Genomic DNA, 70,308 nt, shown 5'->3' with positions numbered 1-70,308 from the left:
ACCATGGGCTGAGCTTGTGATCCGTCTTTTAAGCTCCTGGGCCTTTGTGTGGCCACTGTGACACTGCAGAGCCAAGGAGACCATTGCTGACAGTACAGAACCCTACAGAACCGAGGGGCCATGGTGCCTCATGGAATCAAGGTGACCATTGTGAAACTCAAGGGCCCCATGGAAGCAAGGGAACGTGGAATAGGCCTGGCTGGTTTGGCCTCCCAGGGGCTGATGGACAGGTCTGGCTGACCTTGGCATGTTGAGGGCTGCTGCTCATCTGGCCCGGAAGCTCTGGGGCTCTGTGTTCTCCTTCTGTGGAAAAGAGCTGTCCTTCTCCTCCAAGGGCCTGTGGCTAAAGTTGGGATTCCTCCTCCAAATTTCCTCAAATGGAAAGATTGTTCCCAGATGACATCTGCCAGGAAAGACTGATCTGGCTGGCCTGGAAACCTGGGGTCCATCTCACATCTGCCATTCAAGCACTGGGACCATGTGCTTCTTTTTTCTATGGGAAAAATGCACCTTTCACTTCAAGGTGCCCATGGCCAAAGTTGGGGATCCACCTCCAGAATTCCCTATATCCAAGGATAGCTCCCAGACCAAAGCTGCCAGGAGAGACAAGTCTGGCTGGCCTTGGCTTCCACAGATCTGGTTCTCATCTGCCTTTGAAGTACTGGGGCTCTGTGCTTTCCTTCCTAATATAAAGTACTCTTCTTCCTGCCCCAGAAGCTATGGCCAAAATTGAGATTCCACCTCCAAAATTCCCTATGTCCAAGGATTGCCCCAAAAAGGTGACAAAAAGACAAAACGTGCCAAGGGGAGACAAGTCTGACTGGCCTGGCCTATGGGTGGCCACCTGTCATTTTCTTCCAAAACAATTGGACTTCGTGCTTTTCCTTCCTACAGATAAAACCATCCATTTCCACCAGGCACCCATGGCCAAAACTGGGATTCCACCTCCAAAACTCCGTACATCCAAGGATTACTCCCAAGGGAAAGCTGCCAGGACAGACAGGTCAGGCTGCCCTTGGCCTCTTGGGGGCTGCTTCTCACCTGCTTCTGAAACACTGGGGCTCAGTGCTTTCCATCCAATGGAAAAGAACCATCATTCTTGTCAAGGTGTCCATGGCTAAAATTGAGATTCCTCTTCTCAAATTCTGTATGTCCAAGAATTCCTCCCAGGAAAAAGCTGCCAGGACGAACAGCTCTGGCTGTCTTGGCATCCCAGGATCCACCTCTCTCCTCTTCTGCCTTTGAAACACTTGTGCTCTGTGCTTTCCTTCCAGTGGAAAAGAACCATCCTACTTATCAACACAGAAATGTCTGAATGTGGGATTCCACCTCCAAAATTCCCTATATCCAAGGGTTGCTTCCAGACAAAAGCTACCAGGACAGAGAGGTCTGGCTGGCCTTGGCCTCTGGTGACCGCCTTTCATCTGCTCCTCAGACATCGGTGTTCCATGCTTTCCTTCCTATGGAAAAGAGCCATCCTCCTCCTCTAGGTGGTAATGTACAAACTTGGTATTCCGCCTATAAAATTCCCTATATCCAAGGATTGCTCCCAGACAAAATGTGCCAGCACCATCTCATCTGGCTGCCCTTGGCCTCTGGTGACTGCTGCTCATCTGCCCCTGAGATACTGGGGCTCGGTTGTTTCATTCCTATGGAGACCATTGTGACACGATGGGGACCCCATGGAACCAAGGGGCCACAGTGACATTGCAGGGTACCATGGATCCCAGGGGCCATTGTGACACCTCAGGGTCTCATGGAACCAATGGGATCATTGTGGCACTGCTGGGCCCCATGGGACCAAGGGGCCAGTGTGAAGCAGCAGGGCTTTGTGGAACCAAGAGGCAATTGTTGCATTACAGGGCCTGGTGGAACCAAAGGTGAACCATTGTGATCCTGCAGGGCACTGTGGATCCATGGAGACCATTGTGACATTGCAAGACCACATGGAATCATGGAGACCATGGTGACACTGCAGGGCCCCACAGAACCAAAGGGCCACTGTGACCCTGCTGGGCCTCATGGAAGCCAGAGGCCATTGTGACACCTCAGAAGGGAGAAGAACATTGTGACACTGTGGGAAATCCGCGGCGGGAGAAATGTGGCACTCAATATGAGTGATCGGCAAATCTCGTTTATTGATAATTCACACAATGCTTTTATAATAACACTAATAAGCTCATGCATATTGCAAAAGTAAGCTCAGGATTGGTGCTCAGACTAAAAATCAGCTACGCCTCTTTCTACATTTCTTTGTGGTTACGTAGTTTGAGTAAGTTTTAGTTTTACCGTGCTTCTCCCTCATATCTTTCAGCTACAAGGTCTTGTTATCGTATTTCAGCTGTGCTCAAGGACATGCGAAGCTTACTGCCTTGCTGGTTCTCATGAGAGTGCCGGTGTGCTCAGCAAAGCTCTCTCATGTCTGCGTGACCTTTTGCAGCTAGCCAGTTATCAATCACACTCTCCACATGACACTACAGGCCTCGGGCCTCATGGAACCAAGGGAACATGGAACAGATCTGGCTGGTTTGGCCCCTTGGGGTCCTCCTGACCAGTCCAGCTGTATGTAGAGGGCTGCTACTCATCTGCCACAGAAGCACTGGGGCCCTGTGCTTTCCTTCCTATGGAAAAGAACCATCCCTATTTCCAGGTGCCCATGGCTGAAATTCGAAACCCCTGAAAAGTTCCCTATATCCATGGGTTTGCTCCCAGCCAAAAGCTGCCAGGAGAGACATGTCTGGATGGCCTTTGCTTCCCAAGGGCTGTCTCTCATCTACTACCAAACACTGGGGCTCAGTGCTTTCCTTCCAGTAGATTAAAACTGCCTTTCTCACCTAGGTGCCAATGGCCAAAATTGGAATTCTACATCCAAACTTCTGTCTACCCAACGATTCCTCCCAGACAAAAGCTGCCATTACAGACAGGTCTGTCTGGCCTTAGCCTCTGGTAATTTTCTTAAACTATTAGCAGAACATTTTAAGTTCTCAAAAACTTGGAGAGGGCCCAGAGCTCTCCCAACATCGGTTTTGGAGGCCTCAACCACATGACCACAATAGAGGGACAAAGGAGCTCTGTGCTCACTGGAGTGGAGACTGAGGACAGCAGTGGAGAGCCCTGGGAGGGATTGAAGGGTGGATTAAGAGATGGTGGATCCTTTTCACATACGAGAGAACAGCCAGACAAAGAAAGAGTTCATGCCAAGGACACCTGGGGAGGCCCAGACTGAGAACAAAGAGAAAGGAATTGCACTCCCAGGGCAGGGCTGTGGGGCAACATGTCCCTCCGAAGGAGTCTGGAGCAGCCCAAGGCTCTGTGTGCCCAGGCAGAGGCAGGCAGGATGCACAGCTGTCAGCAAAGGAAGGGCCCAGCCAGGTGGGGCAGCCGGGGGATGACGACAGCCTGCAGGGACACAGGCGCAGGGCACGGACACCGTGGGACAGCCTGGGCTGCACAGGGCACAGGGATGGGCAGCAGCTGCAAGGCCCTGACAGAGCCAACTCCTGCAGCACTTTGGCCATGGCTGCTGGGCCTGGGCCTGAGCCATGAGGAGGAGACAAGTGACCCTTGCAGGCCTGGGGCCTCATTGCCTCCTTGTCCCTGCTCAGCAGCCTGGCAGGGGCCGCCCCATGGTGCTGCCTTTGGCATTGCACATCCCCACATCCCAGTGGGCCGGGAAGAGCCCTGAGCACTGAGGGAGGGACAGGATGTGCCTTGGCGGGGGCTGGGGCTTGGGCCTTGGCCCTTTGCATTTTTGGAACACATGCAGGTTTGCTCAGCATCAGACACCTTTGCCTTGTTTGTCCCCACCTGTCATCAGTGCCTGCAGCGATGGAACCTGGGGACACTTCCTCCATTTGGTCTCTCTGTGGGTCCCGTTAAAACTTCAAGAAACTTCAGTGTTTCAATTTGACTTTGAGTTCTGAGAAGTTTTTTGAACACTCTCTCAGGGACAGAGTTGAATGTAAACACCAAATCCACGGGAGAGTCATTAAAGTCCTTGTGCTGTGTCTGTGCTGCTGAGCTGGGCTGGGCTCCTGGCACAGAGGCAGCTTCTTGCAACAAAGAAAACTTCTAGAAAGACATTTCTTCTGAGGAGAAATCCTCCTTCTGATGGGTCACCTTTGCTATTTGAAATGTAGACTCAAAGTTTACAGTGGCATAACAAACTTTTCTGTTCCTTTCTCATCAATTGTTAACACTCTCCTTTTTGTTTGTTTTGGTTAATTTTGCTCTTAACAGTAGAGAACATCATTCTGTTACATGGAACATTTGCTTTTGAACTTAGACCTATTGATATCTATGCCTATGGAACCTACGCCTATGGAATATTAAGTTTTAAATACAATACGTATGTTTCACGAGCAAAGAAACACGTTGAAGTGAACAATTGGCCCCCAGACCCTCCAGGATCCCTAACTGTTCCCTCAGCGTCCATTTAGCACCCCCCCCCCCCAAGCATCCCTGGATCCCCTGAATGCTCCAACCCCACAGATTTCCGTTGGAGCGACTTCAGGGAATTCATCTCCAATCAACCCCCCTGGCCTCGGAGCCCCTCATAACACGGTTCTGTGCCTAAAATTCCTGCCATGCCCCATGGCCTTGTGATAGATAAGAATTGTTATGAAGTTATAAGTTGTTGGTTATAGAGTTGTAATGTTTTGTTAAATTTAGTTCAAGAGTTATAATGCTGTTTGGCAGTTTTGTCCACTCTGTATCCCTTACCCCAAAATCCCACTTACCTGATTCCGTCGCCTTTCCGTCGAGTCAAACCGTTGCTGCTCCCTGGCATCACTGCTCTCCATTTCTGCTGCTGCTTTTCCTGCCTGCACCCTGCCTGCACCCAGCCTGTCCCATTGGCTTGTTCCCTGCTTGCTCCACTTCCTGTCAGATCCTCTTCCTACTTCCTGCTGACAACCGGCCTGTCAGTCAGGCTGCTGCTGCCACCCTTATGGGAATTAAAGAACCCAGCTGCATGATGGGACCATATCAACACCAAGAGCCCCTGGCGAAAACGAGCCAACTCAAAGTTTAAATCTGCCAAAGACAGCACTAGACTGACCATACACAAGGGTATTTATGCCAAGGGTTTTCATAAGCCTTTTGTATCTCACCGTAACTTACAAAGTACTTAAAGAGCAAAACACCCCTGGACTCAATGAGCCAAGAACAGATCTTTGGAAACCCCACGAGGCAAGAACTCTCACTTTGCAGCACGAGCAGCAAAGTGGATTGCACCTCTTCCTCAGCGGTGTGGACGAAAGAGAGCAGCAGCGGCCTAGGCCACCCCTCGAGACCCTTGTTTATTAATTAAGGCATTTAAAGGAGGAAACTGTGTGTCCTGCCATTTGTAACAGCCTCAAGAGCCCGGTTGCAGCTCCCCAAGTTCCCCCCAATTCCTCCCGAACCCTACACGTTCCCCCAGAGGACCTCAAGTCACGGCTCGGACACAAAAGTGTCCCCCAAGCGCCTTCCTGGACCCCAAACGCCCCGTTCGAGCCACTTCCGGGACTACAGCTCCCAGCATGCTCCGCGGCGCACACAGAGCCCTATTCCAGCTGTGACTCCATCTCCCGCCATGCCCCGCGCCCCACCGACAGCCATTGGAGCTGTGCCTCGAACTCCCATGATGCTCCTCGGCCCCGTTACACCGTGTTCTACCCGCGCCTACAACTCCCATCATCCCCCGCGCCACAGAGAGTCCCCTCAGGGCCCCCCAAGTGCCCGCCCGGACCCCGAATTATCCGACAGAATCCTTTAGTGCCCCGCCAAGGGCCCACGCGGCTCCCCCAAGTGTCCTCCAGACCCTTAAGTTCTCTAGAAATTCCTTCCCCAGCTCCAAAACATCCCCAAATGTGCCCCAGAAACGTCTCCGTGGACCCCAAAGTAGCCCCTTTTACCCTCTCTGAGAAAATGATGAATACGGTTACAAAAGGACTAAAACCAGGACTAATTAGCATAAGAAGGGACAAATCAATAGCCAATAGAGGTCAATGAATTAATGAAGGGAATAGTGTTACTTAGAACAAATGGCCAATTTTTTTTTAGTTGCTAAAAATGTATACCTTTTTCAATATAAATCTAAAATTAGGTATGTAAAGAACAGTAATAACATTATGAATCTGGAAAATATAATTATAATTTAAAAATAATTACATTTTATTTTTTAAAAAACATAATTTTTTTATGTTTTGTGATGTCAGTCCTTGGTGGGTGAGGTTAGATATGGTGAGGTTGGGGTGAGGAGCAGGTGTTCCAAACAAGGTCAGCCTGCAAGGGGCTCATTCTTCACCATGCCCAGACCTCCTAAGGAGACATTCCGAATTAAGATCACTTGGGGAATGCTTCTGTCACTTCTTCAATGAACTAAAATATAAAAAAAGTGCCCTTGATTAAAAAAAAGAAAAAAGAAAAAAAAAATCATGAGATGCACTTGGCAATCTCCCTCCTTAACAGAACTCCAAACTGACTCCAAGCAGCTGCACAAGCCCTGGAGACTTGAAGACAACTGAAAAGAGAGAAAGAGCTCGTGAAGGTATTCTGTATTTTCATGAGCCCCACACTGGATTTGGGGCTGAGTCCAGGACGCTTAGGCATGGAGAGAGGGTTGGAGAAGCTGCTCAAGGAGGCAGAAGCAAAACTCCAAGTCCCTTGGAGCATCCCTGGGCCCCACTGAGGGCAGGGAGTGCCAAAGGCTCCCCAGGGACTGCTGAGAGCAGATCCTTGAGGCCAGGATTGCAGGGAGCCGCAGGCTGTGAGCAGGGAACTGCAATGCTGAGCAAGGCCTGGGCTGGTTGGAGGGAGCAGAAAGGCCAAGCCCTGAGCCCAGGCCTGGCACAGCAGGGCCTGTCCCTCCCGGGTGGCTCGGGGCTGGTTGTGGGGCAGTGGGATGGGAGGGGCAGCAAGGACAAATGGCACAAAGCTGCAGGGCCTGCCAGCCTCCTCAGGGAGGGGCCAGGCAGGAGCAAAGTGCAGCCCCTGAAAGGAAAGTTCCTTCTGTGGGGCCTGCAGAGACGCTGGCAGAGCCCAGGGGACAAAGGCCTGGGTGCCTGTGGCCCTGCCAGCCCTGCCCAGCCCTTGGCCATGTGTCCTGCAGGCTGTGCCCCCTGTGCGTGCTGCTGCTGTGCCCTGGCCGGCTGCACATGCCCATCTCGCTGTCCCCCCAGCATTTCTCAGCCCAGCATTTCTGTGCCCTCCCTGGGCTCCCTGCACCCCGCGCTGCCGGCTCCTGGCACACAGAGCCAGGCCATGGCCCAGCCTCATGCTGGGACACCTCCTGCACCAAAATTCTGCCCTAGAGGGACTTTTCTTTTTGATCACCTCCACACTGAACCTTTCAAGCTTTGGGGAGGTTTCCTTCTCTTCCCACTGCCAAGGAAAGCTCTGTCTCCTGATGTTCCAAAATAGAAAAGGGCTGGTGGGAGATAAATGGTGGTCAGAGGCATTTTGGGGCAAAGTGACCATGAAATTATTGAGTTTTAAATAGTCTGTGAAAAAAAGGAGGGGCATCAACGAAATGCTGCAATGGATTTACAGAGGGCAGACTTTGACCTATTCAGGATGCAGATTTGGGGAGTGGCAAATAAGGTACCAATTTTTTTAAGGGAAACGGCCCTTAAAAACAAAGGATTCCAAGAAGGATGGACACATTTCAAGAAAGAAATCTGGAAGGAGCAGTGTCTTGGTTTAGGAAGACAGGTATCTGCTAGGTAAAATTACAATCAGAGGCTCTTTGGTAAAGATTTGGGAAATAGGAATAGCAGTTCTTTACTAGTATGTAATACAAAGCAAACAAACACAAAAAAAACCTCCCCCCCCCACCAAACAACTACAGCATTAATGACAAACGACAACAGTACCAAGAACCTTTAGGGCTTTGTTTCACAAAACCCAGGGCAGTTTGGTTTCGGTGTCCCTGCAGGATCCTCAGAGCACCAAGCTGGAACAGTGGAAAAGTCCCGGGCTGGTAGCTGGGATGGCAGGATGTCCCGGCAGCGCAGGGGGTGCAGGGTCCCGCTGCAGCAAGAGGAGCAGCGCCAAAGGAGCCGAAGGCGAGGCAGAAAAGCGGCCCAGCTTCTGCGAGTGGCAGAGAAAAACTCAGGATTCAGGTCGAACCGGTGATAGTAGATTTCCCAGGACTGGATCCCTTTGGCCACAGTGAAACTCCTCCAGCCAGCAACAGCCGTTCTCCGCTCCGCGTGCTTTGCGGCAGCTGAGCTCCTCGAGCAGCGGCAGACACGCGTCTCCCCAAACGCCGCAAGCAGAAAAGCACGCCGCTGCCTCAAGCTTTGTCTTTTACCTGCGTTATCTCCCCCTTCCACCTTTTGTCCACCTCTTTGTTTCAGTTAAGTACTCTCAAGTATCCAACACTTGGTCTCCTTGGTAACTTGTGGGGAAAAAATTCTTTAGAGAAAGAAGGAACAAACCTAACCCCCAACATTATCCACCCCGAATTTTTTTCCCATACCAACATATTACATTGAGTTTTAACTGTTAAAAATACATATATATATATGCAAATATGGATGCAGCCACATTGTCATGGGTAGTTCACCCCAAAACAAGGTCTTTTTGAGGTATGCATCGGGTCTCTCCATCCTTTTGCATCACCCACCAGGTGCAACCTGGTCCCTGAGCGAAGACAACCCCAAGGATGGGATTGTCTTTGCTGGAGGCAGGATTAATCCAAACAGTTTTTCCCAGCATACCTCTCATGTGTACCACTGGAACCTTATCTCCGTCTGTCTTTTGCAAGGGCTCAGATTGGGCAGGACCTGCTCGGTTGGTGGAACCTCGAGTGTTCACCAACCAGGTGGCCTTTGCTAAATTAGTATCCCAATTCTTAAAGGTTCCCCCACCCAGTGCTTTCAAGGTAGTTTTAAGCAGGCCATTGCACCGTTCAACTTTCCCGGCCGCTGGTGCATGATAAGGAATATGGTACACCCACTCAATGCCATGTTCTCTAGCCCAGGTGCTTATAAGACTATTCTTGAAATGAGTCCCATTGTCCGACTCGATTCTCTCAGGGGTGCCATGTCTCCACAGGACTTGTTTTTCCAGGCCCAGGATGGTGTTCCGGGCAGTAGCATGAGGCACAGGGTAGGTCTCCAACCATCCAGTGGTGGCTTCCACTATGGTTAGCACATAACGCTTGCCCTGGCGGGTTTGGGGAAGGGTGATGTAGTCAATCTGCCAGGCTTCCCCATATTTATATTTGGACCACCGCCCACCATACCATAAGGGCTTCACCCGCTTGGCTTGCTTGATTGCAGCACATGTCTCACAGTCATGGATAACCTGAGAAATACTGTCCATGGTTAAATCCACCCCTCGGTCTCGGGCCCACTTATAGGTGGCATCTCTGCCCTGATGACCCGAGGCATCATGGGCCCATCGGGCTAGGAACAACTCTCCCTTGTGTTGTCAATCTAAATCTATCTTTGACACTTCTATCTTGGCAGCCTGATCTACCTGCTTGTTGTTTTGGTGTTCCTCATTAGCCCGACTCTTGGGAACATGGGCATCTACATGGCGGACTTTCACAGGCAGCTTCTCTACACGAGTGGCAACGTCCTTCCATTCATCAGCAGCCCAGATTGGTTTTCCTCTACGCTGCCAGTTGGCCTTTTTCCACCTTTCCAGCCAGCCCCACAGAGCATTGGCTACCATCCACGAATCAGTGTAGAGGTAGAGCTTTGGCCACTTCTCTCTTTCAGCAATGTCAAGGGCCAATTGAACAGCTTTCAGTTCAGCAAGCTGACTTGATCCCCCTTCTCCTTCAGTGGCTTCTGCAACCTGTCGTGTGGGGCTCCATACGGCTGCTTTCCACTTACGGTTCATTCCCACGATGCGACAGGAACCGTCAGTGAAAAGAGCGTAGTGTGTTTTTTCTGCTGGCAGTTGGTTGTACGGAGGAGCTTCTTCAGCCCGTGTCACTCGTTCCTGCTCCTCTTCGTCCGTGAGACCGAAGTTTTCTCCTTCCGGCCAGTTTGTAATTATCTCCAAAATCCCAGGGCGATTTGGGTTTCCAATACGGGCACGCTGTGTGATGAGGGCAGTCCATTTGCTCCATGTGGCATCAGTGGCATGGTGCGTGGAGGGAGCCTTTCCTTTAAACATCCACCCCAGCACTGGTAGTCGGGGTGCCAAGAGGAGTTGTGCTTCTGTGCCAATCACTTCTGAGGCGGCTTGAACTCCTTCATAGGCGGCCAAGATCTCCTTCTCTGTGGGAGTGTAGTTGGCTTCAGATCCTCTGTAACTTCGACTCCAGAATCCCAGTGGTCGGCCTCGGGTCTCCCCTGGCACCTTCTGCCAAAGGCTCCAGGACAAACCGTTGTTCCCGGCTGCAGAATAAAGCACATTCTTCACATCTGGTCCCGTCCTGACTGGGCCAAGGGCTACTGCATGAGCAATCTCCTGCTTGATCTGGGCAAAGGCTTGTTGCTGTTCAGGGCCCCAGTGGAAATTGTTCTTCTTGCGGGTAACCAGGTAGAGAGGGCTCACGATCTGACTGTACTCAGGAATGTGCATCCTCCAAAAACCTATGGCTCCTAGGAAAGCTTGTGTTTCCTTTTTGCTGGTCGGTGGAGACATTGCTGTGATCTTATCAATGACCTCAGTGGGGATCTGCCGCCGTCCATCTTGCCACTTTACTCCCAGGAACTGGATCTCTCTGGCAGGTCCCTTGACTTTGCTCTTCTTGATGGCAAACCCGGCTTTCAGCAAAATCTGGATGATCCTCTCTCCTTTCTCGAATACTTCAGCTGCAGTCTTTCCCCACACAATGATGTCATCAATGTACTGTAGATGTTCCGGAGCCTCACCTTTCTCCAGTGCAGCCTGGATCAGCCCATGGCAGATGGTGGGGCTGTGTTTCCACCCCTGGGGCAGCCGGTTCCAGGTGTACTGCACGCCCCTCCAGGTGAAAGCAAACTGAGGCCTGCATTCTGCAGCCAGAGGAATGGAGAAAAATGCATTGGCAATGTCAATAGTGGCATACCACCTCGCTGCCTTGGACTCCAGCTCGTACTGAAGTTCCAGCATGTCCGGCACAGCAGCGCTCAGCGGTGGAGTCACTTCATTCAATGCACGATAGTCCACAGTCAGTCTCCATTCTCCATCAGACTTGCGCACAGGCCAGATGGGGCTGTTGAAGGGTGAGTGGGTTTTGCTGACCACCCCTTGGCTCTCCAGCTCACGGATCATCTTGTGGATGGGGATCACGGCGTCCCGATTTGTCCGATACTGCCGACGGTGCACTGTCGAGGTGGCAACAGGTACTTGTTGTTCTTCTACCTTCAGGAGTCCCACTGCAGATGGGTTCTCTGATAGTCCCGGCAAGGTGTTCAACTGCTTAATGTTCTCTGTCTCCACAGCAGCTATTCCAAAAGCCCATCTGAGTCCTTTAGGGTCTTTATAATATCCATTCCTGAGGAAGTCTATGCCCAGAATACATGGAGCCTCTGGGTCGGTCACAATCGGAAGTTTCTGCCACTCCTTCCCGGTCAGGCTCACCTCGGCTTCAACCAGAGTCAGTTCCTGTGATCCCCCCGTCACCCCGGCAATGGAAATCGGTTCTGCCCCCACATGTCCCGATGGCATTAGAGTACACTGCGACCCAGTATCTACTAAAGCTTCATATTTTTGTGGCTCTGATGTGCCAGGCCATCGAATCCACACAGTCCAAAAAACCCGATTTTCCCGTGCCTCTTCCTGGCTAGAGGCAGGGCCCCTCTAGCACTGGTTATTATTCCCTTCTTGGACATACATGGTAGAGGTTCCTTCGAGGGAATCTGACACAGCATTCCCACCTCCGTAATACCTGGCAGCTTGCTCATGGGAGGCTGAGGCTACCTTCATTCTAGTGGAACTCCCTCTGTTAGCGTTTCTCTCCTTGAGCTCACGTACCCGTGCTGCCAGGACAGAAGTAGGTTTCCCATGCCACGCTCCCATGTCCTCCCCATGGTCCCGCAGATAAAACCACAGGTCAGCTCGAGGGGTGTACCCTCTCTCTCTCGCTGGGGGATGTTGGGCTCTGATTCTGGGGCCTGTGACTCGCACCGGTGCTACATGGGAACTGTTCCTTCTCATCTCCTCTCTCACCTCCTTTATCTCCTCTTTGAGTTCCTTCACCACCGCAGAGACATGAGCCTGCATTGGGCCACTGATCATACTTTCATAATTTCTGAGCTTGTTGGCAACAGAACCCACTGTCTCTCGGTTATCCTCGGCATTAATTGTTGCGATGAATGTGGCGTATTGGGATGGTCCATGAGTTGCCAGATTCCACAACATGTGCCCTGTGCATTTAACCTTGTCGGGGTCATTATCATGCTGTCCGGTCCTCCCAAAAAGTACTTCCAATACTGCCACTTCTCTCAACTGTTGGATTCCTTCCTCAAGGGTCTTCCATCGCATTCTATGGTTGTGCTCTTGCATTCTGTCTCTGTGGACAAATCTCTCTCTCACACTCATTAGAAGTCGTTCCCAAAGGGGAAGGGGCCTTTGCTCTCCTACAAATACCTGATCTATACCTGAGTCCTGGGTCAAGGGTCCCAAATTCCTTGCTTCAGCACTATCCAGTTGCACACCTGTACCCATAAGGTCCCAGACTCGAAGTAGCCAGGCTGTATAAGCCTCACGTCCTCGTCGTGCAATATCTTTTTGCAGATTACGTAGACTTTCATATGTCAGGGACTCAGTGATGATCTCAACCTGTGGCTCTTCTGTGGGCTGTGAGGACCCTCCTTTCTTACCCTTAATATCAGGATCTGACGATTTCACTTTACACTTCCTTGTTTCCACAGGGGCGACTGCTGCTGGCTGTGGCTGCCCTTGTGGTTCAGCTGGAACCTGGACAGTTGTAACATCTGTGGGTTCCACTGCTGCACCATCAGTCTCTGCCTTCTCGGGGCAGGGGGAGGGTTTTTCATGAGCTGGGGAAATGTACTCCCTCAGCATCTGGCCCATCTCATGTATCTCTTTTACCAGAACCTCAACCCAATCCGGGTGGGTCCTTTCTGAGGCAGGCTGTGGGGCAGAGTCAGGCTCTGGGGTATCATCCCTATTCTGTGGGGTAGGTATCAGGGTGGTTATCCAGGTCAATCTTCCCTTATCTCTGAATGCTAAACAGAATACGCATATTAGCAGCACCAGCCATTGTATGATATCATTAGCATTCAGAGAGGATTTAAACCCTTCAAAAACTGGTGGGGCAGACCCAAAGAGATGGGTAAAGGGTTGGGAAAAAGAAACTTCCCCCGGTGTCATTTCCTCACAGTAGGTACCATTGTTAAAGTAACTCCAAAAACACACAGTTAGTGTACGATAGCCCTGAATCCATGTGCCTGCCTTCCAGAGGAAATTAAAAATCCATGAGTTCTTCACCTTATTAAGCCATAAAATAAACTGGATGACAGTCACAGTAGCCTTAGTTATAGGGCCCATGTTTAGATAAGGGCCTGCAAATGGAAGGAATACAGCCACAACCACATGCCACCCAAACCAGGCTAAGTTAGACCACATGATGCAGCCTAATGAGGTTTTTATATCCAACGCACACAAAAGAAAGTACTAGGTTAGTTAAGAACTGCTATTTCTCTTCCCTTTTCTTTTCTCAGTGCCCTCAAGCCCCACGTTGGGCGCCAAAATCTGTCTTGGTTTAGGAAGACAGGTATCTGCTAGGTAAAATTACAATCAGAGGCTCTTTGGCAAAGATTTGGGAAATAGGAATAGCAGTTCTTTACTAGTATGTAATACAAAGCAAACAAACACAAAAAAAACTCCCCCCCCCACCAAACAACTACAGCATTAATGACAAACGACAACAGTACCAAGAACCTTGAGGGCTTTGTTTCACAAAACCCAGGGCAGTTTGGTTTCGGTGTCCCTGCAGGATCCTCAGAGCACCAAGCTGGAACAGTGGAAAAGTCCCGGGCTGGTAGCTGGGATGGCAGGATGTCCCGGCAGCGCAGGGGGTGCAGGGTCCCGCTGCAGCAAGAGGAGCAGCGCCGAAGGAGCCGAAGGCGAGGCAGAAAGCGGCCCAGCTTCTGCGAGTGGCAGAGAAAAACTCAGGATTCAGGTCGAACCGGTGATAGTAGATTTCCCAGGACTGGATCCCTTTGGCCACAGTGAAACTCCTCCAGCCAGCAACAGCCGTTCTCCGCTCCGCGTGCTTTGCGGCAGCTGAGCTCCTCGAGCAGCGGCAGACACGCGTCTCCCCGAACGCCGCAAGCAGTAAAGCACGCCGCTGCCTCAAGCTTTGTCTTTTACCTGCGTTATCTCCCCCTTCCACCTTTTGCCCACCTCTTTGTTTCAGTTAAGTACTCTCAAGTATCCAACACTTGGTCTCCTTGGTAACTTGTGGGGAAAAAATTCTTTAGAGAAAGAAGGAACAAACCTAACCCCCAACAAGCAGGAACAGCGTGTCCCTTTGTGCCAAAATATGAGCTAGAAAGGAAAATTACTGCCCTGGCTGGGCATAAGGTTTTTGCAAGAACTCAGGGGAAAAAAGAGGGTGCATCACCTTTGGACAGACGGGGAGGAAAATCAGGAAATATTAAAGAATGTTGCTACATCATGCACAAAGAAAATTACAGAGGTGAAAGCTCAATTAAGACTTAAGCAGGTTGCTTCTGTAAATGATAATACAAATGATTTTATCAATACATTAATGGCAAAAGGATGGGTAAGGAAAAGCTCCATTCCTTATTGGGGGGATGTGGTTACCAAAAATGAGGAAAAGGTTGAGGTACTTAACCCCTTCTTTGCCTCAGTTTTCAACAATCAGTCAGGTTGTCTTTAGGACAAGTGTTCTCCTGAGCTGGTAGATGGGCACAGAGAGCAGAACAGCCCCCCTGTAATCCAGGAGGAAGCAGCTGCTGACCTGCTGAGCCACTCAGATGCTCACAGGTGTCTCTGGGACCAGATGGGATCCATCCTAGGGGGATGAGGGAGCTGGTGGATGAGCTCCCCAAGCTGCTCTCCATCATTTCTCATCAGTGCTGGCTCCCCAGGGAGGTCCCAGAGGACTGGAGGTGCCAACGTGAGCCCATCCCCAAGAAGGGCTGGCAGGAGGATCTGGGGAACTCCAGGCCTGTCAGCCTGACCTCGGTGCCCAGCAAAGTTATGGAACAGATCACCTTGAGTGCCATCACACGGCACCCACAGGATGGCCGAGGGATCAGACCCAGCCAGTGTGGATTTCAATATTTGCATTGATGGTCTGGATGAGGGGACTGAGTCCACCATCAGCAAATTTGCAGCTGACACCAAGCTGGGTGTGAGTGTGGATCTGCTGGCGGGTAGGAGGGCTCTGCACAGGGCCCTGGACAGAATGGATCCAGAGCCCAAATCCCATAATGGGAGGTTTAACAAGACCAAGGGCCGGGTCTTGCACTTTGGCCACAACAACCCCTGCAGTGCTACAGGCTGGGGACAGAGTGGCTGGACAGTGGCCAGGCAGAAACGGACCTGAGGGGACTGCTGGACAGCAGGCTGGAAAAGAGTCAGCAGTGTGCCCAGGTAGCCAAAAAGGCCAATGGCTCCTGGCCTGGATCAGGAATGGTGTGGCCAGCAGGACCAGGGCAGTGATTCTTCCCCTGTACTTGGCACTGGTGACTCAGCACTTCGAGTGCTGTGTCCAGTTCTGGGCCCCCAATTTAGGAAGGACATTGAAAGGCTGGAGCGTGTCCACAGAACGACAACAAGGCTGGTGAAGGGTCTGGAACACAACTCCTATGAGGAATGGCTGAAGGGTCTGGGCATTTTATCGTGGAGGAGAGAAGGATCAGGGGAGACAAGGTGGTGTCAGGGCACAGGTTGGACTTGATGATCTCCAAAGTCTTTTCCAACCTTGCTGATTGTGTGATTCTCTGAAACCACCTTTGAAGCAGTTGCAGGATGAGCCCTGGGCCTCTTCTTCAGAAGGTCCAGGAGCCCAGGTCCCTCAGCTTCCCCACACAGCCAAGGGAGGCTCCCATGGTGGGATGCTGTTTGCCCCCACCCTGTCCACAGCCATCCTAGGGCTGCTCACGGGGCTTTTCTCTGCTCAGCTTTGGCCTGGGCGTGTTCTGGAGAGAGCCTGGGCAAGGAGCCTGGAGCCCCCAGGCCCTGCCCTGAGGCGTCAGCGCTGCCCCAGCGCTGCCCATGGCCTGTCCCTGCTGCAGCCCCGGCACTGCCACCCCCAGCCCTGTGCCCAATTCCCGAGAGCACTCAGGCCCTACAGCAACACCAGGGCCAGGACGGCAGCGGGGCAGGGCCACGGGAGCAGCACTGCCAACACCAAGGGCTGCTGCTCCTGGGCACAGCTGCTGTGCCTGCCCTGATCTGCCCCCAGCTCTGCACACAGACATTGCTGCTGCAGCTCCAGAGAAGGGAAAAAACCTCGGGATCTCCAGTGAAAACTCTCCTGGGAGATGCTTTAGTTCCTTTAAAAGCCACTGAGAGCGCAGTTCTTCACTGACACAGTCTGTGGGCACAGCTGCTCTGCCTGCCCTGATCTGCCCCCAGCTCTGCACACAGACATTGCTGCTGCAGCTCCAGAGAAGGGAAAAAACCTCGGGATCTCCAGTGAAAACTCTCCTGGGAGATGCTTTAGTTCCTTTAAAAGCCACTGAGAGCGCAGTTCTTCACTGACACAGTCTGTGGCCACAGAAAACTTAGAGAGAAAGAAGAGAAGAAAGGACACAATGAACATCATTGCTTTGTGAACATCACTGAAAACTAAAACAAAGGAAAAAAACTGACAATCAAACCAACACTATCAAAGATGACAGAATCATTACAAGTTTATTACAAGTGATTTGCAGAAACTGGCCAGCAGTTTAATGTTTCTGAAATCGTCCAGTGATCAGAGTCCACACTGCAGCCTTGAGCTTCTGGTTCCTCAGGCTGTAGATGAGGGGGTTCAGGGCTGGAGGTACCACAGAGTACAGAACTGACAATGCCAGATCCAGGGATGGGGCGGAGACTGACAGTGGCTTCAAGTGGGCAAAGGCTACAGTGCTGACAAACAAGGAGACCACAGCCAGGTGAGGGAGGCAGGTGGAAAAGGCTTTGTGCCGTCCCTGCTCAGAGGCAATCCTCAGCACGGCCCTGAAGATCTGCACATAAGAGAAAACAATGAACACAAAACAGCCAAGTCCTAATGAGGTAGTGAAAACAGAAACCCCAAATTCCCTGAGGTAGGATTTGGAGCAGGAGAGCTTGAGGATCTGTGGGATTTCACAGAAGAACTGGCCCAGGACATTGCCATGGCACAGGGGCAGGGAAAATGTATTGGCTGTGTACAGCAGAGCACAGAGAAAGGCACTGGCCCAGGCAGCTGCTGCCATGTGGGCACAAGCTCTGCTGCCCAGGAGGGTCCCGTAGTGCAGGGGTTTGCAGATGGACACGTAGCGGTCATAGCACATGATGGTCAGGAGGGAAACCTCTGCTGAAATGAAAAACACAAACAGAAAGAGCTGTGCAGCACATCCTGCATAGGAGATGGTCCTGGTGTCCCAGAGGGAATTGTGCATGGCTTTGGGGACAGTGGTGCAGACGGAGCCCAGGTCGGCGAGGGCCAGGTTGAGCAGGAAGAAGAACATGGGGCTGTGCAGGTGGTGGCCACAGGCTACGGCGCTGATGACGAGGCCGTTGCCCAGGAGGGCAGCCAGGGAGATGCCCAGGAAGAGGCAGAAGTGCAGGAGCTGCAGCTGCCGCGTGTCTGCCAATGCCAGCAGGAGGAAGTGGCTGATGGAGCTGCTGTTGGACATTTCTTCATTTTGTGCATCGTGGGCTGTTGAAAGAACATTGACCAGTTGGGACAGATTTCCTTGAGTCAATCCTATGCTGATTTATTAGGAATCCGTTTAAAACTATTTCTGTTGTTTTGGAGGAAATTCAGTAATTTTTTGAGTTGATCTTTGTGCTTCTGAGTTACTGCCTCATTTTCAGCATCACTCTTAACCTGAACCCTGGGGAGCCCAGAGGGAAAAGAGAGCTCCCTGTGCCCTAGTGCAGTCAGACCTGCTGGTCCCCACACAGGTGCCCTTTGTTCATTTCACCTCCCTCTCTTTCAGGATGGACACACTTAAAACACGCTCGGAAAACAAAGTGGACTTTTTGAAGACTTCCGTTTCAAAATTAATTTCTCTAAACTCTTCTCTCTTTCCATGTGCAGCTAGACAGGGACAGATTCCAAGGGCTGGTCTCTCTCTGCTGCATGGAGTTGTGCCTACTGGGAGCTGTTTCTCTGTATCCAAGACTTGTCCCTGTCAGTGCTCCCAGAGCCCAGCCCAGCCCTGGGGGCTGAGCTCTGCCCTGCACACCACTCCCAGCCCAGGCCACTGCCCAGGGGCATCTCCCTGGCAGCAGGGCCTTAAGGGCAGCTCAGACCAACAGAGATGCTGCAAGCCAAGGTGCTGCTGCTGCTGTCTGTAGGTAGAGGAGGGTGAGGAGGCACTTTCTGAGGGAGATCTGAGACAGATCTGCTGATGCCCAGGGTGACAGTGCAGGAGTCTCAGTGACGCAGACAACCCTGACAGCCCCTTTCCCTTTCCTTTATGTGAAAACTGAGAGCAGTCCTGGCCATGCAGCACCATCTCCACAGCAGGAGGAATCTGCCCTGATGGAGTCGCTCCTTCCACCTCCAGCTTCTCCCCACAGTCCATGGGAGCTCCCAGGCAGGCTGAGAGCTGCCCTTGGCAGGTGACAGATCCCCCAGCCTGGCCAAGAGCCCTCAGGGCTGCAGCACCTGCTCTGCACGACAGCCCTGGGCACCCTGGCTGCAGCCCCAGCTTCAGCCCCTGCAGCCGTCCCTGGCAGCAGGAGCCATCCTGCCCTGTCCCTCTGACGGTGCCCAGGGCAGCCCCGCTCTGGAGCACATCCTCCCCCAAAGCAGAAAGGGCAGCAGAGCCATCCTTACAGTGCTGTCAGTCCTGTCCTGGGTCAGCTTTAGGAGATTCCTGCAGCCAGAGACTTACTGCATCCAAAGTGGTGAAGATTTCTCCATGAAGAAGCTCAGAATTTTCAAGAGTCATGAAGATTTGTCCATGAGTAATCTCAGAATTGTCCTTCGAGTTTCTTTAGGTGTCTGTCTGCTTCACAGCTCTCAGGTACCTGCTGGCAGTGCCCTCAGCCCTGCTGGGCTAGGAGAGGAGCTGCTCCTGAGGAGAAATGTCTTTTTGAAGGTCTCCTTGATTGCTAAGAGTTGCCTCTGTGCCGGCAGCCCAGCCCAGCTCAGCAGCACAGACACAGTAGAAGGACTTTAATGAGCCTCTTGGGAATTTGATGTTGTTTACATCAGACTCAGTTCCTCAGAGAGTGGTTAAAAAACATTTCAAGAACTCAAAATAAGACTAAAAACTCCAAACTTTTTTGAAGTTTAATAAGTCCCACTGAGAAAGTGCTATCAGTTAGATCAGGAAACTAGAGGCAGTGATGACAGGTGGGGACAAACAAGGCAAAGGTGTCTCTGATGTTGAGCAAACCTGCATGTGTTTCAAAATTGCAAAGGGCCAAGGCCTGAGCCCCAGCCCCTGCCAAGGCACATCCTGTCCCTCCCTCAGTGCTCAGGGCTCTTCCCGGCCCACTGGGATGTGGGGATGTGCAATGCCAAGGGCAGCACCATGGGGCGGCCCCTGCCAGGCTGCTGAGCAGGGACAAGGAGGCAATGAGGCCCCAGGCCTGCAAGGGTCACTTGTCTCCTCCTCATGGCTCAGGCCCAGGCCCAGCAGCCATGGCCAAAGTGCTGCAGGAGTTGGCTCTGTCAGGGCCTTGCAGCTGCTGCCCATCCCTGTGCCCTGTGCAGCCCAGGCTGTCCCACGGTGTCCGTGCCCTGCGCCTGTGTCCCTGCAGGCTGTCGTCATCCCCCGGCTGCCCCACCTGGCTGGGCCCTTCCTTTGCTGACAGCTCTGTGTCCTGCCTGCCTCTGCCTGGCCACACAGAACCTTGGGCTTGAATCCAGGAGGCTTAATTCAACTTTTCCTGTGCCTGTGAGGTTTTAGCACAGGAACAAGGAATGCAGGGCCTGCTCTCCCTGCCAGGACAGTTGTAAAACAAGTAGAAGACATCTGGCTCAAGAGTGCAGGGATAGAAGAAACAAGGAGTAAATCTGGGAACTTGGGGTGGGTTTTATGATAATGGGTAAATTGTAATTCACATGTAGCAACTGTATATAAGAAACACTTTTAGAATCTCATGTCCATGTAAGATTATGAGTTACCCCACTTTAGACCTCGAGGCTGCATAAGTGATGCCCTCTTAATTGCAAATTAGTGTTAAGGAGTTTTATTCTGATATTTATGTAAATTGGGTTACAGAGGGGCCTCACAGAACCAAGGACTCTACTGTGACACCTTGGAACCTCATGGAACCAAAATCCTTTTTGACACAGCTGAGCCACATGGAACCAATGGCCCATTGGGATATTGCAGATCCAAGGAGACCATGGTCACACTCTGCAACCTCATGGAATCAAAAGTACATTGGTACAGAGAAAGGCTTCATGGAACCAAGAGTCCATTGTGACACAGCAGGGCCTTGTTGGAACAATGGAACAATTGCTGATAGTGCGGAAACTCATAGAACTAAGGGGCCACTGTGTCATTGTGCAGCTCCATGGAACCAAGGAAACCATTTGGGCACTGCAAGGCCTCATGGAAGCAAGGGACCATTGTGACACTATGGGGCCCCACAGAAACCAGAGGGCAATGGGACACAGCGGGGCCTGATGGAACCAAGGATCCAATATGACACCACCATTGCTACACTGTGAGGCCCCATGGATCCAAGGCAACAGGGAACAGGTCTCGTTGACTTGGCCTGACTAAATTGACCTTGGCATGTTGGGGGTCCCTTCTCATGTGCCCATGAAACACTGAGGCTCTGTGCTTTCCTTCCTGTGGGAATGTACTGCCCTTCTCATGCAGGTGCTTATGGCTGAAATAAGGATTCTGCCCCTAAAATTCCATATATCCAAGGTACAGAATCCAAGATATTTATTCCATTGTTCCCAGATGAAAGCTGCCAGGACAGAGAGACCTGGCTGGCCATGGCCTCTGGTGGCTGCCGTTCATCAGCCCCTGAAGCACTGGGGCTCTGTGCTTTCCTTCCAGTGGAGACTATGGTGACACTCCAGGGCCTCATGGATCACAGGGACCATTGTTACACTGAGAGAAATCATGGGACCAAGGGGATCATTGTGGCACTGCTGGGCTCCATGGGATCAAGGGGCCACTGTGCAGCAGCAGGGCTTTGTGGAACCAAGAGGCCGTTGTTGCATTACAGGGCCTGGTGGAACCAAAGGTGAACCATTGTGATCCTGCAGGGCACTGTGGATCCATGGAGACCATTGTGACATTGCAAGGCCACATGGAATCATGGAGACCATGGTGACACTGCAGGGCCCCACAGAACCGACTGTGACCCTGCTGGGCCTCATGGCAGCAAGGGGCCAATGTGACACCTCAGAAGCAAGAAGAACATTGTGACACTACAGGGCCTCATGGAACCAAGGGAACATGGAACAGATCTGGCTGGTTTGGCCTCCCAAGGGCCACCTGACAGGTCCAGCTGATTTTGTAATGCTGAGGGCTGCCTCTCATCAGTGCCTCTGGAGTATAGTGCCTCAGTGCTTTTCATCCTATGGAAAAGAACCATCTGTCTATCGAGGTGGCCAGAGGCAAAATTGATACTCCCCCTGAAAAATGCCCTATATGCAAGGGTTGTTCGAGAAAAAAGCTGCCAGGACAGAGAGCCCTGGCTGGCCTTGGCCTCTGGTGGTCACCTCTCATCTCAAGGAGGTTCTGAGGAAAGTATTTGAACAGGTTGGACTACTGGAGCATCACTGAGTCTCTCATCCTCCAGCACTAGGGCTGATCTGGAGCCTGATCTCCCTCTCCACCCCTCAGCAGCTGCTGAGCCTTTCAAGGGGGTCAGGGCTGTGGGGTGAGTGCACCCAATGCTGGAGCAGCCCAAAGCAGGCACTGCCATGCGGTTTACCCAGATTTGGCTGGGCTGGGTTGAGGGCAGGGGAGGTGGGCAGAGCTGGGCAGAAGCTGGGCTGAACTGGGAAGTGTCCAGGAGATAAAATCCACCCATGTCAGCTGAGCTGAGTGACTCTGCAGGGCCAGGACTCACGTTCCAGCAGGTGTGTGGTGCTGTGCCAGTCCCCTGGCAAGGATCCCACACTGACAGGTGCAGCACTGAGGAGGTTGGTCTGTGGCCTTGGTGGCATGGCCAGTGTGAGAAGGTGCCCCAGGGCTTTGACCATCCCTCCAGCCTCTTCCATCAGCCACTGACACACCTGGGCACTCACCCCAGTTTATTGGTCTATTTGTTCTGTGGTGATCTCCTTCTTCTTGCTGATTTCAGCACTGGTGTAGGGGCAGCATCAGCCCTGCCAAGGCTCCCTCCTCACCCCGCACTTGGCAGTCTTCAGGGCAGGGCTCTCTGTGAACCCTGGCATGGGATGTGGGTGTTGGAACTGGACACTGAGGTCTGCTGTGGACACTCTGGTGGCGAACATTTGCCCACCCAAAACACACCCTGTGCTGTGCTGTGCCGTGTCTGCTGAGGGGGATGTGGGACCTGTGCTGGGCAGGGGAGCTGTGCTGCCTCAGGGACAAATGACAGGGATGAGCCACAATACAACAACCAGGAGGTGGAAGTGAGGACAAGCTATGGCGGAGGAATTCAAAGATCTGACCTGAGCATGTGTTCATGTGTTTAGGAAAGCCAAAGCTCAGCTGGAGCTGATGGAGGCTGCAGGCAACATCCAGAGCAAGGTTAATTCTGCTGCTGTATTTGCAGGAAATGGCTGCAAAAGGAACATGTCAACCTGCTGCTAAATGAGAGCAGGAGGGGCAAATCTAGGGACACCTTCCACTGGACCAGATTGCTCCATGCAACCTGGCCTTGAACACGGCCAGAGGTGGGGAGTCTGCAGCCTCTCTGGGTAACCTGTGCCAGGGCCTCACCACCCTCACTGGGAAGAATTTCTTCCCGGTATCCTATCCTAACCTGCCCTCCTTCCCCTCATGGCCATTCCCTGTTGTCCTGTCACTCTGAAGGCCATTCCCTCTTTTCCTGTCACTTTGTTCAAAGTCCCTCTCCAGCTCTCTCAAAGCCCCTTTAGGTGCTGGAATGGACTCCAATGTCTCCCTGGAGCCTTCTCACACCCAGGCTGAACAGCTCCAGCTCTCTCAGCCTGGCTCCAGAGCAGTTCCAGCCTTGCAAATGTCCATTGTGACACTGCAGGGCTTCCTGTAACCAAGGGTGCATTGTCACACTGTGGAACCAAGGAGACCCTTATGACACTGGGGTCCCCACGGAAACAAGGGGCCACTGTGACACTTTGGGGCCTCAAGGAACCATAAGTGTCCTTTGCGATACTGCGGAACCAAGGGGCCATTGTGACACTCTGGGGCCCCATCGAAGCAATGGGACATTGTGACACTTCAGGCCCTCATGGAACCAAGGAGAGCAGTGTGGCACTACAAGGGCTCATGGAATAAAGGAACCCTTGTGACACAGGGGAGGCCAAGGAGACCAAGTGGTCCATTGTGACATTGAGGGGCCTCCGAGAACCAAGGGGCCATTATGACACTTTTGGGTGTTATGAAAGCAAAGGGGATCCTTGTGGCACTGTGGGGTCTTGTGTAACCAAGGGTCTGTGTGGCACAGCAGGGCCTCATGGAACCAAGGCCATTTCAAAACTGCTGAGCCAAGTAGACCATTGGGACACTGTGGGGCCTGATTGAACTGATGAGAATATGGTGACACAGTGAGACTTTATGGCAACAAGGATCCATTGTGACACTTTGGGGTCTCCTTTAACCAGGAGTCCAATTGTGACACTGCAGAGCCAAGGAGATCATTGTGATCCTACAAGGTCTCATGGAACCAAGTGGCCATTGTGTCACTTTGGGGCCCCATTGGACCAAGGCCACCATTGTGACACTGTAGGGCATCATGGAACCAAAGGGCCCTTGTGACACTGCAGAGCCCCATGTGTAAGAGACAGTCCAAAGATCCCTCATCTGCCTCACGACCATCGTCAAGGACAGAGACTGAAACCCCTAAAAGCGACTTTAAAATCTCAGCACAGGAGTTCTGGCTTGGCTGAGGTGGGATGTTGACCAAGTGCTGCCTGCCAGTGTGTTTGATGGAAAAAAACCCAGCACGCATTTCTATCGGAACATCAGAACCTGAGCAGAAACAATGGGCAAGTCACGGTGAAGTGACTGCGCCTGCTGGCTTGTACTGGTTGACACTGTACCTGCTGACGGCTGACTTGTTCTGAGTTCTCAAAACGAACACACTGTAATGATTTCCCCCACCTGTTTGGCACACTGCCTGTGGCTTCGGAGAGGACTATAAGGACCCCTGAGTTAACCACAGACTTTGAGATCTCCCCACAGAAGAAGACGGATCTATTGGCCAGACCACGAGGATTTCGTCTCTCCGTTGGTAGCTATAACTCACCCCCTCTTTCTCTTTTCTCGCTATCCTTTATTTCCCTTCAAATCTCCACTATTGCATTTGTTGGCACTAAATAAAGGTGCATTTTTGATTGAGTAAACTGAGTTGTCCCCTGCTGTGTCTTTTGCGCCTTGAGATCCTTAAAACAAACCCTCAGGTTCCCTGCATATATTTGCGGACCCTGGCATTAAATTGGCGTCACGAACAGGACCTTGATGGACAGAGGGGTTGCGGGTTTTATATAGTTTCTAACGGGAAGGACCCTCGTCTCAGCCGCACCTAGCACACCAATTCGGTGAGCGCTGTTAGAAAGCAAGGGGGGCGAGGGAAAATTCCCACAAACTCTATATGCCCAGGCAAATAGCACTCCCTGTCATCAGGATTTCACAAAAAGATCTCATTGTGCAAAAGATGGGACTGTAGTTAGGTTTTTTTGTGTGTTTTGGGCTGCTTGGTGTAGTTGAGGAGACAAGTATTTGTAACTAAGGTGAACCTCCCAGGCAGTTTTGGTCTCCTCTCCCATTCCAGGGAAGTGAAGGGAAACACAGTTGTAGCTGCGCTTTTGGTGTAACTTTAAGAATACCTCCCTGAGAGTGGTTTTGGTCCCTTCACAAAATGACTGAAAAAGATAAGAATGCATTTTATGCTTTGTTAGCGAAACATGGCGCTAGACCTTCTCCAGATGGAGAAAGGTGGGCACAGAATAATTGGTTTAACTTTGAAAACATAGTAAATAGAATATATTCTTTACAACATGATGCTAGATATAAACTGGGCAGAAATAAAACCATTCTTTGCTCAGTTTTGGGGGCCTGTCTCTCGGCAGCCATAGAAACCCATTTTAAACGGGTAAGTGAAGAAAAAGCAGTGATAGAATCCCTGCAAAATTTGGTAGAAGCTTTGCAAACACAATTAGAACAGGAAAGAAAGAATTATTTGCTGCAGACTTCCCTTGCAGAAGGGCGAAGTAAAAACTTAAAATCTGCAGATTCACCCACAGAAATAGAAAGAAAGGAGACATGCAACATTAAACAAATCTACCCTCAGAAAGAATTAGAACACATGCAAAATTGTGGGGAACACTGTTGCTCCAACTTGAGACCTCTCATCAAAACAGAATATAATTCTATAAATGAAGAGGATCATGATCCCCACATACCCACCAAAGAAATACCATACACGGCCACTGAATTAGCTAAATTAAAGAAAGAATACTCCCGCCTCCCAAGTGAATCAGAGACGGAGTATGTTTTTAGAGTCTCACTCACTGGGGGTGACCAAATTCAATTAAGTGAACAAGAAGCAAGTGACTATTGGGGACATGGAGTTTTCTTAACAACAGGTAATACACGTGCTCCATGGTCCCTGACACAGCGTGCAGCTTACTGGGCAGGGGGGTTAAATCCCCTAGAGAGGGGTGACCCTCTGGCAATAGTCGGCACTCCAGACCAACTCCTAGAAAACATACACAAAGCTGCATGCTTGCAAATGATACATGAAAGGAAATTAATCTCTGGCTATGAGTCACCAATGCAACAGCCTGTCAAACCTGAGATCATGACCCCCCTAATTCGAGGTTTGCCAGAGTCTCTTAAACCAACAGCAATTCTTCTTCAATAAACAAGAGCATCTATCTCTCTGGCAGATAGACTTGAAAGATTTCTTGGCCATACAAGAGATCAAACTAGTTCCACTGACTCCACTGACTCCTCACCTTTTACAACTCCTAGCACACAATATAACAGCAGTCATAAACTTTGGACATGGAGTGAGGTAGCAGAGGAGTTAATAAGTCACAGTAGAAAATATGGACCAGTGAAGTACTCAGAGGACAAACAAGAAAAACCCAGAGGAGTCAGACACAGTGCCTCTCCTAATGAAAAATCAGAAAAGGGAAAACAAATTTCCAACTGGCAGCAACGGTGGTGGCTAGGACTGAAAAGGGGAGTGCCACGAGAAGTAATGGATAAATTGCCATATGATAAATTGGCTAAAATAATTTCGAATTGGCTCTGTCCCAAACATATTGTATTGGAACCATCAAACCGACAACCCAGCGCACCTCCTCTCCGCAAAGACGACAGCCCATCCTCCACTAACTTGGAAATCCAAGCAACTTTTGGACAAAGATCTGCAGAACTAAGGTCTTCTGCTGGATTTGGAGAACCAGCGTCCCAAGAACAGTAGCAGGAGCCAGTGAAGAGAACATCGCTCAGTGTCACTCCAGGCACGGCTGATGCCGGGCACAGCTCAGCCTGTGGGGAGCTCCCATAGCTCCTGCCTTCTCCCTCCCTGCTGACAGCTCCCTCCCTCCAGCCCTCAGACCCTGCCCATCCCCCCTTATTCCCTCCCAGCTCATCCCTTTGCTTCGCCTTCCATTAATAAACACTTTGGCTTCTTCACTTTACCTGCGTCTCTGTGGAGCTGAAGTGGCGTAAAAACCTGAGCCCTGGCACACACAGGCCCCTGCTGCCGTCCTCTTCCGCGCCGTGTTTTGTGCAGAGACACAGAGGAGCGAGGCCGTGTCAGGCTGGAAAGGTGCCTGTGCTGAAGGTCCAGTTCCACAACACTGTGGAGTTTAAGGTCCTACTGAGCAGCCTGAAGCTCCTGGATTTTGGAAGAGCCAACCTGAGTATGCTCTGAACCCAGCTGTGAGGGATTCCATGGCAAGCATCTACAGGAGGCAAAGAAGCTTGGAATGCTGGAAGCTTTCAAGAATAGCTTCCTAAAAGCACAGAAGTGCTCCATCCCTGCACAGGGTCAGGGAGAGGGCAGAAGCAGAGACCATCAGGCCTTAACAGGGAGATTTGGGTGTGCCTAAGGGCAAGTGAAGCAGCAGCAGCACGGTGGCCGAGACTCGGACGCGTGACCGAGCCAATGACCCGAGCGCTGTCAGGCAGTGCCGGGATCCCGGCTGCGGTTCTGGTCCCTAGAGCTGAGGAATCGCAGCCCCTGCCTCAGAGCCTGTCAGAAAGCCAAGCAAGTGAGAGCAGAGGGAGGGCAGCCTTCCAGTCTCTCCTGGGCATGGCCACAAAGCAGCCCCTGCTTCTCCTTCCTCCGCCTGTGTTTGGGGTGTGCTGATGGCAGTGCCAGCCAGGTTGTGCTCTGTGTTCCAAAGGCTGTGGAGAGCGGGCATGAAAAGTGCTGGGTGCACAGTGGAGAGTCCTGGAAGGTGCTGGCAAGAGCGTCCTGCGGGAACAGGGCTCTGGTCTCTGGCCGGGAAGAGCCTGGTTTTGCTGCTGTGAGCGCAGGCAGGCGTTGAGGCAGGTGAAGAGGCAGCGGGCAGCTTGTGTTTGTAGAGAGCCTGGGGCTGCATGTGCGAACCTCCACCTGGAATCACACTGGGGGAAATCCCGGCTAGAGCTGGAGCGCCTGTCCAAAAAGCACCAGAAGGAATTCAGCCTTGCCAGGGTTTCTTAAGAGTGTGTTGGTGTACCCCAGGAAAGGTACACATTTGGGGAAATGCCTCTGGGGAAAAGGGGCTTGCTGCGGAAGGAAAGCGCTTTCCTAGGAGCTCCCAGCGCTGTAGGAGCAACTGTCCCCCTTTGGCTCTCTGTGGTCCTTTCAGTCCTTGAGGCCCATTGCACTCGGCAGATGGACAAGGGAAAGGAGCATGCTGTGAAGAGAAGGTTTGGAATCCACCTGGACCTGCAGAGACCAAGGCCAGCACCTGCAGCAGGGTGTGTTCCCCCCCGTTTGGACACAGGTGTGAGCAGGAGCATCTCTGTCCAGCTGCCAGCCCCAAAGCTGTCTTTGAGAGCTGTGAATTCAAAGGCCTTCGCGCAAACACCTCTCACATCTTACCTGTCTGCTGTGTTTCAACTCTTGGCAATATGCATTTGCCTCTTGCTTGCTGGAAGCTGCTGCGGCCCAGAGGGCCGGCACCGAGTTGGGCTTTGTGGGCCAGGCGGCATGGAGAGTCTTGGCTGATCTTGGGGTGTCCGTGGCCTCAGAAAAGGCTTGGAAAGTTTGCCTCCCAAGGCGCCCTGCTCACTGGCTCTTCCTGTGCATCTTGGAGAGAACAAGGCAGGCATTTCTGGCAGCTGGGCATTAGCAAGCCTTCAAATGGGGGCGTGTTGTGGAGCATGCCCAGCTGAGACACCGTGAGAGGAGCCCAGCGCTCCTTGCCCCTCTCCGCAGACACGTGAGCGTTGTCTGCTTTCGGGATGACTCTGGCTGTGTCAGGGGGTGTTGCTACGTGGACACGAGACAGCCGGTCCTGTCCTGCTGGGTCCCAGCAGTGCCTCGCAGCAGTCCTGCATCCCCGTCAGGATGCTGGCCAAGAGAGGTCCTGGAAGCTGAGGGAGCTGATTTGAAGCTTGCGTGGGTGCCTACAGGTCAAGGCCAAGGGCGTTCCCTCAGGATAGAGCAATCCTGAGAGGTCTCTAGAATTCAAAGAAATCAGCAGACAAATGCATTGTCCACCAAAAGCTCTTTGATTGGCAGGAGGTTAGGGCTCTGCACCCCACCACAAGGCTTCTTTGCCACGTCCAAATTGCAGTGGGTTTCTGTAGGAATTCTATCAAAAATACCTTCCGTCTTTAGACTGCTGAGGTGATTCCATAGGCAGGGGCTTAGAAAGAAACACATTGCATCAGAATCCTAGACTTGAAGCTAATGTCCACCTGCTGGCCAGGAGGAGTCTCAGCGCACCAAAGCAGCTCATCTTCCTCACCGCTTCCCTGCACAGGGCTGATTCTGTAGCCGCCCTTAGGTATTCCCCAAGGCTATGTCTATAGGTTTTTGTCAAGTCACTCTCTTGCCAAGTTATGCTTCCAGGTTTTTCTTATGTTAACTGGTGCTAAGTAGTTCTGGATATCTGTGCTAAGTACTCTTTCCTTCTGTCAGTTGCCTGTGCTTCCTTACATCAAACATAGGCCTTGTTTCATTCCTACATGTGCCTGATGCTGGCCCAAGTCTTTTGGCACTGCTTGCTTTCCTGTGGCATGTTCTACCTCCCCCGAGAGTAAAGAGGGAGCTGGAGAAGGAGCTTGCCAGGCTGCTCTCCATCCTTTACCAGCAGTCCTGCTTAAGCGGACAAGTCCGAGCTGAGCGCAAATGGAACAGCCGAGCACGGGAAGGGTGAGTGGGAAGGATGATCCAGGAACCGTAGGCCTGGCAGCCTGAGCTTGCTGCCAGAGAAGGCCTTGGAGCACATCCTCCTGAGTGCCATCCCACGGCACGTGCAGGGAACCAGGGGGTGGGAAAGCTCTGCGGAGGGATGGGGACAGCTGCGGGTCTTGGCAGGGCGTTGAGCTGGGGTTGGTGTTGCTGGGCGTGTTGGGGAAGGAGTCGTCTGGAAGAGGAGAGGTCTAGGCTGGAACTGGAGTCACTTTGAAAGCACCACCTGTGGTATGGTACAGCTTTGGTTATGGAGGACAGAAGGAATAGCTGGGACTTATCAAAAGCCTGATGTCTCTGTGGAAGTGAAGAATGACTCGAGAAAAATGCAGAACACTTCCACAAGCCAAACACAGGTCCCAAATGGGAAAACAACCAAACAAAACCTTGTGACCTCCAGAACGAGCCCATGCACCCTTGGGCTAGAGCGCTACAGTAGCCACAACATAGAGCTTCACTGAGCCAGATGCTCACCTGGAGCACCAGCCCTTTGGTGCCTCAACATGGCAGATCAAAGCCCATTTCCCAGCTGTCACTGGCTGGGGCAAATGCTAGGTCCTGGCAGGATTGCAGCACTCAGCATCCTTAGCCAGCAGCAGCAAGTGCTGGCTGGGCAGAAACTTGCACCTCTGCCTTGCACTAAAGACAGCACCCTCCAGAACTGGCATTTACTCTCTCAGGAAAATCTGACTCTGCTGTCCCCATAGCTGTAGGGTTGTGGTAACTTTGCTCATTTTGCTCCTCTTTGGCCTCTTCTCCAGCAGAAGAGAGAGCCATCAGCACTGCAGGTGGCTGAGGAGCTACCACTAACTGTAGCAATGTATCTGCAGCAATGTATCTGCATAACTTGGAATACAAAGTGCTCAAGCCCAACTACCACCTAGAGATATTAGTTACAAGTAGCAGCTCTTTGGGAATATATCAAGGCCACAGAGACACAAACTGGTCTGAAAAGAAGAGAAGCCTGGGAAATTGAATACCAGGACAAGAAGAATGAGCTAGAGGCCAAGAAGGCTCGGAATTATAGACAATCAAATTGCCTAAGGGACATGTGCTCAGCCAACAAAGCAGACAAACCAATCAAGAAAGGCATGAAGGTGTGAACAGTGGTCTTACAATCTATAAACATAGTGTAATGAAAATATGAAATGGCTTCTGCAGAAATCCTATCGGTTGTGTCGTTCAGAGGTACTGAGCTCCCACAAGTATCATTCAGATGTATTTGCTGGCAGCCAGAAATGAAAATTCCGGACTCAAGCTGTAGCCCTAAAGAGCAGGGAGATGCTCGAGGAGGCACCACCTTTGTTTTAGCAATTCAGCAAGTGAGCGAGTCCTTCTGTGAAAGGAATCACTACCCTCCTTGCCTTCCTTCTGGCACCTGAGAAGGACAAAGACTGTCCCAAATGCAATTTGCAGGCTGCCAGAAGTCTGTGCTACTTGTGTCTTTTCAACACAACTCTACCCAAAGCTGCAGCCACAGCTGACACCAGAGAGGAAGGCCCCTGAGAGCAGCAGAGTCTGTCGGGGCTGTTAACATTTACCTCTCCTCCTGTGGCAGTGTTGAGTGCTTTACAAACCTCTCCAAAAGTCCGAGAAACAAAAGAGCCACAAAGAAAGGAGAAAGCGTTTAGATCTTGGAGTGCAAGCCAGCCCAGACTGGAGATCTCTGCTGGAAATGCCTAAAACCTGCAGGATGCAGAAAGGCTCTGTCAGAAGGCAGATGAGGCATTTTGCTCTCAAGTGCATGGCCACTGGGCCTGAAGCATTGAGGATTACTGCCTCAGCTCAGAAGGAGAGTTTCTTCTTTCTTCTCGGGTTTCAGTCTCTAAATTATGCAGTTCTAATCCTGACCATGGAGTATTTCCTTCAGCAAACTCTTGGAAAGGAAGCCATGATAGGGGGTAGATTTCTCTTTCAGGCAAGCAAGATTCTTCTCCCTCTGTACATGTGGCCAGCGGATTATCGCTATACAAAAATGCAGAGGAAATTTACAGACTGCTGTCCCACACTTGAGAGACCAGGAGATCTACCAGGTCATTTTGTTGCTCCAGGCAACACCTTGGCAGTGTGACCATTTGACAATTTGACAATGCCTTCTGGCCACGCTTACAAATTCTACTGGTACTGAGACATGGGACAATCTATCCTCAGTGTCTGAACATTTTTGCAGCTTGCCTGACTTCAGACTTGATAGGTATTCTACCAGGAAAACACCTGGCCCATGGTTTTGTGGTTGGACTCACCCGCTGCCGATATTTTTGACTTTGATGGATTTTGTCATGGGATTTTCCATGCTCACAATTGTCCCTGAGGAAAACAAAATTCAAGATGCTCGCTTTGAAGCAGAGATCCCAGCTTCCAGGAGGCACAAAAGGCAGCCCCATTGCTGGGGCTGTGAAAACTTGGTGGTCAGATGGGTAACAACAACAAAACAACCAGACAGACAGCTCTGAATCAGAAAAGGCCAGAAGAGACTGATTTTCTCCAGAAGTTCCTGTGGGGAATCCTAAATGTCGCTGTGATATCAAACTGAGGAGGAACATTTGGAACATTAGGATTCTGAGGCAATGAGTTTCTTTCTAAGCCCCTGCCTATGGAATCACCTCAGCAGTCTAAAGACGGAAGGTATTTTTGAGAGAATTCCTACAGAAAGCCACTGCAATTTGGACGTGGCAAAGAAGCCTTGTGGTGGGGTGCAGAGCCCTAACCTCCTGCCAATCAAAGAGCTTTTGGTGGACAATGCATTTGTCTGCTGATTGCTTTGAATTCTAGAGACCTCTCAGGACTGCTCTATCCTGAGGGAACGCCCTTGGCCTTGACCTGTAGGCACCCGCGCAAGCTTCAAATCAGCTCCCTCAGCTACCAGGACCTCTCTTGGCCAGCATCCTGACGGGGATGCAGGACTGCTGCGAGGCACTTCTTGGACCCAGTAGGACAGGACCGGCTGTCTCGTGTCCACGTAGCAACACCCCCTGACACAGCCAGGGTCATCCCGAAAGCAGACAACGCTCACGTGTCTGCGGAGAGGGGCAAGGAGTGCTGGGCTCCTCTCAGGGTGTCTCAGCTGGGCATGCTCCACAACACGCCCCCATTTGAAGGCTTGCTAATGCCCAGCTGCCAGAAATGCCTGCCTTGTTCTCTCCAATATGCACAGGAAGAGCCAGTGAGCAGGGCGCCTTGGGAGGCAAACTTTCCAAGCCTTTTCTGAGGCCACGGACACCCCAAGATCAGCCAAGACTCTCCATGCCGCCTGGCCCACAAAGCCCAACTCGGTGCCGGCCCTCTGGGCCGCAGCAGCTTCCAGCAAGCAAGAGGCAAATGCATATTGCCAAGAGTTGAAACACAGCAGACAGGTAAGATGTGAGAGGTGTTTGCGCGAAGGCCTTTGAATTCACAGCTCTCAAAGACAGCTTTGGGGCTGGCAGCTGGACAGAGATGCTCCTGCTCACACCTGTGTCCAAACGGGGGGGAACACACCCTGCTGCAGGTGCTGGCCTTGGTCTCTGCAGGTCCAGGTGGATTCCAAACCTTCTCTTCACAGCATGCTCCTTTCCCTTGTCCATCTGCCGAGTGCAATGGGCCTCAAGGACTGAAAGGACCACAGAGAGCCAAAGGGGGACAGTTGCTCCTACAGCGCTGGGAGCTCCTAGGAAAGCGCTTTCCTTCCGCAGCAAGCCCCTTTTCCCCAGAGGCATTTCCCCAAATGTGTACCTTTCCTGGGGTACACCAACACACTCTTAAGAAACCCTGGCAAGGCTGAATTCCTTCTGGTGCTTTTTGGACAGGCGCTCCAGCTCTAGCCGGGATTTCCCCCAGTGTGATTCCAGGTGGAGGTTCGCACATGCAGCCCCAGGCTCTCTACAAACACAAGCTGCCCGCTGCCTCTTCACCTGCCTCAACGCCTGCCTGCGCTCACAGCAGCAAAACCAGGCTCTTCCCGGCCAGAGACCAGAGCCCTGTTCCCGCAGGACGCTCTTGCCAGCACCTTCCAGGACTCTCCACTGTGCACCCAGCACTTTTCATGCCCGCTCTCCACAGCCTTTGGAACACAGAGCACAACCTGGCTGGCACTGCCATCAGCACACCCCAAACACAGGCGGAGGAAGGAGAAGCAGGGGCTGCTTTGTGGCCATGCCCAGGAGAGACTGGAAGGCTGCCCTCCCTCTGCTCTCACTTGCTTGGCTTTCTGACAGGCTCTGAGGCAGGGGCTGCGATTCCTCAGCTCTAGGGACCAGAACCGCAGCCGGGATCCCGGCACTGCCTGACAGCGCTCGGGTCATTGGCTCGGTCACGCGTCCGAGTCTCGGCCACCGTGCTGCTGCTGCTTCACTTGCCCTTAGGCACACCCAAATCTCCCTGTTAAGGCCTGATGGTCTCTGCTTCTGCCCTCTCCCTGACCCTGTGCAGGGATGGAGCACTTCTGTGCTTTTAGGAAGCTATTCTTGAAAGCTTCCAGCATTCCAAGCTTCTTTGCCTCCTGTAGATGCTTGCCATGGAATCCCTCACAGCTGGGTTCAGAGCATACTCAGGTTGGCTCTTCCAAAATCCAGGAGCTTCAGGCTGCTCAGTAGGACCTTAAACTCCACAGTGTTGTGGAACTGGACCTTCAGCACAGGCACCTTTCCAGCCTGACACGGCCTCGCTCCTCTGTGTCTCTGCACAAAACACGGCGCGGAAGAGGACGGCAGCAGGGGCCTGTGTGTGCCAGGGCTCAGGTTTTTACGCCACTTCAGCTCCACAGAGACGCAGGTAAAGTGAAGAAGCCAAAGTGTTTATTAATGGAAGGCGAAGCAAAGGGATGAGCTGGGAGGGAATAAGGGGGGATGGGCAGGGTCTGAGGGCTGGAGGGAGGGAGCTGTCAGCAGGGAGGGAGAAGGCAGGAGCTATGGGAGCTCCCCACAGGCTGAGCTGTGCCCGGCATCAGCCGTGCCTGGAGTGACACTGAGCGATGTTCTCTTCACTGGCTCCTGCTACTGTTCTTGGGACGCTGGTTCTCCAAATCCAGCAGAAGACCTTAGTTCTGCAGATCTTTGTCCAAAAGTTGCTTGGATTTCCAAGTTAGTGGAGGATGGGCTGTCGTCTTTGCGGAGAGGAGGTGCGCTGGGTTGTCGGTTTGATGGTTCCAATACAATATGTTTGGGACAGAGCCAATTCGAAATTATTTTAGCCAATTTATCATATGGCAATTTATCCATTACTTCTCGTGGCACTCCCCTTTTCAGTCCTAGCCACCACCGTTGCTGCCAGTTGGAAATTTGTTTTCCCTTTTCTGATTTTTCATTAGGAGAGGCACTGTGTCTGACTCCTCTGGGTTTTTCTTGTTTGTCCTCTGAGTACTTCACTGGTCCATATTTTCTACTGTGACTTATTAACTCCTCTGCTACCTCACTCCATGTCCAAAGTTTATGACTGCTGTTATATTGTGTGCTAGGAGTTGTAAAAGGTGAGGAGTCAGTGGAGTCAGTGGAACTAGTTTGATCTCTTGTATGGCCAAGAAATCTTTCAAGTCTATCTGCCAGAGAGATAGATGCTCTTGTTTATTGAAGAAGAATTGCTGTTGGTTTAAGAGACTCTGGCAAACCTCGAATTAGGGGGGTCATGATCTCAGGTTTGGCAGGCTGTTGCATTGATGACTCATAGCCAGAGATTAATTTCCTTTCATGTATCATTTGCAAGCATGCAGCTTTGTGTATGTTTTCTAGGAGTTGGTCTGGAGTGCCGACTATTGCCAGAGGGTCACCCCTCTCTAGGGGATTTAACCCCCCTGCCCAGTAAGCTGCACGCTGTGTCAGGGACCATGGAGCACGTGTATTACCTGTTGTTAAGAAAACTCCATGTCCCCAATAGTCACTTGCTTCTTGTTCACTTAATTGAATTTGGTCACCCCCAGTGAGTGAGACTCTAAAAACATACTCCGTCTCTGATTCACTTGGGAGGCGGGAGTATTCTTTCTTTAATTTAGCTAATTCAGTGGCCGTGTATGGTATTTCTTTGGTGGGTATGTGGGGATCATGATCCTCTTCATTTATAGAATTATATTCTGTTTTGATGAGAGGTCTCAAGTTGGAGCAACAGTGTTCCCCACAATTTTGCATGTGTTCTAATTCTTTCTGAGGGTAGATTTGTTTAATGTTGCATGTCTCCTTTCTTTCTATTTCTGTGGGTGAATCTGCAGATTTTAAGTTTTTACTTCGCCCTTCTGCAAGGGAAGTCTGCAGCAAATAATTCTTTCTTTCCTGTTCTAATTGTGTTTGCAAAGCTTCTACCAAATTTTGCAGGGATTCTATCACTGCTTTTTCTTCACTTACCCGTTTAAAATGGGTTTCTATGGCTGCCGAGAGACAGGCCCCCAAAACTGAGCAAAGAATGGTTTTATTTCTGCCCAGTTTATATCTAGCATCATGTTGTAAAGAATATATTCTATTTACTATGTTTTCAAAGTTAAACCAATTATTCTGTGCCCACCTTTCTCCATCTGGAGAAGGTCTAGCGCCATGTTTCGCTAACAAAGCATAAAATGCATTCTTATCTTTTTCAGTCATTTTGTGAAGGGACCAAAACCACTCTCAGGGAGGTATTCTTAAAGTTACACCAAAAGCGCAGCTACAACTGTGTTTCCCTTCACTTCCCTGGAATGGGAGAGGAGACCAAAACTGCCTGGGAGGTTCACCTTAGTTACAAATACTTGTCTCCTCAACTACACCAAGCAGCCCAAAACACACAAAAAAACCTAACTACAGTCCCATCTTTTGCACAATGAGATCTTTTTGTGAAATCCTGATGACAGGGAGTGCTATTTGCCTGGGCATATAGAGTTTGTGGGAATTTTCCCTCGCCCCCCTTGCTTTCTAACAGCGCTCACCGAATTGGTGTGCTAGGTGCGGCTGAGACGAGGGTCCTTCCCGTTAGAAACTATATAAAACCCGCAACCCCTCTGTCCATCAAGGTCCTGTTCGTGACGCCAATTTAATGCCAGGGTCCGCAAATATATGCAGGGAACCTGAGGGTTTGTTTTAAGGATCTCAAGGCGCAAAAGACACAGCAGGGGACAACTCAGTTTACTCAATCAAAAATGCACCTTTATTTAGTGCCAACAAATGCAATAGTGGAGATTTGAAGGGAAATAAAGGATAGCGAGAAAAGAGAAAGAGGGGGTGAGTTATAGCTACCAACGGAGAGACGAAATCCTCGTGGTCTGGCCAATAGATCCGTCTTCTTCTGTGGGGAGATCTCAAAGTCTGTGGTTAACTCAGGGGTCCTTATAGTCCTCTCCGAAGCCACAGGCAGTGTGCCAAACAGGTGGGGGAAATCATTACAGTGTGTTCGTTTTGAGAACTCAGAACAAGTCAGCCGTCAGCAGGTACAGTGTCAACCAGTACAAGCCAGCAGGCGCAGTCACTTCACCGTGACTTGCCCATTGTTTCTGCTCAGGTTCTGATGTTCCGATAGAAATGCGTGCTGGGTTTTTTTCCATCAAACACACTGGCAGGCAGCACTTGGTCAACATCCCACCTCAGCCAAGCCAGAACTCCTGTGCTGAGATTTTAAAGTCCCTTTTAGGGGTTTCAGTCTCTGTCCTTGACGATGGTCGTGAGGCAGATGAGGGATCTTTGGACTGTCTCTTACACATGGGGCTCTGCAGTGTCACAAGGGCCCTTTGGTTCCATGATGCCCTACAGTGTCACAATGGTGGCCTTGGTCCAATGGGGCCCCAAAGTGACACAATGGCCACTTGGTTCCATGAGACCTTGTAGGATCACAATGATCTCCTTGGCTCTGCAGTGTCACAATTGGACTCCTGGTTAAAGGAGACCCCAAAGTGTCACAATGGATCCTTGTTGCCATAAAGTCTCACTGTGTCACCATATTCTCATCAGTTCAATCAGGCCCCACAGTGTCCCAATGGTCTACTTGGCTCAGCAGTTTTGAAATGGCCTTGGTTCCATGAGGCCCTGCTGTGCCACACAGACCCTTGGTTACACAAGACCCCACAGTGCCACAAGGATCCCCTTTGCTTTCATAACACCCAAAAGTGTCATAATGGCCCCTTGGTTCTCGGAGGCCCCTCAATGTCACAATGGACCACTTGGTTTCCTTGGCCTCCCCTGTGTCACAAGGGTTCCTTTATTCCATGAGCCCTTGTAGTGCCACACTGCTCTCCTTGGTTCCATGAGGGCCTGAAGTGTCACAATGTCCCATTGCTTCGATGGGGCCCCAGAGTGTCACAATGGCCCCTTGGTTCCGCAGTATCGCAAAGGACACTTATGGTTCCTTGAGGCCCCAAAGTGTCACAGTGGCCCCTTGTTTCCGTGGGGACCCCAGTGTCATAAGGGTCTCCTTGGTTCCACAGTGTGACAATGCACCCTTGGTTACAGGAAGCCCTGCAGTGTCACAATGGACATTTGCAAGGCTGGAACTGCTCTGGAGCCAGGCTGAGAGAGCTGGAGCTGTTCAGCCTGGGTGTGAGAAGGCTCCAGGGAGACATTGGAGTCCATTCCAGCACCTAAAGGGGCTTTGAGAGAGCTGGAGAGGGACTTTGAACAAAGTGACAGGAAAAGAGGGAATGGCCTTCAGAGTGACAGGACAACAGGGAATGGCCATGAGGGGAAGGAGGGCAGGTTAGGATAGGATACCGGGAAGAAATTCTTCCCAGTGAGGGTGGTGAGGCCCTGGCACAGGTTACCCAGAGAGGCTGCAGACTCCCCACCTCTGGCCGTGTTCAAGGCCAGGTTGCATGGAGCAATCTGGTCCAGTGGAAGGTGTCCCTAGATTTGCCCCTCCTGCTCTCATTTAGCAGCAGGTTGACATGTTCCTTTTGCAGCCATTTCCTGCAAATACAGCAGCAGAATTAACCTTGCTCTGGATGTTGCCTGCAGCCTCCATCAGCTCCAGCTGAGCTTTGGCTTTCCTAAACACATGAACACATGCTCAGGTCAGATCTTTGAATTCCTCCGCCATAGCTTGTCCTCACTTCCACCTCCTGGTTGTTGTATTGTGGCTCATCCCTGTCATTTGTCCCTGAGGCAGCACAGCTCCCCTGCCCAGCACAGGCCCCACATCCCCCTCAGCAGACACGGCACAGCACAGCACAGGGTGTGTTTTGGGTGGGCAAATGTTCGCCACCAGAGTGTCCACAGCAGACCTCAGTGTCCAGTTCCAACACCCACATCCCATGCCAGGGTTCACAGAGAGCCCTGCCCTGAAGACTGCCAAGTGCGGGGTGAGGAGGGAGCCTTGGCAGGGCTGATGCTGCCCCTACACCAGTGCTGAAATCAGCAAGAAGAAGGAGATCACCACAGAACAAATAGACCAATAAACTGGGGTGAGTGCCCAGGTGTGTCAGTGGCTGATGGAAGAGGCTGGAGGGATGGTCAAAGCCCTGGGGCACCTTCTCACACTGGCCATGCCACCAAGGCCACAGACCAACCTCCTCAGTGCTGCACCTGTCAGTGTGGGATCCCTGCCAGGGGACTGGCACAGCACCACACACCTGCTGGAACGTGAGTCCTGGCCCTGCAGAGTCACTCAGCTCAGCTGACATGGGTGGATTTTATCTCCTGGACACTTCCCAGTTCAGCCCAGCTTCTGCCCAGCTCTGCCCACCTCCCCTGCCCTCAACCCAGCCCAGCCAAATCTGGGTAAACCGCATGGCAGTGCCTGCTTTGGGCTGCTCCAGCATTGGGTGCACTCACCCCACAGCCCTGACCCCCTTGAAAGGCTCAGCAGCTGCTGAGGGGTGGAGAGGGAGATCAGGCTCCAGATCAGCCCTAGTGCTGGAGGATGAGAGACTCAGTGATGCTCCAGTAGTCCAACCTGTTCAAATACTTTCCTCAGAACCTCCTTGAGATGAGAGGTGACCACCAGAGGCCAAGGCCAGCCAGGGCTCTCTGTCCTGGCAGCTTTTTTCTCGAACAACCCTTGCATATAGGGCATTTTTCAGGGGGAGTATCAATTTTGCCTCTGGCCACCTCGATAGACAGATGGTTCTTTTCCATAGGATGAAAAGCACTGAGGCACTATACTCCAGAGGCACTGATGAGAGGCAGCCCTCAGCATTACAAAATCAGCTGGACCTGTCAGGTGGCCCTTGGGAGGCCAAACCAGCCAGATCTGTTCCATGTTCCCTTGGTTCCATGAGGCCCTGTAGTGTCACAATGTTCTTCTTGCTTCTGAGGTGTCACATTGGCCCCTTGCTGCCATGAGGCCCAGCAGGGTCACAGTCGGTTCTGTGGGGCCCTGCAGTGTCACCATGGTCTCCATGATTCCATGTGGCCTTGCAATGTCACAATGGTCTCCATGGATCCACAGTGCCCTGCAGGATCACAATGGTTCACCTTTGGTTCCACCAGGCCCTGTAATGCAACAACGGCCTCTTGGTTCCACAAAGCCCTGCTGCTGCACAGTGGCCCCTTGATCCCATGGAGCCCAGCAGTGCCACAATGATCCCCTTGGTCCCATGATTTCTCTCAGTGTAACAATGGTCCCTGTGATCCATGAGGCCCTGGAGTGTCACCATAGTCTCCACTGGAAGGAAAGCACAGAGCCCCAGTGCTTCAGGGGCTGATGAACGGCAGCCACCAGAGGCCATGGCCAGCCAGGTCTCTCTGTCCTGGCAGCTTTCATCTGGGAACAATGGAATAAATATCTTGGATTCTGTACCTTGGATATATGGAATTTTAGGGGCAGAATCCTTATTTCAGCCATAAGCACCTGCATGAGAAGGGCAGTACATTCCCACAGGAAGGAAAGCACAGAGCCTCAGTGTTTCATGGGCACATGAGAAGGGACCCCCAACATGCCAAGGTCAATTTAGTCAGGCCAAGTCAACGAGACCTGTTCCCTGTTGCCTTGGATCCATGGGGCCTCACAGTGTAGCAATGGTGGTGTCATATTGGATCCTTGGTTCCATCAGGCCCCGCTGTGTCCCATTGCCCTCTGGTTTCTGTGGAGCCCCATAGTGTCACAATGGTCCCTTGCTTCCATGAGGCCTTGCAGTGCCCAAATGGTTTCCTTGGTTCCATGGAGCTGCACAATGACACAGTGGCCCCTTAGTTCTATGAGTTTCCGCACTATCAGCAATTGTTCCATTGTTCCAACAAGGCCCTGCTGTGTCACAATGGACTCTTGGTTCCATGAAGCCTTTCTCTGTACCAATGTACTTTTGATTCCATGAGGTTGCAGAGTGTGACCATGGTCTCCTTGGATCTGCAATATCCCAATGGGCCATTGGTTCCATGTGGCTCAGCTGTGTCAAAAAGGATTTTGGTTCCATGAGGTTCCAAGGTGTCACAGTAGAGTCCTTGGTTCTGTGAGGCCCCTCTGTAACCCAATTTACATAAATATCAGAATAAAACTCCTTAACACTAATTTGCAATTAAGAGGGCATCACTTATGCAGCCTCGAGGTCTAAAGTGGGGTAACTCATAATCTTACATGGACATGAGATTCTAAAAGTGTTTCTTATATACAGTTGCTACATGTGAATTACAATTTACCCATTATCATAAAACCCACCCCAAGTTCCCAGATTTACTCCTTGTTTCTTCTATCCCTGCACTCTTGAGCCAGATGTCTTCTACTTGTTTTACAACTGTCCTGGCAGGGAGAGCAGGCCCTGCATTCCTTGTTCCTGTGCTAAAACCTCACAGGCACAGGAAAAGTTGAATTAAGCCTCCTGGATTCAAGCCCAAGGTTCTGTGTGGCCAGGCAGAGGCAGGCAGGACACAGAGCTGTCAGCAAAGGAAGGGCCCAGCCAGGTGGGGCAGCCGGGGGATGACGACAGCCTGCAGGGACACAGGCGCAGGGCACGGACACCGTGGGACAGCCTGGGCTGCACAGGGCACAGGGATGGGCAGCAGCTGCAAGGCCCTGACAGAGCCAACTCCTGCAGCACTTTGGCCATGGCTGCTGGGCCTGGGCCTGAGCCATGAGGAGGAGACAAGTGACCCTTGCAGGCCTGGGGCCTCATTGCCTCCTTGTCCCTGCTCAGCAGCCTGGCAGGGGCCGCCCCATGGTGCTGCCCTTGGCATTGCACATCCCCACATCCCAGTGGGCCGGGAAGAGCCCTGAGCACTGAGGGAGGGACAGGATGTGCCTTGGCAGGGGCTGGGGCTCAGGCCTTGGCCCTTTGCAATTTTGAAACACATGCAGGTTTGCTCAACATCAGAGACACCTTTGCCTTGTTTGTCCCCACCTGTCATCACTGCCTCTAGTTTCCTGATCTAACTGATAGCACTTTCTCAGTGGGACTTATTAAACTTCAAAAAAGTTTGGAGTTTTTAGTCTTATTTTGAGTTCTTGAAATGTTTTTTAACCACTCTCTGAGGAACTGAGTCTGATGTAAACAACATCAAATTCCCAAGAGGCTCATTAAAGTCCTTCTACTGTGTCTGTGCTGCTGAGCTGGGCTGGGCTGCCGGCACAGAGGCAACTCTTAGCAATCAAGGAGACCTTCAAAAAGACATTTCTCCTCAGGAGCAGCTCCTCTCCTAGCCCAGCAGGGCTGAGGGCACTGCCAGCAGGTACCTGAGAGCTGTGAAGCAGACAGACACCTAAAGAAACTCGAAGGACAATTCTGAGATTACTCATGGACAAATCTTCATGACTCTTGAAAATTCTGAGCTTCTTCATGGAGAAATCTTCACCACTTTGGATGCAGTAAGTCTCTGGCTGCAGGAATCTCCTAAAGCTGACCCAGGACAGGACTGACAGCACTGTAAGGATGGCTCTGCTGCCCTTTCTGCTTTGGGGGAGGATGTGCTCCAGAGCGGGGCTGCCCTGGGCACCGTCAGAGGGACAGGGCAGGATGGCTCCTGCTGCCAGGGACGGCTGCAGGGGCTGAAGCTGGGGCTGCAGCCAGGGTGCCCAGGGCTGTCGTGCAGAGCAGGTGCTGCAGCCCTGAGGGCTCTTGGCCAGGCTGGGGGATCTGTCACCTGCCAAGGGCAGCTCTCAGCCTGCCTGGGAGCTCCCATGGACTGTGGGGAGAAGCTGGAGGTGGAAGGAGCGACTCCATCAGGGCAGATTCCTCCTGCTGTGGAGATGGTGCTGCATGGCCAGGACTGCTCTCAGTTTTCACATAAAGGAAAGGGAAAGGGGCTGTCAGGGTTGTCTGCGTCACTGAGACTCCTGCACTGTCACCCTGGGCATCAGCAGATCTGTCTCAGATCTCCCTCAGAAAGTGCCTCCTCACCCTCCTCTACCTACAGACAGCAGCAGCAGCACCTTGGCTTGCAGCATCTCTGTTGGTCTGAGCTGCCCTTAAGGCCCTGCTGCCAGGGAGATGCCCCTGGGCAGTGGCCTGGGCTGGGAGTGGTGTGCAGGGCAGAGCTCAGCCCCCAGGGCTGGGCTGGGCTCTGGGAGCACTGACAGGGACAAGTCTTGGATACAGAGAAACAGCTCCCAGTAGGCACAACTCCATGCAGCAGAGAGAGACCAGCCCTTGGAATCTGTCCCTGTCTAGCTGCACATGGAAAGAGAGAAGAGTTTAGAGAAATTAATTTTGAAACGGAAGTCTTCAAAAAGTCCACTTTGTTTTCCGAGCGTGTTTTAAGTGTGTCCATCCTGAAAGAGAGGGAGGTGAAATGAACAAAGGGCACCTGTGTGGGGACCAGCAGGTCTGACTGCACTAGGGCACAGGGAGCTCTCTTTTCCCTCTGGGCTCCCCAGGGTTCAGGTTAAGAGTGATGCTGAAAATGAGGCAGTAACTCAGAAGCACAAAGATCAACTCAAAAAATTACTGAATTTCCTCCAAAACAACAGAAATAGTTTTAAACGGATTCCTAATAAATCAGCATAGGATTGACTCAAGGAAATCTGTCCCAACTGGTCAATGTTCTTTCAACAGCCCACGATGCACAAAATGAAGAAATGTCCAACAGCAGCTCCATCAGCCACTTCCTCCTGCTGGCATTGGCAGACACGCGGCAGCTGCAGCTCCTGCACTTCTGCCTCTTCCTGGGCATCTCCCTGGCTGCCCTCCTGGGCAACGGCCTCGTCATCAGCGCCGTAGCCTGTGGCCACCACCTGCACAGCCCCATGTTCTTCTTCCTGCTCAACCTGGCCCTCGCCGACCTGGGCTCCGTCTGCACCACTGTCCCCAAAGCCATGCACAATTCCCTCTGGGACACCAGGACCATCTCCTATGCAGGATGTGCTGCACAGCTCTTTCTGTTTGTGTTTTTCATTTCAGCAGAGTATTCCCTCCTGACCATCATGTGCTATGACCGCTACGTGTCCATCTGCAAACCCCTGCACTACGGGACCCTCCTGGGCAGCAGAGCTTGTGCCCACATGGCAGCAGCTGCCTGGGCCAGTGCCTTTCTCTGTGCTCTGCTGTACACAGCCAATACATTTTCCCTGCCCCTGTGCCATGGCAATGTCCTGGGCCAGTTCTTCTGTGAAATCCCACAGATCCTCAAGCTCTCCTGCTCCAAATCCTACCTCAGGGAATTTGGGGTTTCTGTTTTCACTACCTCATTAGGACTTGGCTGTTTTGTGTTCATTGTTTTCTCTTATGTGCAGATCTTCAGGGCCGTGCTGAGGATTGCCTCTGAGCAGGGACGGCACAAAGCCTTTTCCACCTGCCTCCCTCACCTGGCTGTGGTCTCCTTGTTTGTCAGCACTGTAGCCTTTGCCCACTTGAAGCCACTGTCAGTCTCCGCCCCATCCCTGGATCTGGCATTGTCAGTTCTGTACTCTGTGGTGCCTCCAGCCCTGAACCCCCTCATCTACAGCCTGAGGAACCAGAAGCTCAAGGCTGCAGTGTGGACTCTGATCACTGGACGATTTCAGAAACATTAAACTGCTGGCCAGTTTCTGCAAATCACTTGTAATAAACTTGTAATGATTCTGTCATCTTTGATAGTGTTGGTTTGATTGTCAGTTTTTTTCCTTTGTTTTAGTTTTCAGTGATGTTCACAAAGCAATGATGTTCATTGTGTCCTTTCTTCTCTTCTTTCTCTCTAAGTTTTCTGTGGCCACAGACTGTGTCAGTGAAGAACTGCGCTCTCAGTGGCTTTTAAAGGAACTAAAGCATCTCCCAGGAGAGTTTTCACTGGAGATCCCGAGGTTTTTTCCCTTCTCTGGAGCTGCAGCAGCAATGTCTGTGTGCAGAGCTGGGGGCAGATCAGGGCAGGCAGAGCAGCTGTGCCCACAGACTGTGTCAGTGAAGAACTGCGCTCTCAGTGGCTTTTAAAGGAACTAAAGCATCTCCCAGGAGAGTTTTCACTGGAGATCCCGAGGTTTTTTCCCTTCTCTGGAGCTGCAGCAGCAATGTCTGTGTGCAGAGCTGGGGGCAGATCAGGGCAGGCACAGCAGCTGTGCCCAGGAGCAGCAGCCCTTGGTGTTGCCAGTGCTGCTCCCGTGGCCCTGCCCCGCTGCCGTCCTGGCCCTGGTGTTGCTGTAGGGCCTGAGTGCTCTCGGGAATTGGGCACAGGGCTGGGGGTGGCAGTGCCGGGGCTGCAGCAGGGACAGGCCATGGGCAGCGCTGGGGCAGCGCTGACGCCTCAGGGCAGGGCCTGGGGGCTCCAGGCTCCTTGCCCAGGCTCTCTCCAGAACACGCCCAGGCCAAAGCTGAGCAGAGAAAAGCCCCGTGAGCAGCCCTAGGATGGCTGTGGACAGGGTGGGGGCAAACAGCATCCCACCATGGGAGCCTCCCTTGGCTGTGTGGGGAAGCTGAGGGACCTGGGCTCCTGGACCTTCTGAAGAAGAGGCCCAGGGCTCATCCTGCAACTGCTTCAAAGGTGGTTTCAGAGAATCACACAATCAGCAAGGTTGGAAAAGACTTTGGAGATCATCAAGTCCAACCTGTGCCCTGACACCACCTTGTCTCCCCTGATCCTTCTCTCCTCCACGATAAAATGCCCAGACCCTTCAGCCATTCCTCATAGGAGTTGTGTTCCAGACCCTTCACCAGCCTTGTTGTCGTTCTGTGGACACGCTCCAGCCTTTCAATGTCCTTCCTAAATTGGGGGCCCAGAACTGGACACAGCACTCGAAGTGCTGAGTCACCAGTGCCAAGTACAGGGGAAGAATCACTGCCCTGGTCCTGCTGGCCACACCATTCCTGATCCAGGCCAGGAGCCATTGGCCTTTTTGGCTACCTGGGCACACTGCTGACTCTTTTCCAGCCTGCTGTCCAGCAGTCCCCTCAGGTCCGTTTCTGCCTGGCCACTGTCCAGCCACTCTGTCCCCAGCCTGTAGCACTGCAGGGGTTGTTGTGGCCAAAGTGCAAGACCTGGCCCTTGGTCTTGTTAAACCTCCCATTATGGGATTTGGGCTCTGGATCCATTCTGTCCAGGGCCCTGTGCAGAGCCCTCCTACCCGCCAGCAGATCCACACTCACACCCAGCTTGGTGTCAGCTGCAAATTTGCTGATGGTGGACTCAGTCCCCTCATCCAGACCATCAATGCAAATATTGAAATCCACACTGGCTGGGTCTGATCCCTCGGCCATCCTGTGGGTGCCGTGTGATGGCACTCAAGGTGATCTGTTCCATAACCTTGCTGGGCACCGAGGTCAGGCTGACAGGCCTGGAGTTCCCCAGATCCTCCTGCCAGCCCTTCTTGGGGATGGGCTCACGTTGGCACCTCCAGTCCTCTGGGACCTCCCTGGGGAGCCAGCACTGATGAGAAATGATGGAGAGCAGCTTGGGGAGCTCATCCACCAGCTCCCTCATCCCCCTAGGATGGATCCCATCTGGTCCCAGAGACACCTGTGAGCATCTGAGTGGCTCAGCAGGTCAGCAGCTGCTTCCTCCTGGATTACAGGGGGGCTGTTCTGCTCTCTGTGCCCATCTACCAGCTCAGGAGAACACTTGTCCTAAAGACAACCTGACTGATTGTTGAAAACTGAGGCAAAGAAGGGGTTAAGTACCTCAACCTTTTCCTCATTTTTGGTAACCACATCCCCCCAATAAGGAATGGAGCTTTTCCTTACCCATCCTTTTGCCATTAATGTATTGATAAAATCATTTGTATTATCATTTATAGAAGCAACCTGCTTAAGTCTTAATTGAGCTTTCACCTCTGTAATTTTCTTTGTGCATGATGTAGCAACATTCTTTAATATTTCCTGATTTTCCTCCCCGTCTGTCCAAAGGTGATGCACCCTCTTTTTTCCCCTGAGTTCTTGCAAAAACCTTATGCCCAGCCAGGGCAGTAATTTTCCTTTCTAGCTCATATTTTGGCACAAAGGGACACGCTGTTCCTGCTTGTTGGGGGTTAGGTTTGTTCCTTCTTTCTCTAAAGAATTTTTTCCCCACAAGTTACCAAGGAGACCAAGTGTTGGATACTTGAGAGTACTTAACTGAAACAAAGAGGTGGACAAAAGGTGGAAGGGGGAGATAACGCAGGTAAAAGACAAAGCTTGAGGCAGCGGCGTGCTTTACTGCTTGCGGCGTTCGGGGAGACGCGTGTCTGCCGCTGCTCGAGGAGCTCAGCTGCCGCAAAGCACGCGGAGCGGAGAACGGCTGTTGCTGGCTGGAGGAGTTTCACTGTGGCCAAAGGGATCCAGTCCTGGGAAATCTACTATCACCGGTTCGACCTGAATCCTGAGTTTTTCTCTGCCACTCGCAGAAGCTGGGCCGCTTTCTGCCTCGCCTTCGGCTCCTTCGGCGCTGCTCCTCTTGCTGCAGCGGGACCCTGCACCCCCTGCGCTGCCGGGACATCCTGCCATCCCAGCTACCAGCCCGGGACTTTTCCACTGTTCCAGCTTGGTGCTCTGAGGATCCTGCAGGGACACCGAAACCAAACTGCCCTGGGTTTTGTGAAACAAAGCCCTCAAGGTTCTTGGTACTGTGGTCATTCGTCATTAATGCTGTAGTTGTTTGGTGGGGGGGGGAGTTTTTTTTGTGTTTGTTTGCTTTGTATTACATACTAGTAAAGAACTGCTATTCCTATTTCCCAAATCTTTGCCAAAGAGCCTCTGATTGTAATTTTACCTAGCAGATACCTGTCTTCCTAAACCAAGACAGATTTTGGTGCCCAAGTGTGGGGCTTGAGGGCATTGAGAAAAGAAAAGGGAAGAGAAATAGCAGTTCTTAACTAACCTAGTACTTTCTTTTGTGTGCGTTGGATATAAAAACCTCATTAGGCTGCATCATGTGGTCTAACTTAGCCTGGTTTGGGTGGCATGTGGTTGTGGCTGTATTCCTTCCATTTGCAGGCCCTTATCTAAACATGGGCCCTATAACTAAGGCTACTGTGACTGTCATCCAGTTTATTTTATGGCTTAATAAGGTGAAGAACTCATGGATTTTTAATTTCCTCTGGAAGGCAGGCACATGGATTCAGGGCTATCGTACACTAACTGTGTGTTTTTGGAGTTACTTTAACAATGGTACCTACTGTGAGGAAATGACACCGGGGGAAGTTTCTTTTTCCCAACCCTTTACCCATCTCTTTGGGTCTGCCCCACCAGTTTTTGAAGGGTTTAAATCCTCTCTGAATGCTAATGATATCATACAATGGCTGGTGCTGCTAATATGCGTATTCTGTTTAGCATTCAGAGATAAGGGAAGATTGACCTGGATAACCACCCTGATACCTACCCCACAGAATAGGGATGATACCCCAGAGCCTGACTCTGCCCCACAGCCTGCCTCAGAAAGGACCCACCCGGATTGGGTTGAGGTTCTGGTAAAAGAGATACATGAGATGGGCCAGATGCTGAGGGAGTACATTTCCCCAGCTCATGAAAAACCCTCCCCCTGCCCCGAGAAGGCAGAGACTGATGGTGCAGCAGTGGAACCCACAGATGTTACAACTGTCCAGGTTCCAGCTGAACCACAAGGGCAGCCACAGCCAGCAGCAGTCGCCCCTGTGGAAACAAGGAAGTGTAAAGTGAAATCGTCAGATCCTGATATTAAGGGTAAGAAAGGAGGGTCCTCACAGCCCACAGAAGAGCCACAGGTTGAGATCATCACTGAGTCCCTGACATATGAAAGTCTACGTAATCTGCAAAAAGATATTGCACGACGAGGACGTGAGGCTTATACAGCCTGGCTACTTCGAGTCTGGGACCTTATGGGTACAGGTGTGCAACTGGATAGTGCTGAAGCAAGGAATTTGGGACCCTTGACCCAGGACTCAGGTATAGATCAGGTATTTGTAGGAGAGCAAAGGCCCCTTCCCCTTTGGGAACGACTTCTAATGAGTGTGAGAGAGAGATTTGTCCACAGAGACAGAATGCAAGAGCACAACCATAGAATGCGATGGAAGACCCTTGAGGAAGGAATCCAACAGTTGAGAGAAGTGGCAGTATTGGAAGTACTTTTTGGGAGGACCGGACAGCATGATAATGACCCCGACAAGGTTAAATGCACAGGGCACATGTTGTGGAATCTGGCAACTCATGGACCATCCCAATACGCCACATTCATCGCAACAATTAATGCCGAGGATAACCGAGAGACAGTGGGTTCTGTTGCCAACAAGCTCAGAAATTATGAAAGTATGATCAGTGGCCCAATGCAGGCTCATGTCTCTGCGGTGGTGAAGGAACTCAAAGAGGAGATAAAGGAGGTGAGAGAGGAGATGAGAAGGAACAGTTCCCATGTAGCATCGGTGCGAGTCACAGGCCCCAGAATCAGAGCCCAACATCCCCCAGCGAGAGAGAGAGGGTACACCCCTCGAGCTGACCTGTGGTTTTATCTGCGGGACCATGGGGAGGACATGGGAGCGTGGCATGGGAAACCTACTTCTGTCCTGGCAGCACGGGTACGTGAGCTCAAGGAGAGAAACGCTAACAGAGGGAGTTCCACTCGAATGAAGGTAGCCTCAGCCTCCCATGAGCAAGCTGCCAGGTATTACGGAGGTGGGAATGCTGTGTCAGATTCCCTCGAAGGAACCTCTACCATGTATGTCCAAGAAGGGAATAATAACCAGTGCTAGAGGGGCCCTGCCTCTAGCCAGGAAGAGGCACGGGAAAATCGGGTTTTTTGGACTGTGTGGATTCGATGGCCTGGCACATCAGAGCCACAAAAATATGAAGCTTTAGTAGATACTGGGTCGCAGTGTACTCTAATGCCATCGGGACATGTGGGGGCAGAACCGATTTCCATTGCCGGGGTGACGGGGGGATCACAGGAACTGACTCTGGTTGAAGCCGAGGTGAGCCTGACCGGGAAGGAGTGGCAGAAACTTCCGATTGTGACCGACCCAGAGGCTCCATGTATTCTGGGCATAGACTTCCTCAGGAATGGATATTATAAAGACCCTAAAGGACTCAGATGGGCTTTTGGAATAGCTGCTGTGGAGACAGAGAACATTAAGCAGTTGAACACCTTGCCGGGACTATCAGAGAACCCATCTGCAGTGGGACTCCTGAAGGTAGAACAACAAGTACCTGTTGCCACCTCGACAGTGCACCGTCGGCAGTATCGGACAAATCGGGACGCCGTGATCCCCATCCACAAGATGATCCGTGAGCTGGAGAGCCAAGGGGTGGTCAGCAAAACCCACTCACCCTTCAACAGCCCCATCTGGCCTGTGCGCAAGTCTGATGGAGAATGGAGACTGACTGTGGACTATCGTGCATTGAATGAAGTGACTCCACCGCTGAGCGCTGCTGTGCCGGACATGCTGGAACTTCAGTACGAGCTGGAGTCCAAGGCAGCGAGGTGGTATGCCACTATTGACATTGCCAATGCATTTTTCTCCATTCCTCTGGCTGCAGAATGCAGGCCTCAGTTTGCTTTCACCTGGAGGGGCGTGCAGTACACCTGGAACCGGCTGCCCCAGGGGTGGAAACACAGCCCCACCATCTGCCATGGGCTGATCCAGGCTGCACTGGAGAAAGGTGAGGCTCCGGAACATCTACAGTACATTGATGACATCATTGTGTGGGGAAAGACTGCAGCTGAAGTGTTCGAGAAAGGAGAGAGGATCATCCAGATTTTGCTGAAAGCCGGGTTTGCCATCAAGAAGAGCAAAGTCAAGGGACCTGCCAGAGAGATCCAGTTCCTGGGAGTAAAGTGGCAAGATGGACGGCGGCAGATCCCCACTGAGGTCATTGATAAGATCACAGCAATGTCTCCACCGACCAGCAAAAAGGAAACACAAGCTTTCCTAGGAGCCATAGGTTTTTGGAGGATGCACATTCCTGAGTACAGTCAGATCGTGAGCCCTCTCTACCTGGTTACCCGCAAGAAGAACAATTTCCACTGGGGCCCTGAACAGCAACAAGCCTTTGCCCAGATCAAGCAGGAGATTGCTCATGCAGTAGCCCTTGGCCCAGTCAGGACGGGACCAGATGTGAAGAATGTGCTTTATTCTGCAGCCGGGAACAACGGTTTGTCCTGGAGCCTTTGGCAGAAGGTGCCAGGGGAGACCCGAGGCCGACCACTGGGATTCTGGAGTCGAAGTTACAGAGGATCTGAAGCCAACTACACTCCCACAGAGAAGGAGATCTTGGCCGCCTATGAAGGAGTTCAAGCCGCCTCAGAAGTGATTGGCACAGAAGCACAACTCCTCTTGGCACCCCGACTACCAGTGCTGGGGTGGATGTTTAAAGGAAAGGCTCCCTCCACGCACCATGCCACTGATGCCACATGGAGCAAATGGACTGCCCTCATCACACAGCGTGCCCATATTGGAAACCCAAATCGCCCTGGGATTTTGGAGATAATTACAAACTGGCCGAAAGGAGAAAACTTCGGTCTCACGGACGAAGAGGAGCAGGAACGAGTGACACGGGTTGAAGAAGCTCCTCCGTACAACCAACTGCCAGCAGAAGAAACACACTACGCTCTTTACACTGACGGTTCCTGTCGCATCGTGGGAATGAACCGTAAGTGGAAAGCAGCCGTATGGAGCCCCACACGACAGGTTGCAGAAGCCACTGAAGGAGAAGGGGGATCAAGTCAGCTTGCTGAACTGAAAGCTGTTCAATTGGCCCTTGACATTGCTGAAAGAGAGAAGTGGCCAAAGCTCTACCTCTACACTGATTCGTGGATGGTAGCCAATGCTCTGTGGGGCTGGCTGGAAAGGTGGAAAAAGGCCAACTGGCAGCGTAGAGGAAAACCAATCTGGGCTGCTGATGAATGGAAGGACGTTGCCACTCGTGTAGAGAAGCTGCCTGTGAAAGTCCGCCATGTAGATGCCCATGTTCCCAAGAGTCGGGCTAATGAGGAACACCAAAACAACAAGCAGGTAGATCAGGCTGCCAAGATAGAAGTGTCAAAGATAGATTTAGATTGACAACACAAGGGAGAGTTGTTCCTAGCCCGATGGGCCCATGATGCCTCGGGTCATCAGGGCAGAGATGCCACCTATAAGTGGGCCCGAGACCGAGGGGTGGATTTAACCATGGACAGTATTTCTCAGGTTATCCATGACTGTGAGACATGTGCTGCAATCAAGCAAGCCAAGCGGGTGAAGCCCTTATGGTATGGTGGGCGGTGGTCCAAATATAAATATGGGGAAGCCTGGCAGATTGACTACATCACCCTTCCCCAAACCCGCCAGGGCAAGCGTTATGTGCTAACCATAGTGGAAGCCACCACTGGATGGTTGGAGACCTACCCTGTGCCTCATGCTACTGCCCGGAACACCATCCTGGGCCTGGAAAAACAAGTCCTGTGGAGACATGGCACCCCTGAGAGAATCGAGTCGGACAATGGGACTCATTTCAAGAATAGTCTTATTAGCACCTGGGCTAGAGAACATGGCATTGAGTGGGTGTACCATATTCCTTATCATGCACCAGCGGCCGGGAAAGTTGAACGGTGCAATGGCCTGCTTAAAACTACCTTGAAAGCACTGGGTGGGGGAACCTTTAAGAATTGGGATACTAATTTAGCAAAGGCCACCTGGTTGGTGAACACTCGAGGTTCCACCAACCGAGCAGGTCCTGCCCAATCTGAGCCCTTGCAAAAGACAGACGGAGATAAGGTTCCAGTGGTACACATGAGAGGTATGCTGGGAAAAACTGTTTGGATTAATCCTGCCTCCAGCAAAGACAATCCCATCCGTGGGGTTGTCTTCGCTCAGGGACCAGGTTGCACCTGGTGGGTGATGCAAAAGGATGGAGAGACCCGATGCATACCTCAAAAAGACCTTGTTTTGGGGTGAACTACCCATGACAATGTGGCTGCATCCATATTTGCATATATATATATGTATTTTTAACAGTTAAAACTCAATGTAATATGTTGGTATGGGAAAAAAATTCGGGGTGGATAATGTTGGGGGTTAGGTTTGTTCCTTCTTTCTCTAAAGAATTTTTTCCCCACAAGTTACCAAGGAGACCAAGTGTTGGATACTTGAGAGTACTTAACTGAAACAAAGAGGTGGACAAAAGGTGGAAGGGGGAGATAACGCAGGTAAAAGACAAAGCTTGAGGCAGCGGCGTGCTTTTCTGCTTGCGGCGTTTGGGGAGACGCGTGTCTGCCGCTGCTCGAGGAGCTCAGCTGCCGCAAAGCACGCGGAGCGGAGAATGGCTGTTGCTGGCTGGAGGAGTTTCACTGTGGCCAAAGGGATCCAGTCCTGGGAAATCTACTATCACCGGTTCGACCTGAATCCTGAGTTTTTCTCTGCCACTCGCAGAAGCTGGGCCGCTTTTCTGCCTCGCCTTCGGCTCCTTTGGCGCTGCTCCTCTTGCTGCAGCGGGACCCTGCACCCCCTGCGCTGCCGGGACATCCTGCCATCCCAGCTACCAGCCCGGGACTTTTCCACTGTTCCAGCTTGGTGCTCTGAGGATCCTGCAGGGACACCGAAACCAAACTGCCCTGGGTTTTGTGAAACAAAGCCCTAAAGGTTCTTGGTACTGTTGTCGTTTGTCATTAATGCTGTAGTTGTTTGGTGGGGGGGGGAGGTTTTTTTTGTGTTTGTTTGCTTTGTATTACATACTAGTAAAGAACTGCTATTCCTATTTCCCAAATCTTTGCCAAAGAGCCTCTGATTGTAATTTTACCTAGCAGATACCTGTCTTCCTAAACCAAGACACTGCTCCTTCCAGATTTCTTTCTTGAAATGTGTCCATCCTTCTTGGAATCCTTTGTTTTTAAGGGCCGTTTCCCTTAAAAAAATTGGTACCTTATTTGCCACTCCCCAAATCTGCATCCTGAATAGGTCAAAGTCTGCCCTCTGTAAATCCATTGCAGCATTTCGTTGATGCCCCTCCTTTTTTTCACAGACTATTTAAAACTCAATAATTTCATGGTCACTTTGCCCCAAAATGCCTCTGACCACCATTTATCTCCCACCAGCCCTTTTCTATTTTGGAACATCAGGAGACAGAGCTTTCCTTGGCAGTGGGAAGAGAAGGAAACCTCCCCAAAGCTTGAAAGGTTCAGTGTGGAGGTGATCAAAAAGAAAAGTCCCTCTAGGGCAGAATTTTGGTGCAGGAGGTGTCCCAGCATGAGGCTGGGCCATGGCCTGGCTCTGTGTGCCAGGAGCCGGCAGCGCGGGGTGCAGGGAGCCCAGGGAGGGCACAGAAATGCTGGGCTGAGAAATGCTGGGGGGACAGCGAGATGGGCATGTGCAGCCGGCCAGGGCACAGCAGCAGCACGCACAGGGGGCACAGCCTGCAGGACACATGGCCAAGGGCTGGGCAGGGCTGGCAGGGCCACAGGCACCCAGGCCTTTGTCCCCTGGGCTCTGCCAGCGTCTCTGCAGGCCCCACAGAAGGAACTTTCCTTTCAGGGGCTGCACTTTGCTCCTGCCTGGCCCCTCCCTGAGGAGGCTGGCAGGCCCTGCAGCTTTGTGCCATTTGTCCTTGCTGCCCCTCCCATCCCACTGCCCCACAACCAGCCCCGAGCCACCCGGGAGGGACAGGCCCTGCTGTGCCAGGCCTGGGCTCAGGGCTTGGCCTTTCTGCTCCCTCCAACCAGCCCAGGCCTTGCTCAGCATTGCAGTTCCCTGCTCACAGCCTGCGGCTCCCTGCAATCCTGGCCTCAAGGATCTGCTCTCAGCAGTCCCTGGGGAGCCTTTGGCACTCCCTGCCCTCAGTGGGGCCCAGGGATGCTCCAAGGGACTTGGAGTTTTGCTTCTGCCTCCTTGAGCAGCTTCTCCAACCCTCTCTCCATGCCTAAGCGTCCTGGACTCAGCCCCAAATCCAGTGTGGGGCTCATGAAAATACAGAATACCTTCACGAGCTCTTTCTCTCTTTTCAGTTGTCTTCAAGTCTCCAGGGCTTGTGCAGCTGCTTGGAGTCAGTTTGGAGTTCTGTTAAGGAGGGAGATTGCCAAGTGCATCTCATGATTTTTTTTTTCTTTTTTCTTTTTTTTAATCAAGGGCACTTTTTTTATATTTTAGTTCATTGAAGAAGTGACAGAAGCATTCCCCAAGTGATCTTAATTCGGAATGTCTCCTTAGGAGGTCTGGGCATGGTGAAGAATGAGCCCCTTGCAGGCTGACCTTGTTTGGAACACCTGCTCCTCACCCCAACCTCACCATATCTAACCTCACCCACCAAGGACTGACATCACAAAACATAAAAAAATTATGTTTTTTAAAAAATAAAATGTAATTATTTTTAAATTATAATTATATTTTCCAGATTCATAATGTTATTACTGTTCTTTACATACCTAATTTTAGATTTATATTGAAAAAGGTATACATTTTTAGCAACTAAAAAAAAATTGGCCATTTGTTCTAAGTAACACTATTCCCTTCATTAATTCATTGACCTCTATTGGCTATTGATTTGTCCCTTCTTATGCTAATTAGTCCTGGTTTTAGTCCTTTTGTAACCGTATTCATCATTTTCTCAGAGAGGGTAAAAGGGGCTACTTTGGGGTCCACGGAGACGTTTCTGGGGCACATTTGGGGATGTTTTGGAGCTGGGGAAGGAATTTCTAGAGAACTTAAGGGTCTGGAGGACACTTGGGGGAGCCGCGTGGGCCCTTGGCGGGGCACTAAAGGATTCTGTCGGATAATTCGGGGTCCGGGCGGGCACTTGGGGGGCCCTGAGGGGACTCTCTGTGGCGCGGGGGATGATGGGAGTTGTAGGCGCGGGTAGAACACGGTGTAACGGGGCCGAGGAGCATCATGGGAGTTCGAGGCACAGCTCCAATGGCTGTCGGTGGGGCGCGGGGCATGGCGGGAGATGGAGTCACAGCTGGAATAGGGCTCTGTGTGCGCCGCGGAGCATGCTGGGAGCTGTAGTCCCGGAAGTGGCTCGAACGGGGCGTTTGGGGTCCAGGAAGGCGCTTGGGGGACACTTTTGTGTCCGAGCCGTGACTTGAGGTCCTCTGGGGGAACGTGTAGGGTTCGGGAGGAATTGGGGGGAACTTGGGGAGCTGCAACCGGGCTCTTGAGGCTGTTACAAATGGCAGGACACACAGTTTCCTCCTTTAAATGCCTTAATTAATAAACAAGGGTCTCGAGGGGTGGCCTAGGCCGCTGCTGCTCTCTTTCGTCCACACCGCTGAGGAAGAGGTGCAATCCACTTTGCTGCTCGTGCTGCAAAGTGAGAGTTCTTGCCTCGTGGGGTTTCCAAAGATCTGTTCTTGGCTCATTGAGTCCAGGGGTGTTTTGCTCTTTAAGTACTTTGTAAGTTACGGTGAGATACAAAAGGCTTATGAAAACCCTTGGCATAAATACCCTTGTGTATGGTCAGTCTAGTGCTGTCTTTGGCAGATTTAAACTTTGAGTTGGCTCGTTTTCGCCAGGGGCTCTTGGTGTTGATATGGTCCCATCATGCAGCTGGGTTCTTTAATTCCCATAAGGGTGGCAGCAGCAGCCTGACTGACAGGCCGGTTGTCAGCAGGAAGTAGGAAGAGGATCTGACAGGAAGTGGAGCAAGCAGGGAACAAGCCAATGGGACAGGCTGGGTGCAGGCAGGGTGCAGGCAGGAAAAGCAGCAGCAGAAATGGAGAGCAGTGATGCCAGGGAGCAGCAACGGTTTGACTCGACGGAAAGGCGACGGAATCAGGTAAGTGGGATTTTGGGGTAAGGGATACAGAGTGGACAAAACTGCCAAACAGCATTATAACTCTTGAACTAAATTTAACAAAACATTACAACTCTATAACCAACAACTTATAACTTCATAACAATTCTTATCTATCACAAGGCCATGGGGCATGGCAGGAATTTTAGGCACAGAACCGTGTTATGAGGGGCTCCGAGGCCAGGGGGGTTGATTGGAGATGAATTCCCTGAAGTCGCTCCAACGGAAATCTGTGGGATTGGAGCATTCAGGGGATCCAGGGATGCTTGGGGGGGGGGGGTGCTAAATGGACGCTGAGGGAACAGTTAGGGATCCTGGAGGGTCTGGGGGCCAATTGTTCACTTCAACGTGTTTCTTTGCTCGTGAAACATACGTATTGTATTTAAAACTTAATATTCCATAGGCGTAGGTTCCATAGGCATAGATATCAATAGGTCTAAGTTCAAAAGCAAATGTTCCATGTAACAGAATGATGTTCTCTACTGTTAAGAGCAAAATTAACCAAAACAAACAAAAAGGAGAGTGTTAACAATTGATGAGAAAGGAACAGAAAAGTTTGTTATGCCACTGTAAACTTTGAGTCTACATTTCAAATAGCAAAGGTGACCCATCAGAAGGAGGATTTCTCCTCAGAAGAAATGTCTTTCTAGAAGTTTTCTTTGTTGCAAGAAGCTGCCTCTGTGCCAGGAGCCCAGCCCAGCTCAGCAGCACAGACACAGCACAAGGACTTTAATGACTCTCCCGTGGATTTGGTGTTTACATTCAACTCTGTCCCTGAGAGAGTGTTCAAAAAACTTCTCAGAACTCAAAGTCAAATTGAAACACTGAAGTTTCTTGAAGTTTTAACGGGACCCACAGAGAGACCAAATGGAGGAAGTGTCCCCAGGTTCCATCGCTGCAGGCACTGATGACAGGTGGGGACAAACAAGGCAAAGGTGTCTGATGCTGAGCAAACCTGCATGTGTTCCAAAAATGCAAAGGGCCAAGGCCCAAGCCCCAGCCCCCGCCAAGGCACATCCTGTCCCTCCCTCAGTGCTCAGGGCTCTTCCCGGCCCACTGGGATGTGGGGATGTGCAATGCCAAAGGCAGCACCATGGGGCGGCCCCTGCCAGGCTGCTGAGCAGGGACAAGGAGGCAATGAGGCCCCAGGCCTGCAAGGGTCACTTGTCTCCTCCTCATGGCTCAGGCCCAGGCCCAGCAGCCATGGCCAAAGTGCTGCAGGAGTTGGCTCTGTCAGGGCCTTGCAGCTGCTGCCCATCCCTGTGCCCTGTGCAGCCCAGGCTGTCCCACGGTGTCCGTGCCCTGCGCCTGTGTCCCTGCAGGCTGTCGTCATCCCCCGGCTGCCCCACCTGGCTGGGCCCTTCCTTTGCTGACAGCTGTGCATCCTGCCTGCCTCTGCCTGGGCACACAGAGCCTTGGGCTGCTCCAGACTCCTTCGGAGGGACATGTTGCCCCACAGCCCTGCCCTGGGAGTGCAATTCCTTTCTCTTTGTTCTCAGTCTGGGCCTCCCCAGGTGTCCTTGGCATGAACTCTTTCTTTGTCTGGCTGTTCTCTCGTATGTGAAAAGGATCCACCATCTCTTAATCCACCCTTCAATCCCTCCCAGGGCTCTCCACTGCTGTCCTCAGTCTCCACTCCAGTGAGCACAGAGCTCCTTTGTCCCTCTATTGTGGTCATGTGGTTGAGGCCTCCAAAACCGATGTTGGGAGAGCTCTGGGCCCTCTCCAAGTTTTTGAGAACTTAAAATGTTCTGCTAATAGTTTAAGAAAATTACCAGAGGCTAAGGCCAGACAGACCTGTCTGTAATGGCAGCTTTTGTCTGGGAGGAATCGTTGGGTAGACAGAAGTTTGGATGTAGAATTCCAATTTTGGCCATTGGCACCTAGGTGAGAAAGGCAGTTTTAATCTACTGGAAGGAAAGCACTGAGCCCCAGTGTTTGGTAGTAGATGAGAGACAGCCCTTGGGAAGCAAAGGCCATCCAGACATGTCTCTCCTGGCAGCTTTTGGCTGGGAGCAAACCCATGGATATAGGGAACTTTTCAGGGGTTTCGAATTTCAGCCATGGGCACCTGGAAATAGGGATGGTTCTTTTCCATAGGAAGGAAAGCACAGGGCCCCAGTGCTTCTGTGGCAGATGAGTAGCAGCCCTCTACATACAGCTGGACTGGTCAGGAGGACCCCAAGGGGCCAAACCAGCCAGATCTGTTCCATGTTCCCTTGGTTCCATGAGGCCCGAGGCCTGTAGTGTCATGTGGAGAGTGTGATTGATAACTGGCTAGCTGCAAAAGGTCACGCAGACATGAGAGAGCTTTGCTGAGCACACCGGCACTCTCATGAGAACCAGCAAGGCAGTAAGCTTCGCATGTCCTTGAGCACAGCTGAAATACGATAACAAGACCTTGTAGCTGAAAGATATGAGGGAGAAGCACGGTAAAACTAAAACTTACTCAAACTACGTAACCACAAAGAAATGTAGAAAGAGGCGTAGCTGATTTTTAGTCTGAGCACCAATCCTGAGCTTACTTTTGCAATATGCATGAGCTTATTAGTGTTATTATAAAAGCATTGTGTGAATTATCAATAAACGAGATTTGCCGATCACTCATATTGAGTGCCACATTTCTCCCGCCGCGGATTTCCCACAGTGTCACAATGTTCTTCTCCCTTCTGAGGTGTCACAATGGCCTCTGGCTTCCATGAGGCCCAGCAGGGTCACAGTGGCCCTTTGGTTCTGTGGGGCCCTGCAGTGTCACCATGGTCTCCATGATTCCATGTGGTCTTGCAATGTCACAATGGTCTCCATGGATCCACAGTGCCCTGCAGGATCACAATGGTTCACCTTTGGTTCCACCAGGCCCTGTAATGCAACAATTGCCTCTTGGTTCCACAAAGCCCTGCTGCTTCACACTGGCCCCTTGGTCCCATGGGGCCCAGCAGTGCCACAATGATCCCATTGGTTCCATGAGACCCTGAGGTGTCACAATGGCCCCTGGGATCCATGGTACCCTGCAATGTCACTGTGGCCCCTTGGTTCCATGGGGTCCCCATCGTGTCACAATGGTCTCCATAGGAATGAAACAACCGAGCCCCAGTATCTCAGGGGCAGATGAGCAGCAGTCACCAGAGGCCAAGGGCAGCCAGATGAGATGGTGCTGGCACATTTTGTCTGGGAGCAATCCTTGGATATAGGGAATTTTATAGGCGGAATACCAAGTTTGTACATTACCACCTAGAGGAGGAGGATGGCTCTTTTCCATAGGAAGGAAAGCATGGAACACCGATGTCTGAGGAGCAGATGAAAGGCGGTCACCAGAGGCCAAGGCCAGCCAGACCTCTCTGTCCTGGTAGCTTTTGTCTGGAAGCAACCCTTGGATATAGGGAATTTTGGAGGTGGAATCCCACATTCAGACATTTCTGTGTTGATAAGTAGGATGGTTCTTTTCCACTGGAAGGAAAGCACAGAGCACAAGTGTTTCAAAGGCAGAAGAGGAGAGAGGTGGATCCTGGGATGCCAAGACAGCCAGAGCTGTTCGTCCTGGCAGCTTTTTCCTGGGAGGAATTCTTGGACATACAGAATTTGAGAAGAGGAATCTCAATTTTAGCCATGGACACCTTGACAAGAATGATGGTTCTTTTCCATTGGATGGAAAGCACTGAGCCCCAGTGTTTCAGAAGCAGGTGAGAAGCAGCCCCCAAGAGGCCAAGGGCAGCCTGACCTGTCTGTCCTGGCAGCTTTCCCTTGGGAGTAATCCTTGGATGTACGGAGTTTTGGAGGTGGAATCCCAGTTTTGGCCATGGGTGCCTGGTGGAAATGGATGGTTTTATCTGTAGGAAGGAAAAGCACGAAGTCCAATTGTTTTGGAAGAAAATGACAGGTGGCCACCCATAGGCCAGGCCAGTCAGACTTGTCTCCCCTTGGCACGTTTTGTCTTTTTGTCACCTTTTTGGGGCAATCCTTGGACATAGGGAATTTTGGAGGTGGAATCTCAATTTTGGCCATAGCTTCTGGGGCAGGAAGAAGAGTACTTTATATTAGGAAGGAAAGCACAGAGCCCCAGTACTTCAAAGGCAGATGAGAACCAGATCTGTGGAAGCCAAGGCCAGCCAGACTTGTCTCTCCTGGCAGCTTTGGTCTGGGAGCTATCCTTGGATATAGGGAATTCTGGAGGTGGATCCCCAACTTTGGCCATGGGCACCTTGAAGTGAAAGGTGCATTTTTCCCATAGAAAAAAGAAGCACATGGTCCCAGTGCTTGAATGGCAGATGTGAGATGGACCCCAGGTTTCCAGGCCAGCCAGATCAGTCTTTCCTGGCAGATGTCATCTGGGAACAATCTTTCCATTTGAGGAAATTTGGAGGAGGAATCCCAACTTTAGCCACAGGCCCTTGGAGGAGAAGGACAGCTCTTTTCCACAGAAGGAGAACACAGAGCCCCAGAGCTTCCGGGGCAGATGAGCAGCAGCCCTCAACATGCCAAGGTCAGCCAGACCTGTCCATCAGCCCCTGGGAGGCCAAACCAGCCAGGCCTATTCCACGTTCCCTTGCTTCCATGGGGCCCCTGAGTTTCACAATGGTCACCTTGATTCCATGAGGCACCATGGCCCCTCGGTTCTGTAGGGTTCTGTACTGTCAGCAATGGTCTCCTTGGCTCTGCAGTGTCACAGTGGCCACACAAAGGCCCAGGAGCTTAAAAGACGGATCACAAGCTCAGCCCATGGTGTGGACCCTCCTTCTCCTGGGGTTTATGTCTCACCCACACTGGAACCCAAGCAGTTGCTAGCTATATGTGTGTCTTTGGATATAGATCTTCTGTCTTTCTCAATCTCTCTTTTTCTTCTCCTTCTAATCCTCTTTACCTGAAACATTTTTGGGAAATTTAACATCTTTATTGTTTAACGGTTTCCAGGTTATAAGGGTGTCTTGGTTTGGAAAAGACAGGTGTTTACTAGGGAGGGGCAGGGAGAACTGAAACCCCCTCCCTCAAATTATTATAATTTTCAATTTTGAGGGGGCTCTTAGGCAAAGATATGGGGATAGGAATAACAGTTCTTTTCTAGTATGTATAACAAGGCAAACAAACAACAAGAACAACAGCATTAACAACAAAACAGAACCAGGAACCTTGAGCGTCTTTGTTTCAGAAAGCTTGGGGCAGTCTGATTTTGGTGCCCCTGCGGGACTCTGAGAGCACCAAGCTGGAACAGTGAAAAATCCTGGGCTGGTGGGTAAGGTATATCAGAAGCTCCACGGTGGTAGCTGCATTGGCAGGGACGTCCCGGCAGGACAGGGGAGTGCAGGCCCACAGAGTAGCAAAAAGGGCTGTGCCGAAGAAGGGGCAGTGGTGAGACAGGGCCGGCCCAGCTCCAGCAGGGCAGGAGGAGGCAGCCCTGAATTCCTGGGAACACGAGCAGAGGGTAGATTTCCCAGGACCGGACTTGGTAGTGTCAGTGGATTCCTCCCACAGCATGCAGCAGCCTGGCCATCCTCTCTCCTAAATACGAGGGCAAGAGACAGCGTAGCTGCCCCCAGCCCCATCCTCTACCTGCCCCCAAAACTCAGATTATCTTCCCCCTCCGAGGGAAACTCCCAGAGACAAAAGAAGTGTAGTCCAATGCTACACTTACTCTCCTGACTTCTGGCTACTGCTTTGTTTTAGTCAAGCACCCACAAGTACCCAGCAGTTAGTCTCCGAGCAAGTTATCGGACAAAATTCTGTAAGCAAAAAAGAAACAAATCTAACCCCCAACGATATCCACCCCAATTTTTTCCCCATACCAACATATTACATTGAATTTAAACCTTTAAATAATATACATACATTCGCTACCTTAATTATATACATATATACATGCAAACATGGATACAGACACAGTGTCACGGGTAGTTCTCCCTAAAACAAGGGTCCCTTGAGGTATGCATCGGATCTCTCCATCCTTTTGCATCACCCACCAGCTGCAACTTTGTCCCTGAGCAAAGACAACCCCACGGATGGGATTGTCTTTGCTGAAGGCAGAATTAATCCAGTTTTTCCCAGCATATCTCTCATGTGTGCCACTGGAACCTTATCTCCATCTATTGTTCTCAGGGGCTCAGATTGGGCAGGGCTGCTCTGTTGGTGGAACCTCAAGAGTTCACCAACCAGGTGGCCTTTGCTAATTAATCTCCCAGTTCTTGAAAGTCTCCCCATCCAGTGCCTTCAAAATGGTTGTAAGCAGGTCATTGCACCATTCAACTTTCCCGGCCACAGGTGCGTGATAAGGAATATGGTACACCCACTCCATGCCATGTTCTCTGGCCCAGGTGTTGGTAAGGCTGTTCTTGAAATGAGTCCCATTGTCAGACTCGATTCTCTCAGGGGTGCCATGTCTCCACAGGACTTGTTTTTCCAGGCCCAGGATAGTGTTCTGGGCAGTAGCGTGAGGCACAGGGTGGGTCTCCAACCAGCCAGTGGTGCCTTCCACCATGGCCAGCACATAGCACCTTCCTTGGAGGGTTTGGGGAAGGGTGATGTAGTCAATCTGCCAGGCCTCCCCATGCTTATATTTGGACCACCGCCCACTATACCATAGGGGCTTCACCCGCATGGCTTGTTTGACTGCAGCACACGTCTCACAGTCATGGATAACCTGAGAAATACTGTCCATGGTTAAATTCACCCCTCAGTCTTGTGCCCACTTACAGGTGGCATCTCTGCCCTGATGACCTGAGGCATCATGGGCCCATCGAGCTAGGAACAACTCTCCCTTGTTTTGCCAATCTAAATCTATTTTTGACACCTCTATCTTTGCAGCCTGATCTACCTGCTCCTCATTAGCCCGACTCTTGGGGACATGGGCATCTACATGGCGGACTTTCATAGGTAGCTTCTCTGCCCAAGTAACATCTCACTGTTCTCTAGTGGCAATGTCTTTCCATTCATCAGCAGCCCAGATTGGTTTTCCCCTCTGCTGCCAGCTGGCCTTTTTCCACATTCCCAGCCAGCCCCACAGAGCATTGGCTGCCATCCACAAATCAGTGTAGAGGTAGAGCTTCTCTCTTTCAGCAATGTCCAGGGCCAATTGAACAGCTTTCAGTTCAGCAAGTTGACTCGATCCACCTTCTCCTTCAGTAGCTTCAGCGGCCTGTCTCCATACTCCCCTGCCTGGGGCTCCACACAGCTGCCTTCCACCTCCAGTTCATCCCTACGATGCGACAGGAGCTGTCAGTGAAAAGAGCGTAGAGTGTTTCTTCTGCTGGCAGTTGGTTGGACAGAGGAGCTTCTTCAGCCTTTGTCACTTGTTTCTGCTCCTCTTCATCAGTGAGACCAAAGTTTTCACCTTCTGGCCAGCTTGTAATTTTCTGTGAGTTGGCTATAGAAACCCCATTAGGTAACACCATGTTGTCTAGCTTACCCTGGTTTGGATGGCACATGGTTGTGGCTGTATTCCTCCCATTTGCAGGCCCTTATCAAAACATGGGCCCTATAACTAAGGCTACTGGGTCTGTTATCTAGTTTGTTTTATGGGTTGATAATGTCGGAGTCCAGGGCATTCCTCTGGATGCCCTGGGAGGCCACAGACCTGAGCAAGAGGGTTTGAGATCTGTACAGGGGGGTTTTGGAGCTGTACAGGGGGGTTGGAGACCCTGGCACGGAGCTCAGGAAGACACTGTCTTTGACTTCAGTCCATGGGAACGGCTTCCAACATTGAGGGAAGAATTACAAACCACAAAGATGTGAAAAAAGTAGTTTAGTTTGGTATAGGATGAGAAATGATGTAGTTTTGACTTTTTAGAATATAGGTACATGGGGTCAAGATGGAGGACTTAGGGTGTTGCCCTTAGTTCTTCCTTCTTCTCCCCTGGCCTCCATCTTTTGGTGACGGTGGCAGAAAGTAGTTTAAGGAGATTGGATCAGAGTAAAGTTGACCATTTTACTATAGGTGGAATATAAGTGTAAACAGGTGATATGTAACTTTCTGTATAAAGGGACTGCAACGTCCCACTGTGGGGGGAGTCGCCTCGTGTCCCAGCTGCTGTTCAGATCTCCACTGGGCACGGAGAACATTTTAAGATATGAAACAATAAACAACGCAAAATATCAAGAGAACAAGACCTTGAGGACTCCACTTCTTTCTTGCGATCTGGCTCGGGGCTTTCAGAGGGAAAAAAGGCTTTTTACCATCTTTAAGCTCAGGTGAGGAGACCAACCCAACAGATAAGGTGAGGAATTCATGGATTTTTAACTTCTGCTTGAAGTTAAAGCACATAGATACACGGCTATCACACTCTAAGTGTATGTTTTTGGGGTTACTTTAAGAATGGTACTTTCTGTGAGGAAATGACAGCAGGGGAAGTTTTCTCCCAGCCCTTCAACCAGTTCTTTGTGCCTACCCCACCAGCTTCTGAAGGGCTCTGTCAGCCCCTGGAGTGGACACACAGGCTGAGCCAGAGGTGAGAATGGCAGAAGAGGCTGAGCTGAGAGGGACCCAGAGGAATGATGGAGTGCAGGCAATGGCGGCCTGGGCATCCCTGGGAGGGGTGTCCAAGAGCTCATGGAGCTGCGCCAGCCTCGGGGCTGTGATTATTCCCTGGGGAGCCTGGTCAGTGTCCCAGCCCCCTGTAGGGGAAGGAGCTTTCGCTGCTCTCTGGCCCAGAGCCAGCCTGGCCCAGCCCCAGCCGTTCCCTGGGCTGCTGTCCCTGCTCCCCCGGGGCCCAGGTGGAGCTGCCCCAGCGCCGGCCCTGGCAAGGAGCCGCAGCCCCCGGGGAGCTCCGAGCTGCGTCTGCTGGGCTGTGGCCGAAGGGAGGCAGCGGCCACAGAGCTGCGGGGAAAGGTCCTGGCCCTGGCTCTGGGCTGGGCCGGGGCCACGGGGAGAAAATCAACTTGCAGCTTGTGACCCACAGCAGGGAGGAGCAGTAATTGCTGGCTGAGAGAGACTCTTGCCAAGGGTCTGCAAGGAGAGGACACAGGGAAGGGCTTTGTGCTGCCGGGGCCAGGCCGAGATGGGATGTGGGCATGGACTTGTACCCTGGGAGGGCGGTCGGGCCATAGCCCAGGTTGGCCCGAGAGGCTGCGGCTGCCCCCGAGGTTTTAAGTCCTGGTTGGAAGGGACTTCCTGCCCAGAAGTCATGGGATGGGATGGGATGGGATGGGATGGGATGGGATGGGATGGGATGGGATGGGATGGGATGGGATGGGATGGGAGGGAATGGGAGGGAATGGGAGGGAATGGGATGGGATGGTGTAGGGTACCATGGGGTAGGGTGGTGTGGAGCGGTGATATGTAGGGATTGCACTGTGGGGGTGGTAAGAAACTTGGCAGGTGTAGGGATTGCAATGAGGTATTGGGTAATTTTTGCTCTTGGAGTAGTGGGTCTAGAGGAAGAGAAAGCAAGAGGCACTTTTTGGAGGCTCCTGTTGCTTGTAGCAATTTTGGGGCCTAGAAGTGCATTCTGGGAGATCACAGTGAAATTGGCAAGGCAGAGGTAAAGGTCCCAAGCTGTGCAGGGCTGAGGTTACGTGGCAGTGATTTGGGGAGGATAAGGTCACCACATTACAGAAAGGGAGGAAGGAAGAAAGGAAGGAAGGAGAGAGAGAGAGAGAGAGAGAAAGAAAGAAAGGAAGATTAAATAAAAGGGACGGAGGGACTACTCCCCAAGAAACTACTGGGCAAGATAATATTAGGCAAGAAACTAATCCCCAAGAAACTATTGGGCAGGAAACTACTCTTTTAAAAAGTACTGGGCAACAAAGTGTTTGAAGTGCAATCACTGTGCTTTATGGCAAGACTGCAGGAAAAGAAAGAAGCAGAGAAGGAAGGATAGAAATGTTTGTCCAGACTGTGAAATTATCGCCCTTGTTTTTGCCATGTTCCTGTCTCAGCACGAAGAGCTGGAATTCTGCACCAGAAAATGCAACAGCAGTTACTGAGTTCATCCTAGAGGGTTTCCCAGAGCATGATTCAAGACTGCGGATGTTTTTATCTCAGGTCTTTCTGCTCATGTACCTGACAACAGCGATGGGGAATGAAACCATCCTTTTCCTCCTGTGTGTGGATCACCACCTGCAAACCCCCAGGGACGTTTTCATCTGCAGCCTGGCCTTCCCGGAAATCTGGTTTACATCCTCCACAAGCATCAAATGGTTAGTGATGCTGAGTTCTGGTCAGAACACTCTCTCACTAGGCAGCTGCTTTGCCCAAAACTATTTTTATTTTGCCCTGGGCTGCACAGAGTTTTTCCCTGGTTGTCATGTCCTTTGACCGCTGTGTTGCCATCTGCCAGCCTTTGCTCTATGCTGACATCACAAAGCCTCAGCTCTGTGTCCACCTGGGTGTTGCTGCTTGGGTCCTCAGCTTTGTCCTGCTGAGCTACCGCTGCTCTTCCTCTCTGTGCTGTCTTTCTGTGGCTTCAAGATCCCCCATTTCCTCTGGGACAACTCCCCCTTGTTCAAACTGTCCTGCTCTGACACCAGCCTGCTTTGGGAAACAGACTCTGTCTTCTTACCGTGTGTCGTGCTGGGCTCCTTATGTTTGACTCTGGCATTTGACATCTGCGTCCTTTTCTGTGTTCTGCATCTTCCAGCAGCCTCTGGGAGGAAGAAAGCTTTGACCACGTGTTCTTCCCATCCCATCACCTTATCCATTGCCCGTGGGAGCTGCATTGCTCTCTGCACGTGTCCTGCAGAAGATGTTTCCTTGAGGACCAACAGAACTGGAGCTCTGCTGAACACAGTCCTGTTCCCATTCCTAAATCCATTCATCTGCAGCCTTGGGAACAAATCTGTGATCCTGGCCCTGAACAAATCCATTGCCAGGCCAAGAACAAAGCCTTTCCTCTAAGCATTGTGCATTTCTGGAAAGCCATCTCAAGGATCTGGTATCATCTGTTACACAAAACCAGTGCCTGTGTGTGCAGCCTCCAAACACGGCTGCCTCAGGAGATTGATGCTCCTGCTGGGTTGTGTCAGGTTAAGAGAGAAGAGACTCATCTGCACTCCCAGACAGGGCACCAACAATGGCAGCAGGACAAACTCAGTTCATTCTCTGCCCGGGCTGCTCCCGGGCCCATCTCAGGAGAGCCACCAGCTCATTAAGAGCCCATCTCTGGAACAGAGAAGAGCTCAGAGGAACAGTGGCAAGTGACAATCCAAATTACAGCTCCTGAGCGATGGACACCTTGTCCCAGCTCCTCTCCTGGGACAGCCATCAGCCCTGCTTTGAAACCCCAAAGTTTGAAACTCCAAAGTCACCCTGCCAGTAAAGAAAGACTTTCTCCTGTGCAGTCTAAACCCTCCCTGGTACAGCTTTGAACCATTCTCACACGTTCCATCCCAGGATATCAGGGAGAAAAGAAAGGGAAATGCAGGGCAGAGCCAGGGGGGCAGCGAGATGGGAGTGTGCAGCCTGCAGGGACACAGCAGCAGCTGTGGGACAGCGCAGGACAAGCTGTGCTGGACGTGGCCAAGGGCCCGGCAGGCCTGGCAGTGCCCAGGAAAAGCCAAGTCTTGGTGCCCTGGGGCACCGCAGGGTCTGTGCCACCAAGGGCTGGGAGGGGCCACCTTGTCCTGAGGCCCTGGGGCCTCCTGGCACAGCCCCAGCAAGGCTGGGCACTGTCACCCCCTTGTCCTGCCCTCAGCATCCCCCCACATCCATCCCAGTGGCCCCAGGGATCTGCTGGGACCAGTCCCTGGGGAGCCTTGGGCAGGAATGGCCCTGGGGGGCTCCTCAGTGCTCCCAGGGACTGCAGGTTTTTCAAAGCACTTTGGGTTTTGCTTTTGCCTGGGAGTCTCTGAGGGGTTTGTGCAATCACGGCCTCCAGTTGTCTGCTGTAATTAGTCCCTTGAGATGTTTTGTCACTAACAACACTCAGTGGGGCTCATTAATGTTTCAAGTTACTCAAGAGTCATTAAAGTACTACTTTCTGACACTGAATCACTCTGAGAGGTTTGTGCAGTCATGGCCTCCAATTATCTGCTGTAATTAGTCCCTAGAGAGGCTTTGTACTGACACTCAGTGGGGCTCATTAATGCTCTGAGATACTCAATGTCTTTTAAGGTACTTGGGGTTTTCCTTCCCACACTCCGTCTCTGAGAGGTTTCTGTGCACTCCAGTTCTCTCCTCCAAGGAGTCCATGAAGAGCCTGTGTTGGGGATGGACCTCAGTGGGACCCAGGAATGCTTTGAGACACGCTGGGTTTTTCCTCTGACTTGGACTCCTGGAAAGGTTTGTGCCATCTCCTCTCAGGCCCTGAGGGCTCAGCACCAAATGCACCACGGGGCTCTTTGGGATCAAGCAAGTCCTGACAAACCACAACTCTGCCTTGATTTCCCTCTGCTCTGGTGCAGTTCATTACGAAGGTGTTGTACTGCAGTTATGGAGAAAGATTTCAAAGAGCTTCTAAGAAATTCACATTCCTGTTATAAAGGGTGTGTTTTATTACTGTTCTCTTTAGAGGAGAGGTGATTGCAGCATTCTGTGATTGATATTGATCCAGGGCCTCTCCTCAGAAGGCCTGGCCTGGTCAGAGAAGCTGTGCCTTGAGGTCTGACCCAGTGTGGACAACCTTGTTCCACATTCCCCAAGCCCATCCTGCCTGTCCTCACTCACCTGGGACCTGCTTTGCTCAGAGAGCTGCCTCCTGCACTCAGGCAAAAAAGGGGTTTTCTATTTTTTAAGCAATGTAAACCTCTTAATTTTCCCCACTGAAAACAGACATACTCCTCAAGTGTGTGCCAGCCCAAGGGGCCACCAAACCACTCCAGCCCTGCCCTGGGCCGGCTGTGAGGGTGGATCAGCATCCCAACCTGCCCTGGGCCACTGCAAGGGGCTGTGGCCATGGACACTGCACTGACCCCACTGCTGGGTTTGGGAGCCACGGCAACCGGGAGCAGGTCAAATGTCCGTGGAAACACTGGGGAGGACTGGGACATACTGGGGGACACTGGGAACACTTTGGGAGACACTGGGACATACTTTGAGTGATACTAGGGGATACTGGGATAAACTGGGGACAATGGCAACACTGTAGGGTAGACTGGGGGATACTGGGGCGTTCCATGAAAGATATTGGGGGAAATTGGAAGGGAATGGGAATGAACTCAGGTGTATTGGGAGGGACTGGGCTGTACTGGTGATGAAATGGGCTGTAAAGGGTGGGACTGAAGGGGCACTGCGGTAAAACTGGGCTGTACTGGGAAGGACTAGAGGGGTTGAATCTGCTGTTCCCGCCTCCGCAAACTCCCATTTGCCGAGGCTCCCGCCCGTCAACGCCAGCAGCCAATCAGTGCTAGGAAACCGGGGCCTCGGGGCGGCGCCTGGTGTCGGTGCCACGTTTCGGTTTTGCCTTCAACTCCCGTCATGCACCGCGGCCCAATTGAGCCCCATTGCACCCCGGACTACAATGCCCGTCATGCCCCGCGCTCCACAGAACCCCGCCCCCGTATCCCCCCTCCTCCCCATGTGTACCCTACGTTTCCCCCAGACCCTCCAGGATCCCTAAGTGCCTCCTCAGTATTTATTTGGAACCCCCCGAAATCGTTCCCGACTCCCCTGAATGCTCCCAACCCCAGAGATGCCCGTTAGAGCCACTTCTGGGAATTCATCTCCGATCATCCCCCGTGCTCTCAGAGCTCTACCGAACAGTCTCGCGCCGAAACTTCCTGCTGTGCCCCGTGTCCTAAAGCGCCCGGTTCGAGCTCCCCAAGTTCCCCCCAATTCCTCCCGAACCGCACACGTTTCCTCCGAGGGCCTCAAGTCGCGACTCGGACGCAGAAGTGTCCGCCAAGCGCCTTCCCGGACCCGCCGCAGCTCCGCTTTATGCACTTCCGGAACTACAGCTCCCAGCATGCTC

At 51.7% G+C, this 70,308-nt stretch overlaps 3 protein-coding genes and 2 pseudogenes across 3 annotated transcripts; 3 read left to right on the top strand and 2 right to left on the bottom strand.

The window, feature by feature from the left end:
- Positions 1–16,820: 16,820 nt before the first annotated feature.
- LOC136302542 (olfactory receptor 14J1-like) lies at positions 16,821–17,753 on the bottom strand. The gene has a single exon (XM_066206018.1). It carries the CDS (start codon positions 17,751–17,753, stop codon positions 16,821–16,823), a length of 933 nt encoding a protein of 310 aa, XP_066062115.1.
- Positions 17,754–25,077: 7,324 nt separating this feature from the next.
- LOC136302452 (uncharacterized) lies at positions 25,078–26,649 on the top strand (annotated as a pseudogene).
- Positions 26,650–34,553: 7,904 nt separating this feature from the next.
- On the bottom strand, positions 34,554–36,125 carry LOC136302451 (uncharacterized; annotated as a pseudogene).
- A 7,324-nt stretch (positions 36,126–43,449) lies between these two features.
- On the top strand, positions 43,450–44,382 carry LOC136302556 (olfactory receptor 14J1-like). The gene has a single exon (XM_066206029.1). It carries the CDS (start codon positions 43,450–43,452, stop codon positions 44,380–44,382), a length of 933 nt encoding a protein of 310 aa, XP_066062126.1.
- Positions 44,383–65,711: 21,329 nt separating this feature from the next.
- On the top strand, positions 65,712–67,265 carry LOC136302450 (olfactory receptor 6F1-like; the record flags this gene model as incomplete). The annotated part of the gene is given in 4 exon segments (XM_066205941.1): positions 65,712–65,716; positions 66,341–66,697; positions 66,699–66,829; positions 66,832–67,265. Coding segments are annotated over 4 exon segments (927 nt in total), but the record flags the coding sequence as incomplete, so codon positions are not given.
- Positions 67,266–70,308: the final 3,043 nt, after the last annotated feature.

The sequence above is a fragment of the Chamaea fasciata genome, unplaced genomic scaffold (assembly GCF_029207755.1).
Source record: "Chamaea fasciata isolate MVZ Bird 193981 ecotype frontalis unplaced genomic scaffold, bChaFas1.0.hap1 SCAF_29, whole genome shotgun sequence".
Classification (NCBI taxonomy): Eukaryota; Metazoa; Chordata; class Aves; order Passeriformes; family Sylviidae; genus Chamaea; species Chamaea fasciata.
This window is presented reverse-complemented; position numbering and strand designations above follow the sequence as displayed.

Coding starts and splice junctions, on each gene's coding strand:
- LOC136302542 (XM_066206018.1), bottom strand. CDS start 17,753: ATGTCCAACAGCAGCTCCATCAGCCACTTCCTCCTGCTGGCATTGGCA.
- LOC136302556 (XM_066206029.1), top strand. CDS start 43,450: ATGTCCAACAGCAGCTCCATCAGCCACTTCCTCCTGCTGGCATTGGCA.